Source organism: Topomyia yanbarensis, chromosome 2 (assembly GCF_030247195.1).
Source record: "Topomyia yanbarensis strain Yona2022 chromosome 2, ASM3024719v1, whole genome shotgun sequence".
Classification (NCBI taxonomy): Eukaryota; Metazoa; Arthropoda; class Insecta; order Diptera; family Culicidae; genus Topomyia; species Topomyia yanbarensis.
In genome coordinates, this window is record NC_080671.1 from 133,317,382 (window position 1) to 133,389,470 (window position 72,089).

The 72,089-nt window shown below is 40.4% G+C and overlaps 4 protein-coding genes across 4 annotated transcripts; all 4 read left to right on the forward strand.

Moving 5' to 3' along the window:
• The first annotated feature begins 6,058 nt into the window (after nucleotides 1-6,058).
• LOC131679767 (uncharacterized) lies at nucleotides 6,059-11,565 on the forward strand. Its single transcript, XM_058960507.1, has one exon. It carries the CDS (start codon nucleotides 6,059-6,061, stop codon nucleotides 11,315-11,317), a length of 5,259 nt encoding a protein of 1,752 aa, XP_058816490.1. The 3' UTR covers nucleotides 11,318-11,565.
• Nucleotides 11,566-24,451: 12,886 nt separating this feature from the next.
• LOC131679768 (uncharacterized) lies at nucleotides 24,452-24,793 on the forward strand. The gene has a single exon (XM_058960508.1). The coding sequence runs from the start codon at nucleotides 24,452-24,454 to the stop codon at nucleotides 24,791-24,793; it is 342 nt and encodes a 113-aa protein (XP_058816491.1).
• Nucleotides 24,794-26,950: 2,157 nt separating this feature from the next.
• LOC131679769 (uncharacterized) lies at nucleotides 26,951-29,291 on the forward strand. Its single transcript, XM_058960509.1, has 3 exons — nucleotides 26,951-27,096; nucleotides 27,227-28,494; nucleotides 28,720-29,291. Exons 1-3 carry the CDS (start codon nucleotides 26,951-26,953, stop codon nucleotides 29,289-29,291), a joined length of 1,986 nt encoding a protein of 661 aa, XP_058816492.1.
• Nucleotides 29,292-29,350: 59 nt separating this feature from the next.
• Nucleotides 29,351-33,610, forward strand: LOC131679770 (uncharacterized). Its single transcript, XM_058960510.1, has 3 exons — nucleotides 29,351-29,986; nucleotides 30,339-32,162; nucleotides 33,437-33,610. Exons 1-3 carry the CDS (start codon nucleotides 29,351-29,353, stop codon nucleotides 33,608-33,610), a joined length of 2,634 nt encoding a protein of 877 aa, XP_058816493.1.
• The last annotated feature ends 38,479 nt before the right edge of the window (nucleotides 33,611-72,089 follow it).

The window sequence follows — 72,089 nt, forward strand, 5'->3', positions numbered from 1 at the left end:
GAAGTTCGGATAATACTTAGAAAGCACACTTTAAAGTTCACATAAAGTTCTTAGCGAACTTTCAAGCTGCTTAAGCTTTAATGGAACTTGAAAGTTGCTTAAGCCGCTATTAGAACATAAAACGTACTGAAAAATTACTTAAAACGAGAAGCTTATGCAGCTTGCTTGGGATGAAAGTCATAATCATCTCAGGATCCATTTTCCCAGTTGCTAGTTGCCTGATACATGCAAAAAGTATCAGTAACGAATTTGGTATATATTCATAACAAACTTTAATGAAGACTGGAAGACTTGAAGACTGCAGTTCATTTGTACCTCTGAAAACTGATAAATTTTATGAAACAATTGATAAACTTTTCTAAAATTTATTTTATGTCTGATGCAGCAGCAGCACAATACAAAAATAACCAAAACTTCGCAAGCTTGTATAGATTCCAGTCAAAGTATGAGTTAAGCGCAGGATGGCATTTTGTTGCAGCATCCCATGGAAAAGGATTCTGTGATGCTATTAGTGGCACTCTCAAGCGAATGGCAAAAACAGCCAGTCCTGCTCGCGACTATAGAAATACCATAACAACTCCCCGAGAGTTATATAACTGGGCGTTGAACGAACTGATTAAAATATCACAACATTAATTTTCTGCTACATATTCACTGAACAGTACAGCATACTGTCAGAAGAACTCGAAGAGCTGTATAATAACGCCAAATCAATACCTGGAACTCAAAAGTCCACAGTTTTGTGCCTATTCCTTGTGGCAAATTAGAGACGGAAGGGTATTCTAATTCAGAAGATGAACCAAAAATATTTTCCTTGTATAGAATAATACAAAATAGCATGCATGAAGATAGTTTTAAGACAAATGTTACGTATAAAAATAAATAAATTATTATGTAAAATTCAATTGAAAGAAATGTCAAGAAAGTTTGAATTTAAGTAAAGGAATAAAGCAATGATTTCATTACATCAAACTTATAATATTTTGGTAATACATTTTTCAGTGAAATAAACAAGCATAAGTTTATAAAAATAAATTGATAATTGGCGGAGTTATGGATTTTTCCCCGAAACCCTTTTTTATTTAAGAGGTTTGCGGTGATCACGATTGAAGACCAATAGATCATCTAAAATCCCAAAATTCAAAAAATATCCTTTGGTATATGAAAATTCATCGTACCTTAACGATTAGTTGAAAAAATAATAATTTTTTCCTGCATTCGAGAACGTTTTTAGAAAAAAATCTCTGTTTTAACCTCTAAAAATTGTATTAAAAAATTCTTATCCCTGAAGCAAAAATTTTTTAATAAAAAAGGAATCGTTAAAGTACGAGAAAAAATCATTACGATCAATTGAAAAAAAAAAATTAAGAAAATTGATTGAGTAGTTTTTCGGCAATCGTGATCACAGAAAAACCATTTTTAGTAAGACGACATTTCGAGATAATCGAGTTTAAAATTTCAAATTACTACTGCTCCTGGTAGACGAAGCGCGCTTGGAAGCGCTGTAACTTTCGATCTATTTCTCGGCTTTCTATAAAAAAAATTGGGAAAACATTCTCAAAGAGTTGTACTTTCAGATAAAGTAATAAAAAAAATCGATCTCATAAAAAATAAAAAAGTAGTTAACCCCTTAATAAAAATATGCATAGTTGCTAAATTAGACAATATCTTCTCACAAACTGAGTTTTATTGCATTCTGAGATGATTATAATCATAATCATATAAATGACTTTCATTGGTTTAGTTTTCGATGCAGAAAAAATCAGTTTGGACAAGGAAAAGTTTTTTTCAAATAACTTTTTTCCCTTAAAAGTGCCCAACTTGAATTTTTGACGGTAGGTTGAGAAAATAAGTATCTACCTTGGAACAAAATTTCATCCAAATCAAAAATGGTTTTTTTTGTAAATCGACTTTAAATTTTTAAAAATTTTATTTTCAATGTAGGAGTCAATGCAGAATTTTTTCAATATTTTTATTCGAAAATTTGACTAATTTTGTGAAAATCACTCTTACAACATTTTTTGTAGGATTTGTCATTTTTAGACTATAGCCATTTGAAAATAATTGGTAAAAAAAGTTTAGCCTTTTTCAAAAGACAGTCTAGATCATTTTTGGAAAAACAAAATATGCAAAGTGGCTTTTTGTGACAAAGTCTTCATGTAGAGAAAGTTTCATTAAAATCTGAGAGGGTGCTGCCAACATTTGTTGGAGTTGGTGCGAAATTCGTCAAAAGACTCTTCAAATTTCCTTTCGATCATGTAAATATGAGCTTAGTTTCCATTCTAAGTTTATAACTGATTCGCTCTAGAATACCTATCCGTCTTACAATTTTATTGCTTTCTTTTAGTCTCAAATTTGCCGAAAATTGCCAACAAAATCGATACAGCAATCAGGAGCTTTGTTGACCAACGCTCACTGGTACCGCCTAATGACATGATCCAAAACTTTTTGACACACCACCTTGCACCTTTTGATCTCATGAGCTGCATTGTTGAAGGCGAAAATATCCATTCCATGAAATTATCCTATAGACACATTCTTTCATGACGTTTACAGCGATGTGACGAATTTTCATTCGACAAATATGTTATAAACTTTATCGAATGAACGCCTACATCAAAACTTATTACAGATTCAGAAAGTAGACGAAATTGCACGAATGATGCGATCAACATAAACAGCTTATAGTAGAATTTAATGATTTGACTTTTATTGAAATACGTTGAAAGCTCTAATTTGTCACGGGTTGTAACGTCACGTTACATTATCGGTCATATCCAGTTAATGTTGATTGAATCTTTCGTGAAATATTGTTTACTTTTTGAATCTGTAATAAGTTTTGATGTAGGCGTTCATTTGATAAAGTTATAACATATTTGTCGAATGAAGATTCGTCAAATCGTTGTAACGTCACTAAAGAATGTGTATAAAATACTCCTTCTTATATACTTTCGACGTTACTAGGCGATGAAGTTACAAAAACGCGTATTTGCATTACAGATACTCATATTCACATATTTCGTTTTATCACATACGCACATATCATATTTTTAAGAAGAAGGTTAATGGGGAAAGTCGATCTTACCCCTACGGGGTGTCGATTTTACCCAAAATGACAGGAAGAGGTCATTTTTCTTAATATTTTCCAACCAATAATGTTAAATGAAATTAATTTTTTTAGGCGCTGACAAAATTGAGCCTTGTTAAACTTTCTAAACAATAATTGTACACAGAAAATATAATTTTATTGATTTTGTCGTAATTCAGAACAAAGGTTAAGCTTAAGGTGTTGGTTCGATCTGTAATTCTCCTACGGATATTTTCAACTAAACTTCTCACTTTGGTCTACATCTTTCTAATGAAGAAATTGGCTGAAGCCTTTTTGTGCATAGACACATTGCTATTACTTTTTAGTGTGTAAACATTTGGTGACATGTTTCAGCACCATTCATTTTCTTTCAGTGAAGGTGTAAATTTCCAAATGCTGCAATTCGATTAAGGTTTCATGATCAGTCTTGATTCTCCATTAAAAGGTTATAAAATCCTGAAACCTCCCAAAAGTAAAACCGTATGATAGAGCAATTTGGCATATTAACAGGAATGAAATTACGCTATTTCTTACCAACTTTACGACTGTTCAGTGTATCGCCCCCCTTTTAAATTCAATAGCACCTTTTTTAAAGTACACTAAGTAGAAACTCGTTGTTTTCTATATGTATTTATCGCACAACCACACTCTTTCAAGAGTTTTTATCCGCTCGAATGTGCCCGTAAACAGTCAACAGCTAGGGTGAAAACAAACGAGGAAAATGTTCATATGGTCGCCGATGGAGGTTAGGTTGTAAACAACATCAACTTTATTTTCCACTCCACACCACCCACCGGGACACTGAAGGAGAATTTTCCCCATAAACTAAATCTTGCTCGTTATAGCACATTATATAAGCAAAGCTCGTGTGCTGGTGATAAAAGTTGTTGGTCCAACTAGGCAGGTCCTAATCGAAAAGGATTGTGCATATGAAATATATGCAATCGTTGCACCCGCCGTCGTCAACATCATATTTGTACTCAAGTGTGCATTAAATTGCATCATTATAAACTCCGACAGAACACCTCTGATGTGTCAATGAAAAGAAATAAAAGTGCCCAAGTTAATGGTATTCAAGATTGTTTGCTGGAAGGTAGAAAGATAGTCTAGTTACCATTACATCAAAATCCTAAGAATTGAATCTAATCAATTAGCTCACATCAGTAAGCTTCTTTGCGTAGAAGCTTATGTTTGCTTGCGGACACTAGTTATGTTAAGGTTCATTAGTCCCTTCTCAAGCATTTCACGAACCGACATCTTCTGTGTGTAATCCACCCGTATTCTATCCACAATAAGACATCTGCCTCTGCCCGTGAGACTTCCTTTGACGAAGGTTAAACACCTTTTGCCGCCTGTCGGTTAGTGCGTTTGTATGTTTTGCTAAGCTTCTCCTGTGTAATACGCCCCCGCATGTCAAAAGCCTATTTAGTGCAAATTTGCGATCGATCCCTGGTTGAACATGTCAGATTCCTAAAACCTTTATCCTGCAAGGAACCTTCCCCCCCCCCCGTACGACCACCAACCCAGCCCGTGCTTGACACGTCCGGATTCCGGCTGTTTTGTGTCGGAAACGTGGATATTGATTTGTGTCAAATATTGACATTGTTATACGGGATCCAGCCGCGAACTTTCGGGCTCAGAAAAGAGCCATTAATTTATTTGTTTAGGCGAATACGGAGCGGTCGAATTAAAGGGCCCCTGCCTAGCTTTTCTTCACTTGCACGCAGCGGATTAGAACAGAGTGGAAACAAACGAGAGGTTTGTTGGTATTATTCGCACGTCCGTCGTTAAGAGCCAGAAGCTTAGTGCCACTTTACTGTCAATTTTTTTTTGGCGCTGGAGTAGTCAATTATTTCTGCAGAGTAGACATGAGCTCCACGTGTGTGTAAGTGATGGAAATATGTAATCTGCTTTGTTCCACCCAAATGGTGTACGTTATTGTATTTGGTTCGAAATAAGCAGATTACAAATAAGCTATTCATTGAACAGCTTGTTAAGAAAAAAAACGATAACGAAGACTGCAATTAGCTTGTTCACGATTCTCCAATTACAATTACTATAAAAAGTACAAAGAAAAAGGCGAGGTATTTTACCACCTACGGAAATATTTGAAAATATAATTGTGGAACAAGTTATGTCATAATTACTGTTGGGAATTGATACATCCTAATATAAACCTAGGCTTAGACTTTCTGTTCATCGTGTGTAGAGTTCAATTAAAATTTATCGATGTATATCTGTGCTTATCATTGTGTCGATCAAGAGAGAAATATGATTTATCTCAACTCTCATAGGCTTAGCTAGAAAGAAGATTAAAATAAACGGTCTCTTGGCTCCAGACCACCGCACGATCAGGTCGTATATTTTTCTGCCGTATAGCACCGCGTGTTTTACATTTTTTGTCACATTCCGAAATCCGACTACGTTTCCCGTGGCCACTGATGGTCCGTACTCGCGCGTGCAGCTATCGAAGAGTTTGAACATGAAAGTGGTCCTTCGAACCGGATCGCGCCGGTGAAGAAAGGTAGAACATTTTTGTGAAGTGACCACGAGGAACGTGGATTTCGGAGAACGGAATCAGTGCATGAACGTTGGACAAATTTGTGTGATGCGTGCTACGAACAATGCACGTCTATAAATGTGCTGGATGGACAATGAGTGCTAAAAAATAAGAAGAGACGCTGATCTATGAAACACATGAAAAATAGTACAGTGATGACCCAACTAAGGTTGGCGAAGAAAAGTTATTGTGCTGTTGAGATTTGAGCGGTGTGCTGTGCAAAAATTACTCGATGCCAGTTGGATCGCCACGTTGCTAGGCTTGATCACTGATGTATGCCTTTCATGCTTTCAGATTGGTATAGGTGGAATCGGTACGGTTTAGAAATCAGGTAAAATCGTGCAAGTGGTGAATTATTTCTGGGAGTTTTAAAAAATATTGATCAGATTTAATTTTGCGCGTCTTCTAAGATGGCGGCCGAGAAGAAGCTTTTGGTGACGTCATATAGCCGTATGATTGACTCTATTGAGTCACGTTCGGAAAAAATGCTGATCTTTGTGCGTTCTTTTGATCCCGAGAAGCAAGACAAGTCGATTCTCGAAGACAAGCTAGAGTCGGTTGAAGCCATGCGTTCTTTGTTTCATGAGACTGAGGTTAAGTTGTATGGCGTTATCAAGGAAGATGAGGTTCAGTCGTGTCAAATGACCAGTGAGAAGTTAGAAGACCTGTTCGATGAGATACGTCACATTATTCGAACCAAACTTCGTGCGATTGATCCTCCCAAGCCAACGAGTGCACAGGTTGTAGTTGCGACTGCCCAACAAACCCAAGCAAAGTTACCAGACATCCCTCTTCCTCGTTTCAACGGACAGTTGGAGGATTGGATTTCCTTCAAAGGTCAGTTCAATGCTCTGATAAAGCGTCGGGAAGGTCTTTCAGAAAGTGAGAAATTGTTTTATTTGAAGGCAGCCATTCAAGATGGTGCCGCCCGCCATATTCAATCGTCCGAAGACACTTTCGCGTCCCTTTGGAAAGCCCTTAGCAGTGAATTTGAGAATAAAAAACTGCTGGTCGACAAGCACATTGCTCAGTTGTTCCACTTAAAACCAATAATTCGTGAGTCAGGGTCTGCGCTACGATGTTTGATAAACGATGTTACTCGCAACATTCGTGCCTTATCCAATCTTGAGTTAAAACTTGAACCTTTGTCGGAACAATTTCTTATTCACCTTATCTGTACGCGTTTGGATTCCCGTACCAGAAAGGACTTCGAACTACAGTTAATTGATAATTCGCTACCGTCTTGGGATAAACTGCTCGATTTCCTCCAGTCGCGCTGTAGGTGTTTGGAGAATATTGAACAAGACGGCAAGGACTCCTCTGTACATGGTTTAGGTTCTCGTACCAAGCCTAACTTTAGCGATCGCTCGTCGAATGTCTCCAAATCGTTCCCAGTCAGCACAGCTCCAACCAAGTCCAGTCCAACATGTTTCCTTTGTAAAGGGACTCACTACCTGAGTCGATGCGAGCAATTTCTTCGACTACCGCAATCAGAACGTTTTTCGAAAGTTAAAGGTTTGGGTCTCTGTTTGAACTGCTTCAGTAATAAGCACCATGTACCGGAGTGTAAGTCCAGTTCCTGTCGAAAATGTGCCCGTCGTCACCACACTACACTGCATGAATTGGACCCAGTACCGTCAACCTCATCGAACATATCCAATCGATCGAACCCTGCACCTTCCACTTCATCGACAAATTCGATCGTTGCTACTGTATCATCAACGACCAATCGAAAAGGTCAATATGTTCTTTACACAGCAGTGGGTTTAGTCGAAGACGAAAATGGAAATTCGATTAATTGTAGAATTCTTCTCGACTGTGGGTCTATGCACAATTTGATCACTACGCACTTAGTCAACGCGTTGCGTTTGCGCATGATGAAAGTTAATTTTGCCATAGAAGGCGTTTCTGGAGCACCGCATTTAATCAAGAGCAAAGTAGGAGCAACGATCCGCTCTAATGTGAACGCTGACGTTTCAATGAAGCTTGAGTTCCTGGTAATAAAGAAGGTTACTACTGACTTACCCCTAAGATCATTTCCGATAGACTCCGAGCGAATCCCAGCGGATGTAGTACTGGCAGATCCTATGTTCAATCGATCGCGACGAATCGATATGCTGTTGGGAATCCAAGTGTTCAACGAATTATTTACTGGCCAATCTTTTTCGTTGACGAATTATCGTACGTTCTGGTGCAAAGAAACGATTTTTGGATGGGTTGTTGGCAGAGTAGTGAACGAGCAAGAAGAAAGGTCAACTTCTACGAATTTTTGTGCAGTCATGACGAACGAGGCATTAAGTGAACAGATTAATCGATTTTGGGAGATGGAAGCGCTTCCCGAAGCACGTAAACTGACTCAAGAAGAAAGAGCAGCAGAGCGAAGTTTTTCGGATACATGCCGGAGACTTCCAGATGGACGATATGAAGTAGGTCTCCCAATAAAAGAAGCTATTCAAAAGCTCGGAGATAGCCAGACTATGGCGTTGCGAAGATTTGTGCAGATGGAGAAGCGATTGTTGCATGATTCCAACCTACGAGATCAGTATCGAACATTCATGAACGATTATCAAGAGCAGAGTCATATGATCAAACCGAAACAGCATTGTCCTACAGGATATTTCATGCCCCATCACGCGGTGTTCAACCCCGCGAGCACCACCACGAAGACGCGAGTCGTATTCGACGCATCCGCTGCTACTACAAGCGGATCCTCCCTAAATGATCACTTATTTGTTGGTCCTGTTCTACAGCGAAAACTGACTGATACCGTGCTAAGATTTCGTGTCCCAAAGGTAGTGTTTACAGCAGACATAACTCAGATGTTCCGACAGATCCAAATTAGACCCGAAGATTGGAAGTATCAGCAAATTTTCTGGCGGATAGAGCGAGGACACCCATTGGAGATCTTTCAGTTGACCACGGTTACGTACGGAACGGCTTGTGCACCGTTTTTGGCCACGAGGACGCTGGAGCAATTGTGCAAGGATGAGAGCAAACGGTTTCCTTTGGCATCGAAGGCAGGGACTGAAGATTTTTATGTGGACGACCTGTTGAGTGGAGCTGATACTGTTGACGAGCACGAGGCTTTAGCATTGCAAAACGAATTCATTCAGATGATGGCTTCTGGAGGGTTCAAGTTGCATAAATGGGCTTCTAACCATCCCGAATTATTACAGTCGGTACCGAACGCCGATTCAGAGCAGATTGCATTTTTTGAGGACGAGAAAACTACACGCACGTTGGGGTTAACTTGGCAACCCCGTAGGGATGTGTTCCTGACCAAATTGCACGAGATCAGTTTCCACTCAGGACCTATAACAAAGCGATCTGTGTATTCGGATATAGCAAAGTTGTATGACCCGTTGGGCCTCCTTGGTCCAGTAATTTTTGCGGCGAAGGTGCGACTACAGAAATTGTGGAAACTGGAAGTTGACTGGGATGAAGTTTTAGCCGAAACTTATGCTGAATCGTGGGTAACTTTCCGAAATCAACTTGTTCAGATGGGAGAAATAGCGATACAACGCGGCGTATTGCCATCTCAGCCACCACGTCAGGTGGAACTACATGGCTTCTGCGATGCCTCCGATTTGGGCTACGGTGCATGTGCCTACATCCGCTCTATCGACGACAACGGTCACTACAAAGTTGCCTTACTCACCTCAAAGTCTCGAATCGCACCCTTCAAGAACGCTAAACTGACTATTCCGCGCCTTGAACTTTGCGGAGCGCTTGTACTTGCACGATTGATTTCTAACATAACGCACAATTTAAATATTACCTTTTCCAGAATCATTCTCTGGTCAGATTCCACCACAGTACTAGCCTGGATAAGAACTGATCCCACCAAACTGATGACGTTCGTAAGCAACCGAGTTATTGAAATCCAGGAACTAACGAAGAACATAGAATGGAGACATATTGGGACTCATGATAATCCCGCTGACGTAATATCGCGAGGGCTTATGCCTTGCGAAATCCGAGCATGCACACTCTGGTGGATGGGAGCAAGTTTACTGTCCCAAAACGATAATACTTGGCCAACGAGCATCCAACACATACCGCCAGAGCAACTCCCGGAAACGAAAAACCCCTCGATCAGTCTCACAGTTACAGAACCAACGACGTTCGCCCTGTTCACCATCGAAAGTAACTATCGCCGAATGCAACGAGTTATGGCGCTAATGTTACGGTTTATTGATCATCTTCGTCAAGACGACCGCAAAGAACATCGCTACGGACATCTGAATATACGAGAACTTGATTATGCAACAATGGCGCTGACGAGAATCGTCCAGAAGGAAGCATTCCCGCAGGATTTCGATTGCCTGGAAGCTGGAAAGGTAATCCATAAAAATAGTCAACTTATCACATATTCTGTGTTCCCAGACAAATCACGGTTCAAGGTGCTACGAGTTGGCGGTCGGAGCCGTCATGCGACGTGGATGCCATTGAGTCAACGACATCCCATGGTGCTACCATCTCGACATCCGTTCACACATGCTGTTGTTCGAGCTTACCACAGTGAATCCCTTCACGCTCCTCAACAGTTGCTGCTTAGCATACTGCAACGTCGGTTTTGGTTGGTACACGGCCGCAGCACAGTACGATGGGTACTCAGACGGTGTGTTACTTGCTTCAAGGCGAAGCCGGTAATAATGCAGCAAATGATGGGTGATTTGCCAAAGTCCCGTTTGGAAGGCGGCTTTGCATTCCTGAATGCTGGGGTAGACTTCTGCGGGCCGATCTACATTCGTCAGCATAATAAGCGATCAACGATCACGTACAAGGTGTATGTGGCGGTGTTTCTATGTTTCGCAACCAGAGCAATCCACCTGGAGCTGGTTGGGGATATGACGGCAGATGCCTTCATCGCGGCCTTGCAACGATTCATCTCACGCAGAGGTAAATGTGCGAAATTATTTTCCGATAATGGCCTTAATTTTGTTGGTAGCAAAAACAAGTTGAGGGAGATGTACGACATGTTCCAGTCCCAGCTCTTTAAGCACAAGTTGGACGATTTCTGTTCAAAAACGGCCATCGAATGGCATCTGATCCCGCCCAGTGCTCCACATTTTGGCGGCCTTTGGGAGGCCGGGGTTCGATCCGCCAAATATCACCTCAAGCGAATTACTGGCACTGCCAACATGAACTTCGAGGAATATAGTACAGTACTTACTCGAATTGAAGCTGTGCTCAACTCGAGGCCAATCACGCCGATGTCAGTGGATCCAACCGACATACAACCTCTTACTCCAGGACATTTCTTGGTCGGTCGCCCGTTGACCGATATCGCCGAACCTGACGTCACCGACCGCAAGGAAACGACACTTTCTCGTTGGCAGCGACAGACGCAGATGGTACAGCATTTTTGGGCTCGCTGGTCCCACGACTATATCACAACACTACAGAATCGAAATAAATGGCACAAACGTTTCGCTGTTAAACCGGGGCTTATGGTGATCGTACGCGAAGACAATCTTCCGACAATGCAGTGGAGACTAGGGAGAATCAACAACGTCATTCCGGGCCTAGACGGCTTGGTGCGAGTGGCCGATGTTCGTGTGGGTGGAAAAATGATCAGACGACCTATCGCTAAATTGTGCCTGCTCCCAATTGAGGATAACGACCTTGCTCAGGTTCCAGTAGATAACGAAGAGAGTAGCAATTGAAATCTATTGATTTCAATGGGGGCAGCATGTTGGGAATTGATACATCCTAATATAAACCTAGGCTTAGACTTTCTGTTCATCGTGTGTAGAGTTCAATTAAAATTTATCGATGTATATCTGTGCTTATCATTGTGTCGATCAAGAGAGAAATATGATTTATCTCAACTCTCATAGGCTTAGCTAGAAAGAAGATTAAAATAAACGGTCTCTTGGCTCCAGACCACCGCACGATCAGGTCGTATATTTTTCTGCCGTATAGCACCGCGTGTTTTACATTTTTTGTCACATTCCGAAATCCGACTACGTTTCCCGTGGCCACTGATGATCCGTACTCGCGCGTGCAGCTATCGAAGAGTTTGAACAATTACAAAACAATCGGATCAAATAAAAATCACGCTAAATTACATTAAACATATGACAACAAAACGATCATTTTTTCAACATCATCATTCAGTTACATCGACAGTATTTTCAGAAACTTTTTTGCTTAATTTTGAATAATGATCATCAAATTAATCGCGAGATTTTCTTTTTCTTTTACGGTTTATTAGAGTTTTTATATAAATTATACAGTAGTAGATTTGACCATATCGTTTTATTCTTACACACGCTCATACTAAATTTCTTGAGCTGATCAACCCTGTTCCACATATAGAATATTCAATTCAAGCAAATAAATATTTGGTTGTTTGTTCTGTCATTTTACACCTCCTAATAGCTTGTGCTAAATATCACTCGTTTCAAAGAGCGAGTGCAAATAGAAATTCAAGGGTTTTTTTTATTTCGATTATAGAGGTTTTAACATCAAGGTCATTCGCCTCTTCGGGTTAGACAAATCTCTTATGAAATTTGTTTAACCCTATGTGCGGGGTCGGGACTCGAACCCAGGTGTGCTGCGTACAAGGCAATCGATTTACTAACTACGCTACGCCTACCCCTCAAATTCAAAGTTAAATCGTTCGAATATCGTAGAATTGAAATCATGCTACTTATGCATTCATTAAACAACGAAAAAGGCCCTGTCGGTGTAATCTGTTTCATTTATCACTCACAACCGGGGTGTTTCGCGTCCTCTGGAAGTTCTCCTTTGTGGATACAGGTCACAAAAAGGAAATAAAATTAAAATTTGCGACTACCGTGGAACCACCGCACTTAGCGCGGTCGCTAAATTGTTTGAAACGGTTATGTTGGAATCCATTTTCAATTCAGCACCGAGACTGTACGTAAATTTATGCCGATGCATCGCGATGTCCACTAATCTTCTGTCGTTCAATACCGATATGACAGATACCATGTCTGACGCCCTTTAAACTGACGTTATCTATGCGGACCTTTCAGTTGCTTCTGACGAGATTAATGTTTAGCTTTGTTACTAATGTTCTCCATTCGATGCAATCATATCTCGTCTAGCCATCAACAAGTTATTGTGTATCCTCAGAATTTTTCGCCTTATCTGATATTCCACAAGGCAGCTATTTCGATCCTTTATTTTTTATCCTGTATTTCAACGACTAATTCAAATAAATCACCTCAATATTTACCGAGCATCACAGGCACACATGTATTCAATATACGAATAAAAATTGGCTCGCTCACTTAAAATTGAAAAAGCTGATTTTCCAGAAGTTTCCGGTTGAATGAAATATATCATATTAAAGACCAGCTCTTCATTGTTTTAACAGTTCAATAAAACCTGCCGAATGTTGCCGATTTTTATTTTATTTTTATCAAATTATATATTTTTCAGAACACTGTTGCCATAGTTACGAGAAAGCTTCAATGGAGGAATGTTTAGAAAGATGTGAAATATTGAAGGCCATTAATCCTTTCTGGCCTACAGTACGAAAGTTCATAGACATTGGCAAATGATTTCAAGTTGGGATGGGAGGCAACCAGTTATAAGAAGGAATATTTTCTTACCACGCAAAAACGTTTTCAAAGCATTTAAATTCGTTACCCTCCTTGGACTAAATCCGCATTCTAGACAATTGGCCGAAATAATCAAATTTTTCAAAAATTTTGGGTAAATACAGTAAGTGTCGCCAAACCTTGCTTTTTGTAGCAGCTACTCTGATGTGACGAGACGTCTCGTATTGGGAGGGACAGTCCCGGATGTCAAGGTCTTGTACCGTAGTTTATTCGGATAGTCGCGGTGCTCTTTTAGACTTCTAATATGAGCTAGGTCATGAATCATTACGAAAAGTTTCGTACAGATTTAATTTCAGAACCATCCATATAATTTTAATTATTCATATATTTATCTAAAAAGATGAATTCAACAACGAGAAAAGTAAAGTATCACTTCAAGGTGAATAGATTCGAACAATTTTTCTTCCAGAACCATCCAGTCCACTTTTTATTAGGTTATAAGTGTTTAGTTAAACAAAAAACCTTAAAAGTAATTTTGATCAGGTTTGGTGCATTGGAGGCCCCAAATGACCCCTACACTAAATTAAATCTCTAAATGAAATCTCACACAAAATTTTGGTGTTCCTGGAAGCGTTGGAAATTCCTTATTTCATCTCAAATTTTTAAGTCCAAGAGCTGTTTGTTTCGGGTTTGCTTCAGAGCTTCCTCGAATTGATATATTTGGTGAACTCCCAGCGAAAAATTTAGCTTTTCACATGGAATCTTCCCACATGAATATCATCAGAGTAACATCCCTAAGTCAAAAGAGTGTTATCATTTGTCGTGGTGACTGACGTAGTACTTTTTAGTATTTCTGCAAAAGAATACTAAAAGTATTTTTAAAGGAACGTTGTCGATTCCTCGAACGCTATTTGTACGCGAGTACCAATGGTTACTCGACATGAGTTTGAAAGGATACACTTTTTTGTTGCGCCCAGTGCGATTGCCATTCAAAATCCATCTCACTAGAGTCCTCGAAACAACCAACACCGTACCTAAATAGATCCACGTATGACAAACTCGAATCGGTGACTATACCGTCGATCTCAACTTTGTGAGCGGGCACGTAGACGCGATAGTCATTCACAGAGTATTATAAAAAAGACGGTAACTGGGAGAATTCACGAGATATCTGTCACGGCTTAATATTTCTGCGTCAGTTCTAACGAAATGTTTAGAATATTTATCGGATTACGTTTGATTCGAAACCAGTGAACTGCAGGACACATGAACATCGACAAGTTGAACGCATATTGCACATCGTACAACAGTATGATGTACACATTTTTGAGTGCCTATATTTGAAAGCAGAGCAGATATGGTCCAACCGAGTTAGGATGTCGCAGTTTTGCATGACGAATCTTGTTTGAGATCTGCAGTAAGTAATTTTGGAGCCTGAAAATGCAACTTTTAATTTTAGTATATATTATAGAAATTAAATTAAATGTCGAGAGCTTCTAAAAAGATTTATTTTTTTTAAATTTTGTTTAAAAATTAAAAGGTCGCGAATAGCTAGTTTCCCAAAAAAAAATGCGATGGATGATACATGATCCGATGTTTCATACATTTCTAAGACAGGTTGCAACAAAATGAAATTAAAAACTTCCTTTCAAAACCGAAACCTCAACAAGGTCCCATAAAGGCTAATCTTCCATATCGCACTAGTTCTTGACGTTTCATGACATTCTAAGCCATTTAGTATCAAAATGTTTCGAATTCGTATTCGAATTTTGAATATTCAAAGGATGTTTTTTACTTTGGTTTTTTTCACTTTGACCATTTTGAGAGCTCCCTTAATTATCTCCAATTCAGCTGAAAGTTTACACACAGGTTTTTTTCTTCGAAATTCTAATACTTTTGAGGTGTGCCTGCTTAAAAAATTCGATAGCTACTTTTTCCCACACATGCCATGGGCGCCCCTGAATGGCTGATGGCGCCGGTGGTTGAGTGGTAAGCGCGATCGCCACTCATTCCAGTTGGCCTGGGTTCAATTCCAGCCGAGGTTGTTGAGATTTTTCTGATCTGTGATGACGTTTTCCTTCGGAAGGGAAGTCAAGCCGTTGGCCCCCGGTCCATGAGTTGATGGATCTATATTCTAGTCTAGATAGTAATCACTTCTCTGGCGTCGGTAAAGAAGAAGTAGAATCCAACTTTTATACTTACTAACACATTTCTCCTTCCGTGATACTTGTGGAGTTCGCAGTAGTATATACGCAAGTATCGGACTAACAACTCTTCCCTTTCCTTCCGCGATCTACGTTCGGGCCAGGCCGGCACCGGTATTGATCAATAAACACTTTAGGATTACCAGGAGTTGCACATTTAAAGATGTTTCGCTACTCCCAGGCATAATTATCTACTGATTCCCTGTGCAACTTCAGCTAGTCCAGATCGATAACGGGATAGCAGCCAGGAGTGGTCGCACAAGCTCAAGCTCACATGCCATGGGCGCCCCTGAATGGCGGTGATCAACTATCATTGAAAATGAACCACCTTAGTTATGCAACTATTTTTTTTCGATCTTGTTTTAATACAAATAATTAAGCAGTCTTTATTTCGTTATATTATGAATTGCACATCTTTTGTCGTATGTAATTTTAAATGTTTTTGATTTGATGGCATTGTAAGAAAACACGTATCCGCCGGTTGATACCAATCGAGCTGACATGTCTTTAGACTGAGCTAACTAATTTATTTATTTGTTTAGTGTTTATTTGACCTACTAGGAAACGAATTCACTGGGTCTTTGATGCGCGTGGGGAATACGCATGGTCTTGTTTGAGTGAATTATGTATGAGGGTTCAGAATTGAAATTTCACAAGAACAATTCAAAACCAATTAGCAATTTACGGTAATCATTTCAGCACGAGAAACAAATGTTTTATTGTCATATTGAATGGTTTACTTTTAGTCCATTAAATGGTCAGTCAATACTGAGCTAAGAATAAGTACGTACTATTTAGGGACGGGATGTGTTTGATCCGTGCATGATATTAATATCGTTTAGCAGCGCAGCATCGATATTCTTTCTGTTTCGCGTCTTCATTGTAATATCGCAACCTTTACTCGAACGAGGTGGAAAATTTCAAGTACGGGATCTCAATATGCTTGTGATAGTACCTATAAAGGACCATTCATAAATTCTGCACTCTATTAGGGGAAAAGCTATGACAAATAGCGACATGGGATGGGGAGCACCTCATGTGCTTTGACGCAATCGGATGTTTTACGCACGATTGTAAGATGTATATAGGAAATTCTATAGAACATGGACAGATTTGCTTGCAGCGGCAGTATTGAGCTCCTACAAAAAAGGAAAAACCGAAATCGTTTAATTCATATTAGACCAAGGGGATAAAGAGCGTGGTAATATAAGGAAAAGTTAGTTAGTGTTGGGCAATGTTTGCGTGACATAATTTGTGAGTTCAAGTTTTCGATGAAACTCTCGATAAACGATTTAAACACATTCACATCTAGAACATTTATCCTACAGTCAATAAACTATTCAATGTTTTTATGCACGAACATATATTCTCAGTCGCATCGCTTGCTTGAGGCGAATCCTGACTAACAACCCACCCACTACCAAATCCGTGGTACCTATGGGAGTGTCACTGAGTCGGAGCCTTCCGTTAAGTAAGTACCACACCAACACTTCCTTTCTCGTATCTGACAAGTTACGGTAAAGATGGTCGTGACCCGCAATGGTGGTTCTCAGGCCAAATTCTCGCTAGGATTGCATCAATTTTTATTCCCAAACAATGCTCCTCAAGTAGTCTGGGTGGAAATGAGAGTCATCAGTCTGCAATCTATGAAGTATACCGTACTTAAGCAAGGCAACATGCCATGGGCGCCCCTGAATGAATGCTGACTCATCTGGCGCCAACTTATTTCATGGATGTACAGTTCGAGATTAGCGGCTGGAATGCATATGAAACCAGCGTTAATCAAACAGGAACGAATTTCGGTAGAATCTTTTGGAAAAAGAGTTTTTCGGTATTTTTTCCAACCTTCGGGTATAAATGTAACGGTTAGTGAAGGATCAAATAGCGGGCTCAATTCCTTAATGAATCGTAGGCTCGGTAAACCGATCAACACATACAGTCTTCCAGTACAATCGTCCGTCCGTCGTAGAGCTTCCATTTCCTGACTTTTTTCAGCTTCCCAGGATTCGGGAAATACATGTCTTTTCCCGGGAAATCCAGGGATCCCAAGAATACAGAAGATAAATAAAAAATGAATCCTATTTTGGAAAACAAACATAATTGATTGAAAAGTTATCAAAACCGATGGATCTATTCTTTACTAAAAAGAGTTGTCGGAAGATGTCCTTTTGGTTGACTACAGATCATTGAAATTTTTCTATTCATTAAGACAATATAAGTGGTATTAGGACCATGAATTGATCAACTTAAACTTATCGTTTTTTTATCGTGCATTAAGGGGATCCTCTCATATAATTGTGGCAAAAAGTATCTAATGCTTAATAATTTTTTTTGAAGCAGTAAAATGACTTAGATATGTGCGTTATTCTGCAAAATGTTTATTAAGGTTTCATCTATAAAACAAGAATTTTCGAGTGTAAAGTGTCAAAAATTGCGTCCAAAATGGTGGCTTTCTCGGAACAAGTTTTTCGAACCTGCGGGCATTCTCGTTTTTGAACCATTCAACCAATCAACTTCGGGTTTTGCCCGCTAAAGGAATACAACATTCTCGGGCGCTTTAACCTACAAAATCGCAATATTTTGATCATTAACGATTTTTTACAGCCGGCCAAAATGGAAAAATCATGCGAAAAAACGATACTTTATTTTCAAGTGACCGCCATTTTGCTTCTATATCGAATCTTTTCAAGTTTTTAAGATTTTAAGCAAACCAAAACGATCTTCAAGAGCGTTTTGGTTTGCTGCTTGCGACCTGTATCGCAGATGAGCTCGGTTTTCAAAACACCTTTTGCTGGAGCTACCATTTTGGACGCCATTTTTGACACCTTACACTCGAAAATTTTTATTTTATAGATGAAACCTTAATAAACATTTTGCAGAATTGCGCACATGTTTAAGTTATTTTACTTCTTCAAAAAAAAATATCAAGCTTACTTTTTGCACAATTATATAAGAGGACACCCTTAACAAACCTGCGCATCCTTCATTTTAAATATGTATGTGTGTAGTAGCATGCCTATCGCTTGATTTAGACCTATGCTCTTCAGTTGTGAAAATGGCATCGGAGCAAGCGGATTAACGGAGCTAAATTTTGCTCATGCATCGCGAAAATTCGAACTACTTTGACATTGTTGAATGTGACCAAATCAACTGTCACCAATGTAATGAAAGTGTTCGGAAAGCATTTGTCGACAGCCAGGAAGACTGGATCGGGGAGAAATTAAAAGTCGGGGGGCGCAAAAACGATGAAAAGAGTTGCCGCCTTTTTCAAGCGGAACCACAACCTTTTCGTTCAATATGTCGCAAGTGATCTGGGAGTGTCGTCTATAACCGTGGATCGAGCTAAAAAAATGAACCGGACTGTCGACTGGCAAATAACATGGTGACTCCAAATTCGTAGTCGGATTGCGTGATACAGAATGACAAAACCTACGACAATACAAAATTTAAACAGTTTCCTGGACAGAAATCTCATAACGTCGACTGGAAGATGAAGGGTGGCAATGATTTTCAAACACATTAAACCGTCTAAGTTTTCATGGAAATCATCGATTTCTATATTTCTATATTTAGTAGTGAACTTTCGTTCATGGATTATGTTCTCAATTAACCCTCAGGAAGTCGCGCTATTGCACACTGAACGAGCAGCCGCTGGTGTCCTAAGACGATTTCGCTAAATTTTCAGAGCGACGTGCACTCAGTGCACTAGCGCGAGTAATGGAAGGTTTTTTTTTCATTCATAAAACTTTTATAGCTAACAAAAGCAAGTTATAACCATAGGAGGGCTCACATTCAACCACATCGAATCACAAACTTCAGGTTGCCGAATTCTGAAAAACTTCCAAGTACATAAAAGGTACTCACTGATTCAAATGGGCATGTCTTTTCAATCAATTTACGGCGAAAAGATTACGATTTGCCTTCACCCCTACCGGAACGGAGGCTGAGCCAAGCGATGGCAAGCATCAAATGAGATGTTAACTGGTGAAATTTCCGGGTGCGGGAAATGGATTTCTTATGTTGGTTTTCAGCGCGTTGAAGAGTTTTATTTATTTATTTATTTATACTGTTCTTCGAAGTATTCGTAAAGACAGTTTTGTGTGCACATCCTTAGGATATTTTGCCATTTGCGTGCAAAAGCAAGGTATTGTTAATTCTATTGGTTTTTTAAGTGAACAGTAATGGTGTTTTATTATTTTTGATTTATTGGCCTAGCATTTGGAGCGCTCGGCGATTGACTCGGACAGAATGGCTTCTATTCGGCGATACGTCTAGACAAAAAGTCATGTTTTTTTCGGAGATACAAAACGCTGATAGTTGAAAAGCTAATAAAAACTTGCAAATGCTCGTTTTTTTTTGGTATACCTGCAGGAATTTAAAAAAACACGAAGATCGAAATATTGTTATGTTATATTTCTTATATTTCTCCTTGGTGGAGAACAACTTAGGTAAAAACTATTTTTTCTCCATTAAAGAGAAAATTGTTTAAAATCGTCTTTGCGATTGAAGAGTACAAAACCTATAACTAAATTAGTTACAGAAATAGCATTTCAACATCGTTTCATCAAAATCAACACTAACGAAGTAATAGAACTAAGCTAGCACCGGATTGACCCTGGCTCCAAAAAACCGGGAACACAATTTGTGTTCCTGAGATTTCATCAGTTCTCATCAGCATAAAATGAGCTCCTTTTCTTGCGGGATAGCCCGCTTGACAAGGGATTTGCTTAGGAACACTGATTGTGTCCCTGTTTTTTTTTGGTGCTAGCGTCAATCTGGCGCTAGCTTAGTCCTGTCATTAAGTTAGTGCCGGATTCTGATGAGACGAATCGAATATTTTAAAGGACATGTCGCTAATTTTGAGGAGTTTGGGAGGTGTCCTTTATTTTACCTCAAACTTAGACATATTTAAAAAGATTTCAGATGGCTTGCTTCACTTAAAATTGGGACACATTATTTATTCTGTAGCAGCGCATCTATTGGTTAGATTAAGAACGTTGTGGCAGCGATTTATTTCAAAACTACTCTACTAGGTTCAGTGGTGAAAGTTTTGCCTCGATACGTGCAGTCTTTCAACAGGTGTACAGGATGGAAGACGAGATAATAAAATAATTCCTAAACACTCACTCCGAAAATTGCTTGCTAGATAATTTAAAATCACTCCCTCATAAACCAAATAGTCAGCCAAACAATATTGTTAAATGGCCAGTTTCTGCAAATTTATCGCCCAAAGCAATCTTGAGTTTGCTAGGAGCCTTGTACTGTAGCCAGATAAAACATTTGTCCGGGATCATGCCGACACCGGGTGTGTGCAGGATCAATTTTTGAAAAAGAATACTTTTAATGTTTCAATTCAGGTTTCTGGTTCCAAACCTTCAAACTTATTTCGTAGAATCAACTATTAGTGCAAATAACGGAATCAATGAATTTTGTGAAAGCAGTACGATTGGAACGTACTAATCGACCGTGCGAGCTTGCGTTGTTAGCACGGCCCCTTTGTCGTCAAATGAACTGCGATACACGTTTAAAGCATGGTCCAGAAGAAAAACTCATCAGTTTGCTTTTTGACGCCGTAGAAGCTGCAGCATGATTGCAGCTGCCCGTCAAACGCAGATCCTTTGTTGGTTAGCCAGAGCCATCAATACGAAGGATGTGGCACTCGAGAAACTCAATCAAATACGTGAAGTTATAAATGGATTTTATGGAAGTGCCGCGTGTCCGTCTGAACAATTCACCGCTCGCCTGCCAAACGTGCAACATCATGACTACAATTCCCCCACGGTGCAATAAGCGGTTAAACACCGTTAACCGTGATCGAATTCGTACTTGTTTCTTTGCTGTGGGCAAAGCTCATCGTGCGCGCGATTTGAAACGAACGAGTAAAGAAATACTATGGTATGGTTCGAGTCGTGTACACTCTATGATTTGCAAAATTGATTGGTAGGGTGGATTTGAATTTCAGTACACTGAAGGGTGCGACGTGTGTGCTGCTGATTAGTTTGCGTTGGGAAAAATATTTTTTCTATGTTTGTGTGTGCGTTGGGTTCGTAATTCTCATGTCAAAATGCTTTTAGTGGTTTGTAGGTACCTAGGGCAATGAACCTATTGGCACATACGTTTCATTTTTCTTATATACGTGATGCGTGTCTATCATCGTTTTTGGTACTCTAATAACATGCTTTTGTTTGTTTATTTACTAAGGTTTTACCCCAAGGTTCAATTGACTTTTTGTATTTAATGTTCAGTTCAGAAAATAATAAATTCCAATTCATAAAAAATAGATAAAAAATATATATTATTGTTGCTTTTCTGGACGCACTGCTTTCCGCTTCTCATATTGATTTTCTTTCTTGTTGGTGAGCGATGGTCAGGTTTACCTTCTTTCACTTGCGGATCATTCCGTCTCTCCTCTCTCTCGCTCGTGTTTGCGTCCATGTCTTCGTCGCTAGAGCTTTGGTTGTCGCTGTTAGATACTTGGTGTTTTTTGTATCTTCGAGTGACTTTGGTGTAGCCGTCTTCGTTTTTGTTTATTTCTTTCCTATGTATGTTAACTATTGGCTTAGGGATACCGTGAAGTATTGTTTGTCCGTTATTCATAATTTGGTCGGCTGTTTGTGTTGTGTCAGCAGATGTTGAAGGCTTTTTGGCAGTGTTGGTTGTAGATGAGTTTTCTTTAGGGTATGTGTATAGGGTACTTTGTAAGTAGTTAACACCTGGGGATGATCTGCCCTCGAAAGTCAAGTAAGACGGTGTAGGTTGGTTCAGCCGCATTCGCACAACCCGAACACCTTTGAAAATGCCAGGGAAAAAGTTTCTTCAACTATCGTTAGAGACGGATTGCACTTCTCCAAACTTCGACAGGAATATTTTAATATAAGCCGTGCTAGAACGAGGTACCAAATCGTGTGGGCGTATTTCCGTTAGATCAAAATTTTTATTCACTGGGATCTTGGTTTGACGTGTTCATATTCGACATATAGCATGTTGTTCTTTGCTACGAAGCTTTATGCCTTGGCTAAGGAGTTAAATGTTATACATTCCTTGTTTCGACGTGAGACTTTGTTTTTTTTTTCCTTTCTTAAGGATTTTTATGAACGTGTCCACGGGAAAACAGACAGAGAAAGAATGACCGGAACGGTGAGAATGAAGAAACGTTGAAAATTCACCTTTTTATTGGAAATTCCGAAAAAGGATATGTCCTCAAGCAGGAATCGAACCTGCGATCTCCCAGTATCTAGTTGGGTGCGTTAACCACTCCGCCATCGAGGAACTGTGAGGATGTCAACACATATTCCCAATAGTATCGTGATGACCGCTGCAGCCTCCAATTTCTCCCAATTGATCTATCGAACCCCAATGTCTCCTGTAAGCAGATCCTCACCTCTCCCTCTCATCGATTGGGCCAAATCTCTCTTTCAGTGATAATAAATATCTCAAGCCTTGGAATGGACCTAAAAATAGTTAACGGTGTGCTTTTTGGCTTCTGTTCTGAACGAGATGAGGAAGCAGACTGGTTTTGTAGGTGTTTCTAAAGCACGGGCGGACTCATTTGGGTTTGTGCTTACTTAAAGGCGTGGGTTTGTTGGAGATTTTGGTGGGTGAGGAGACTGAGATATATTAGAGCAGTGAGCAATAATGGGTTTTATTTTTATTACAGATTTGCATGCATTAGTTTCTTATACCGAATTTGATCAGGGCATTATCAGTAGCGAGGGTTTTTATATAGGAGTTCCAAAGTGGTATTAGAACGGAAACAATCACATTCCCAGCAGTGCGTTTTGATTTATTATTTAAAATAGGTTTGTTTCGAACTTTGAAACTGGTATATGCTGCCGTTCTGTTTGTTGCTTCATTTGAAACATATTTGGAACTGTGTTTGAATAAAGAAATTAAAGGAGGAAAATAATTTCGAGTAAAGTGATGACGGAAGGACACGGTCAGGAGTGGCTCAGTTCCAGATTTTTTGTAATAAATAATATTACTATTAAAGTAGGTCCTTCCGAATATCGTCCTGGATAAAATGTCCATTGTTTTAAAGGGCTTGCATATTCCAGAACACTGAATGCGATGGTATTTTTTTCGAATTTGATAAATGACAATTGAGATTGTCATTTATCAAATTTGAAAAAAAAAACCAACCCAAACGACGTACTTGGGGTTTCCGATGACAATTCACCGCTTAAGTTCGAAGGGAAAAACTTAAGTGTATTCTACTTCATTGCGGTCTCTGACATTACCCACCCATCTTTTTGTTCTCGTCTTCTCACGAGCACAACATTTTATTGATCATATCAAGTCGAAACTTTTCCCAATGAAACACGTGTATTTTCCAAACAAATCGTTGTTAGAACTTTCTAAATCCGACCACTAGCATAGACCACTGCTTCAGAATTAGTAGCGTCCTAATAGTAAGTGCTACATGCTTTAACAACTCGGGAAACACTTGGGGAGGATTGTTCTTAACAGACTGACAATGTTTACGGAAAGCGATAACGGGCTGTCGAAAAACCAGTTCGGATTTCGGAAGGGCAAGTCTACGGTGGACGTCATTCGAACAGTGATCGAGAAAGCCGATATGGCGCGAAAACAGAAAAGAATAGGAAATCGATACTGTGCCGTGATAACGATAGACGTAAAAAATGCGTTCAATAGCGCAAGCTGGGAAGCCATTGCGGAATCACTGCGCAAAATCAGGGTCCCTAGCTACCGGGTCATGATCTATGAGACTAATAGGGGACCAAAAACGATTAGAATTACGGCGGGAGTCCCGCTCTATCCTGGGTCCAACGCTCTGGAACGGGATGTATAACGGCGTGCTGACACTTACGCTGCCTAAGGGCGTAGAGATCGTCGGGTTCGCGGACGACATTGTCATAACGGTGTTGGGAGAGACGCCGGAAGAGGTGGAAATGTTGGCGACGGAGGCGGAGTGAAGTTGCAGATAGCCCATCATAAAACGGAGGTGCTATTGGTCAGCAACTGCAAAGTACTGCAGCGAGCAGAAATCACTGTCGGGGAGCATGTCATAGTCTTGAAGCGGGCGTTGAAACAGCTGGGCGTAATGATAGATGACCGACTGAACTTCAACAACCACGTTGACTATGCTTGCGAGAAGGCGACCAAAGCTATTAACGCTTTATCCAGAATCATGCCGAACAACGCCGGGCCATGCAGCAGCAAGAGGCGTCTTCTAGCCAGCGTATTATCGTCGATACTGAGGTACGGAAGCCCGGTCTGGGCTACTGCGCTGGAAACACAGCGGAATCGAGCAAAGCTGAGTAGTACGTTCAGGCTCATGGCCATGCGGGTCGCGAGTGCGTACATGACTATCTCTTTAGAGGCAGTCTGCGTTATCGCTGGAATGATCCCTATCGGCATCATCCTAGTGGAAGATAACGAATGATATAAGCGGAAAGGGACGAGGGGAATACGGAAAACAATGAGAGCTGACTCGATGGCCAAATGGCAGCATGGTTGGGACTCGTCGGAAAAAGGAAGGTGGACTCACAGACTCATACCGGTTCTCTCGACCTGGGTAAATAGGAGGCATGGCGAAGTGACCTTCTATCTGACGCAGTTCCTGTCTGGTCATGGTTGTTTTAAACAGTACCTACATCGGTTCGGACGCGCTGTGTCACCCTTTTGTCCGGAGTGCATAAACGTCGAGGAAACACCGGAGCATGTGATCCTCGTTTGTCCTAGATTTGAAGCAGCGCGAAGGGAGATACCTTCGCTTAATGTAGAGAATATTGTAGCAGAGATGTGTCGAGATGAGGGCACATGGAATGCCGTCAGTAGCGTAGTGACACTAATACTGTCGGAACTTCAGAGAAAGTGGCGAATAGAACAGCAAGCTGGCAACGCCAACTAGTAAGATATGGGCGAGTTGTACAAGTCTGTTACAAACTCTATGATCGTAGTCGTAAAGGGACGCGAGCAAGGTCTTATGGTTCCTCCAGATCAGTTTACGCCCCGATGGGTTCCAGTACGGTGACGTTCGTATGCGAGGAATGAGCACTAAGTTAGCAACACCAACAAGAAGTTTCACGTCGGTTAAAAATCCTGCAAGGGTGGCTGTGAAGGGATGTGAGTCAATTTTCGGCATCTCCGGATCGGTTCACGTCTCGACGGATTCAGACGGTGGCGACAATCCTGGGGTCGACCGGTTACGCATCGATGGTTGAATAATGTGCTGACTCAACGTACATATGGGAGCCAAAGGGCCCAACGTACGTAGAGGGGCCAACGGGTCAAAGGACAGCTAGGAGCAAAAGTCTGCAACACTAATTCTGCAGGAGCTCAAGCGCAGCGGAGAAACGAGCACTAAATTAACGACACCAACAAGCAGCTTCACGTTGGTTAAAAATCCTGCGAGGGTGGCTGAGAAGAGAGGCGAGTCCCGTTTCGGCATCTCCGGATCGGTTCACGTCTCGACGGGTTCCAACGTTGGTGATCGGTTACGCGGCGAGGATTGGATAGCATGCTGACTCAACGTACGCAGGGGAGCCAACGGGCTCAAGGACAGCTGAGAGCTAATGACAGTAACATTAATTCTGTCGGAGCTCTAGCGCAGCGGAGATACGAGCTTTAAGTTGGCAACACCAACAAGCAGTTTAACGTCGGTTAGAAAAGGAAAAAAAAATCCTCCAAGGGTGGGGGTGAAGGGATGCGAGTTACGTTTTCGGTATCCCTAGATCGGTTCACGTCTCGACGGGTTCCGATCTCGGCGACGACAATCGCCGGTGGACCGGTAACGTTACAAGCTGTAAGCGGGTGAAAAAAAAATTAAAAAAAGAAATAAAAAAATAAAAAATATATAAAAAAATTAAAATTAAAAAAATAAAGAAAAAAAAACAAAATAAAAAAAATGTAAAATAAAAAAACACCCACACAGCGAACAGGCGCTGTCGAGGAGCCAAGGGGCTCTAAGAAAAAAGAGATGCAAGAGCACAATCCCCTCCCGAAGTAATACTCAACGGTGGTCCCGGGAGGAAAAGGATACGGAGATACAGGAGGTTAAGGTTTAGTCGGTAGGCTTGCTAGAGAAAGAGTTGTAGCAAGAATCCGACAGTACCACGGTCAAGTCGGTAGTGGTCTCTTTTGAAGATTCCCCCTCGATAAAAAAACATGCTTTAACATTAGTGTTGGCGCGAAATCTCTGGATGGGCCCCTACGAGAGACTAGGTCAACTACCACTACTAATCTACCCGTTTATCAGGTACAGACACAGGAAATCACAACATTATACAAATTTGCTTTTTACCTACTAATTTGTTACCACTACCCTCGCATCTTGTGAATAAAATATTACAGTGAATTATACCATCGAGTCGTCAACACGCGTTTTTTTTAATCCGTTCGACGAACTTGTTTCTTTCCCTTTCGCGGTTTTTTCGGACTTTGGCCGCAACAAATTGGTCCTTCAAACCGGATCTCGGGACCGTCGGTGCCAATTAAAGCGCGTTTTATCCGTTTTCGCCGTCGTACCGCGATTCGCAAAAGTGCGTAAGTTTTGAGACAAACCCTCAAGAGGAAGAAACATTGTGCGTGATTATCCACAATGGACTCACTCGTTCGTGGGAGAAAATCGCAAGAATCACGATGGGATCGTATAAAAAAGGATTTAGCTCGGTTTCGAACAAGTGAGGAGCTGGACGATATAGACATCCAGACTGAGCTGGATAACCTCCAAGAAGTTTGGAGCGGGTACCTGTCGATCCACGGACGGATGTCTGAGGTGCAAAGACACCGAAATTGATGACCTTCTCGATCAATTGGCCAATTTCGAGGAAGACGTCGTTTTATTGAAAAATGGATTCAACAAATTGCTAAAAAGGACGGATTTCTCGTCCACTCAACACGAGGTCCCGCTAATGCAAAATGGCTCCGACGCCATTCGGCAACTCGCAGAACAGCAAGCAGAATTTTTCCGCCATTTGTCATCCAGTTTTTCCTTTGTGCATCAAGCTGCCAACTCGAGCACCGCTGCAGCAAGTGTTGATCAGAACGCACAGATTTTTTCTGATATTAAGCTACCGCGCATGAATCTTCCAATATTTAGCGGTAACATTCTCGAGTGGCCATCGTTCTACGATTTGTTCGACAGTGCTGTTCACAAAAATCCGAACCTACAGGACAGTCAGAAGCTTTATTTCTTGAAGGCCAACCTCGCTGGTGAAGCTGGGTCTTTGATTTCTCACCTTAGGATCGAGGACGCCAATTACGCACCCGCGCTTGCCAAACTAAGGGACAGATACGATAAGCCATTCGAAATAGCTGCACAGCATATACAGCGCTTTCTGGGCCAACCATCAGTGACGTCTCCATCCGCCATTGGATTGCGCTCTCTACACGATGTGTCTGACGAAGTTGTTCGAGCGCTCAAGGCCATGTGGTTCCAGAAGAAGGCTGACCTAACGGATGAAGAAATTACGCTGGACAGATTTTTGAAATTCGTCGATTCACATAGTTGCGCTTTAAAATCTATGCAACCAAGTCGTTCGAGAACATCAACAACATTATTCAAGCTCCCCGCCAAGGTTCAACCTAGAACACCTACACTCGTATCCACCAACCATGTTTCACATACAGTCTGCGGTTACTGCGCCAAATCACCGCATCAGTTATATCAGTGCGGTAAGTTTTTCAACTCGAAGGCTAATGAACGCTTTGCCTATATTTCCGGACAGAAGCTCTGTCAAAACTGCCTGAAGCTACATGCCGGCGAAGCCTGCAAATCTGGTAGCTGTAGAAAGTGTAACCAATTCCATCATACTCGTTTGCACGAAGCCTTCCACCCACCAGCCGCTCAAACTGCAACTAGCACGTCATCCGCTATGGAGCTTTCCGGTCCCCATTCAGTGGCTCAATCACTGGTTTCCCACCTCAACCTGAAAAATGACCTTGTCGATACTAACGTCCTCCTGCTGACAGTTACAATCAACGTCCAGGACAAACATGGGAGGCCCCTCGCTTACAGAGCAATTCTTGACTGCGCCTCTCACACCAGTTACATAACCACAGATTTGTGCGATAAGTTAGGTCTATCAACCGCTGACGTCGACTTTGAATTTGGTGGAATTTCTGGAACCTTTGGCCATGCCGGTAAGGGTGCATTAATGACGTTTAGCTCACGCTGATCGGAGTACCAAAACGTCATTCCGTGCGTAGTTTTGGATCGTATCACGTCCGAGCTACCAATAAAACCGGTGGACATCAGCAATTGGCCTATTCCCAGTTCCATTCATCTAGCCGATCCCCAATTCCACCGTCCTGGCAAAATCAGCATGCTGCTCGGGAACAAGCTTTTTTTCAACTTGCTCGAACTAGGAACCATCAAGCTCTGCCTAGAGAACCGGTTGCCTGTCCTTCAAAATACCAAATTAGGATGGGTGGTTTCAGGTGGATACGAATATCCCAAACAATCGGCAGAATCGAGCCTACCATTATGCTTATTGGTTTCTACTGATGATCTTCTATCGAAACAGTTAAAACAATTCTGGGAGCTCGAAGAGTATGCTAACACTAAACCGTACTTCAGTAACCAAGAAACACAGTGTGAGGATCACTTTCTGAAGCACACTACCCGCAACGAGTTTGGACATTTCGTAGTGCGTCTTCCATTCCTGGAAAATCCCAACACCTTGGGCGACTCTAGGGAAATGGCAACCAGAGGACTGATCCATCTTGAGCGGAAATTGAACAAAAATCCGCAACTTCTGGAGCGTTGGCTGCACCATCGACCACAAGGCGTCCTATCTTTCTTCCTCACCACTGCGTCGTCAAGGAAGCTAGCACAACCACGAAATGCCGTGTGGTCTTTGACGCTTCCGCTAAAACCACCAGCGGGAAGTCCCTCAATGATATTCTTATGGCGGGACCAGTTCTGTAAGATTCATTGATCGCCATACTTCTTAGATTTCGCTTTCCTACTATCGTTTTGACCGGAGACATCCAAAAAATGTATCGCATGGTGCTGCTACATGAAGCCGATCGCGACTACCAAAGGATTCTCTGGCGATGGTCGAATGATGAACCCATGAACGAGTATCGACTACACACCGTGACATACGGCACTAAAAGTGCATCATATCTGGCTACCAAATGTGTGCAACAGCTGTTACTGTCCTTCCGCGAACAATACCCTCAAGCGGTGGAGAAGGCGTCCAAGGGAACATACGTTGACGATCTTCTCGTCGGTGCAGACAACATTGATGAAGCCAAGCGCATACGTAGTCAACTGTCGGATATTTTCGATTCTGGCGGTTTTCACCTACGAAAATGGGCGTCTAACGATGCCGCTGCGCTAGAAGGTCTTCCAGAAACAGATCGTGAACTGAAGATGCCCATCGAAATCGACGACTCCAATACCATCAAAGCCCTCGGCATTCACTGGCAGCCGTGCAGTGACGAGCTTCATTTCAGCTATCAGCCATCACAGATCCTTCAGCCCACAAAACGAACCATACTGTCGCAAATTGCCAGCCTATTCGACCGTCTAGGACTACTCGCACCAATCATCGTCAAGGCAAAGCTGGTAATGCAGCGACTATGGGAGCTGAAGGTGGCCTGGGATGCTACTCCCCCCGGTGAATTGGTACAAGATTGGTTTGTTTTTGTGCAAAATCTTTCGTATCTCAACTCGTTTCAGATTCCTCGAAGACTGATTGGAGCTTAGAGGACAACGCATTTGCTCCTGCACGGCTACAGTGATGCTTCCGAGCGGGCTATGGGTGCGTGTGTATACATTCGCTCCATCGACGACGACGGCACCATCGCATCGCGCTTGCTGAACGCTAAATCAAAACTTGCTCCAATTGGAAACGGTAGGACGACATTACCACGACTGGAATTGTACGCTACGGTCATTCTCGCACGACTTAAAAAAGAATGTGACAAGCGCCATCGATCAACCCTTGTTCGAAATACGAGCCTGGACCAATTCCCAGGTTGCACTGGCCTGGATCAATGGAGGTGCATCCCGATGGAAGACCTTTGTTGCCAACCGAGTGGCAGAGGCCGTAACATATTTACCAGCAATCAACTGGGGTCATGTCGACACGCATCTCTACCCTGCAGACTTGATCTCACGTGGGATGATACCGGAACAGCTGAAGGACAATAAGCTCTGGTGGGACGGACCGCCTTGGAATCCTAAATCAGGACATGATACGGTAAACAAACAACTGAACACAAATCAACAGCAACAAATCAATAGAGAGCAGAAGGCAACCGTAGTGTCACTCGTCCTCGTCTACAAGAATACCTTCCTGGACGATATGAGGTCCAGATACTATCCAAACCTTCAGAAATTGCTTCGAGTCACTGCCCGCATGCTGCGTTTCCATTGTCGGGAGTCAAGGCAAACCACAACATTAACTCCCAAGGAGTTAAATCGTGCCCTGGAAGTCTACCTAAAGCACGTCCAACAGCAACACTATTATGATGAACTTCAACGTTTGCATCAACACAAAGACGTAAAACGTCAAAGTACACTGTTTCAACTTAAGCCGTTCCTGGACGAAAGGGGACTTCTCAGGGTGGGCGGTAGAATTGAGCAATCAAATCTACAATATGACACTAAGCATCCACTGTTACTACCACGTAACTCCATCCTAACTTTTCTCGTGCTGCATCGTGATCACATCATGCACCATCATTGCGGACCGCAAACACTGCTAGCAGCATCTCGAAGCCGGTTCTGGATTATACGTGGTCCCAGCGTCGCTCGCAAGGTCTATCGTCAGTGCATTGTCTGCGCACGGGCTAAGCCGGCCCCGATCGACCAGCAAATGGGGCAGCTGCCTGCAGATCGCGTTCAGCCACATCCACCGTTTCTGATTACTGGCGTTGATTATGCGGGTCCAGTGAGCATCGTTGGGCGCAGAGCACGTGGTGCGGTGGCGAGCAAGGGATACATTGCACTGTTCGTGTGCTTCTCAACAAAGGCGGTTCATCTGGAAGCAGTATCGGATCTCAGCACTTCCGCATTCTTGGCAGCTTTCACTCGGTTCTCCAGTCGTTACGGACTTCCAGCCAAAATGTTTTCAGACAACGCAACAAATTTCAGAGCTGCCTCCAAGCAACTCCAAGAGCTTTACCGCCTCATAAATTCCGCAAACCACAACCAACAGGTCGCCAACTTCTTGGCGGATAAGGGTGTAGTCTGGAACTTCATACCCGCTCGGTCACCACACCACGGTGGACTTTGGGAGTCTGCGATCAAAGGCGCAAAACACCTTCTAGGGAAAATTGCGGGCAATCAACACTTCACCTTCGAAGAATTGTCCACTTTTCTCGCCCAGGTTTCAGAAACAATGAACTCCAGGCAAATTACACCGATCTCCAATGACGCTCACTTCCTAATCGGAAGAGCTCTCACAACAGTTCCGGAAATTAACATGCTGGAGCATCAAATTAGCTCATTGTCTCGATGGAGTTATATCCAACGTCTGTCGCAAGAGTTTCGATCCCGTTGGCAGCTCGAATACGTTCGCTCGCTGCAACGTTTCACAAAGTGGCAGCAATCATCGCCTAATATCGCAGTAGGTGATTTTGTAATTTTGGTAAAGGACGACGAAAAACCGAGGCAGTGGCCGCTAGGGAGAATTTTGGAAACCTTCCCCGGACCTGATGGATTAGTTCGTGTAGTGTCGGTCAGAACCGCTACGGGAATCACCAGACGAGACGTAAGACGGTTGCGAGTCGTGCCATTAGACAAGGACGAGTATGTTCCGGGAAGACTTGGAACGGAAATTCCTAATCGTAATTTGGTGGGCGGTTAATGTTGGCGCGAAATCTCTGGATGGGCCCCTACGAGCGACTAGGTCAACTACCATTACTAATCTACCCGTTTATCAGGTACAGACACAGGAAATCACAACATTATACAAATTTGCTTTTTACCCACTAATTAGTTACCACTACCCTCGCATCTTGTGAATAAAATATTACAGTGAATTATACCATCGAGTCGTCAACACGCGTTTTTTTAATCCGTTCGACGAACTTATTTCTTTCCCTTTCGCGGTTTTTTCGGACTTTGGCCGCAACAATTTGATTTAATGTGTTCTTAATTTGCTTTAAGCCAATTTGGTAACCCTACGAAACACTCATTCCATAACTAATTTAATTGTTGTTTAGTTTAGTTCCAAAAGCAATGAATATAACGGAAAACCGAACTGTCGACATCTCCGCAAAGAAGGAATACTTGAAACAAAACAAATCTCGCGTTTGGAAGTTTTTCACGTTTCCAAAACCAAGACGCCGTTTTGTTTTACACATTTTAAATTTGATATCTGTTAGACTACACACTCTTAACATGATTCCTTCGATTTCTTAGAAAACTTCTAAAGCCGTTAGTACAGAAAACATTAACACAACATGCCGCTGGAGAATTTGTCTTTCGGTTTCTGCTTTGCGGCTGATCCTTAGTGTACAAGACGATGTAAGGGCTAGTGCTACTATATTGCTGACCCCTAAAGGAGCTCCTGGCTAGTGCTTGAATATCCAACTACTGTCTTATGAGACCAAAACCGTACCCTCTGAACTGACACACCAGAGTAAACACAAATTGTAAACATCTTGTGGTAAATTCTCATGCCAGGATTTGCTGTTGATCAACCATTAAATGAATACCACTAGTCTATGTCCAGTGGTCAAATTTGTACTTGCTCAATAAACTTATAAATGGATAGCTTCAATCGATTTCCTCGATGGAAGGGATTTCCCAATAAATCACCCTAAATTGATATTTGATTAAGACCGTTATTATCTCGAACCTAGGCCAACATCCTTCCACTCACATCATCCACTCCATTGATTACAAATCGCCCTGGAAATATAATAATTCTGCCATGAAAATAAACTTGTTTATCTGAAGGCTACCAGCGAGCAGCGCAGATCTTCACTTGCCATCGCCGGAAAAGCTCATATAACAAATGACCCAACTTTCCGCTTGACAAAACCGTATATCTTGGAACTGGAGCTCGCTCTCGCTATCATTCCCACAGCCGATTACACAACAAAATCTTCCATTACCGAGCAGACCGCAGAGATCGGATGTACGGCAATCAGAGATAGTAGCACATACCACGCCGTGCCCCCCGGTGTCGGAGCCGGTGCCGGTCGTCTTTCGAGCAAGAAACAGATTACCCGCCCATTCATCGCAGGACAATTTAATCCAGCGGGATTAAAGTACACCACATCCGCCAAGCACTAATCCTCGGCGCCTGGAAGCATTCGTTGGCAAGAGGCGGCGGCATTGACTACACAGTTGCTGTATGGTTAGGAAGACTACCCCGACCGTCGCGTCGTCAGCGTGTCAATTCCTAGAGCGGATAAGAAAGTCACAACGCCCTTCACAACTTCTTATCTATTTGCTGTAGAGCTACGACAGAGCGTTCAAGAAGCTCTGCCCTGTAGTCAGACGGGAGCAAACAAATCAAGTTCTTGTCGGTCGGTTGCTGCACAGCCAATCTTCGCTCTTCTCGTGGCAGAATGAGGAACCAAATCGCTTTGAACGGGGAAAAGCTCAATTCTGCAGAGAAAATTCATCACACACAAACACACACTCTCAGGGATGCTGATTGCTAGGGTTTTGTCAATCGTAGAAGCGTTGGTTTATATTGTGTAACTCTTTACGTAGGTTAGAATTGACTGTAACAAAGTAATAGAATTTCTTGTGCAAAATATCTTTAAATGGCTACTGTTCTCTCATTACCATTACTCGTGTTAAACGCCCCGTTTTTCCTAGTAGGCACTTTCCAAAGTTGCATGTAATTTATGTCCAACTCTAAACAACCCAACTGCTGTCAGGAAGAATCCAGGAAGCGGAAAGAGTAGCCCGGCACGCAAAATTGCACATAAAATCCGTCCCATGTTCTGGTTGGCCCTTTTCTCCTTCAGTGCACGGTAAGTTGACACACAGCCAATCGTTGTTGGGTGACAGATAGAGCGAAATGACCGAGCGCGTCAGCTTTTCCGCTTCTCTTTTTCCAGGAGCAAACGGCAGCCATGGAGATGAACGGGAGCCACAAAAGCGGAACAACCGCCAAAGGTGGGAGGGCGGGGTTCGCGGTATTGGTTCGTTCGTCGGGCTTGAGTTGGGTCGTGACTCCGGCTTGTAACGAAAATGTATGGATATAGTAAAATGCAGCGGATTCATAAATCATGAAAAATTGCGAACGAAAACGAGGAGAAAAATTATGACCCGGGAAATAAAAATGAAGGCGGAAGAAACCGTTTCCGACAGGAATTGGGCCGCCATGGTTTTGATTGGACCGGAACGGTGGGGGAAAGGAAACAGCAACTAGGGAGAGTTAAGTGATGGGGTGTCATCGAGAATGAAGGGATGGAGTTCGCATTGTGGCAATATGTTGAAGTGTAGCCGTTGGGCGGAGAAAACTCTGAACTCGGTGGCACTTTAATAAATGAACAAATCCACTCAATTTTGCTTCACGTTTTTATATAGTTTATTAATTTTTTAATCGTTGTGCCATTTTGAAAACCATTTATGCTAACGAAATGGCAACAAAGAAAGGATGGTAAACGATTTGTTTCATGAAACGATTTGTGCTTCTAAAATCATAGTTCGCGTCGATTACACTAGTTTACAAGAAAAATAAAGCTTCAAGAAAAAATATTTTTCAGACTAATTTTGGGTCGCTGAGCACGAAAATAATATTCATTTTTTTGTTCAAAGAAGCGATTTTGCGATTTTCTCAAAAAACTCGTTTTTGAGCACTTTTTGTAGTTTTTAGTCAATATTTCGTGTCAAACTAATTCAATTAATTTAGTCAATATGCAGATTGAAAGGTGCCGAGATGCCCTTTCCAAAAACATATAATATGTGTCGATTATACGTAAAATTTATAGTGCAGCAAGCGACCAAAGTTTAAAAAAAAGTGCATTTTTGACCATTTTTAAAAGTTACTCATTTTTAAATGATTTTTTACCGAAAAACAAATTTTTCTTTCGAACCTTTTAGAATCTAAGATGACAGATAATATGTTTACGTTAATTTTAAGCCTAATATAACTAACATCGGATGGCAAATGTTGATGCTATGGCACATTGAGCGAAATGGAAATTTTATCGGACCCTGCCATGGTGCGGCGGTTTAGAGGGTGTTGCACTGGTCTCATAAGCCAGTCGTTAAATATTCGAGCCCCTATCGGGAAGGAGTCTCAGCGGGATCGTAGCACTAGCCACGTAATATTCTGTGAACTGAGAACCTGTTGTGAAGCCACAGACAAAACAAAACTTTTCCAACGATATTTTCACATTTTAACCGTTGTGTGTCCGACGCGGTACCCGGGTACCTTTTTAAGTTTCAATTAATTAAATTTTTATGTTTTATCCATACCTGGAATTTTTTTACTACGTAACAGGCCGACGTGGGTACCCGGGTACCCACAAAACTAAAATGCTCATAACTAAGGTAATATCCTACCGATTTCGATATTTTTGGCTGTTTTCGATTCAGGAACTCATCTACATTTTTACTTGGTAAAAATGAATCGGGTTACTTCATTCGGTTCCCGGGAATCCGGGTTTCCGGAAGCAGGTTCCAGTGCTGGGGTACAATTTGCGAACTTCAATGGAATACTAGCAATATGGGTATCAAAATTCTTGGAATTGCATCAGTAGGCTGTATCTCGTGATTTTGGAACCATCTGGTGATTTGACCCCGGAACGGACATTCCGGAGCAGGTTCCCGTGGGTAGGGTTCGTCGCGGTGCGGATGTGGGCGGTAAATGGATAGTCCGCACCGCTACCGCAGAAAAATAATAAAACCGCACCGCTTACCGCAACCGCACCGCATTTACCGCACCGCACCGCGCGGTTATGCGGTAAATGCGGTAAAATTCTGTATTTTTGAAAAGTGTGTTAAAAATTATTCATTTTTTTTGTACAACCATATCTAATAAAATATTATTTTTATTTACACGAACATTAACTTTGACGGACTCCTCAGAATGTAACATTTATTTTAAAAAAAATGTCATCTTTGCAAGTTTTATTAATAAAATGTCGTACATTTTGAGATAAATACTTTCGAAGCAAGGTAAATATTGGCATAGCACTGAAGTCCTATGAAATGTAGCTGTATTTCATCATTGTACATTCAAAAACGTTCTTCCGCAGCAATTAATAGGAAAACTTTTAATCTAATTATCAGAAATCGTTCTACACATAACATAACAGGAATGCATCCCATCTCAACCGGTACAGAGTTGTTGAATGACATTCGAAAAACTGCAAAAGATGTATGATTTACTGCATACAGCAGAAATGTTACTACAAATAGGGGATTTAGGGAACGAAATACCTCAGAACACTTACTTCGTATTTTTCAAGAAATGGATGTATTCTTATTCAAATACTAAGATTGCTCCCTTAAAATTGCATGAGTTGTAATTTTCTAATAGCTAGTTGGAAAGTTCTACCTTTTTATGTATTTTTTCTAATATTTTTCTATAATTCCAATTACAAAAACTGCAATTCAAGTTGGTAGGTGTCAAAAATTGGCCAAACTGTGCAAAACTTCATCTGAACTAACTTTGACACTTGTCACGATATGAAGAGAGGCTTTGAGAAACACAAAAAAATCGAAATACCTTACACTAACTTCGAAATCTTTAATTTCGAAAAGTTACAAAATACTCCTAACTGAAAAATATTAATTGTTAATTTGGTAGAAGATATTCCCAGTTGGACGAACAATGGACGTATACGAAAAAAAAGTTATGTAGAAGGAGTCTTAAAAACGGACTGCAGAAAAATTCATTGCGAATTTACACAGAAACCGAAAGAGATAGAAATACGATGTTGAAGAACGAATGATAAGGTCATCAGTCTAATTTGGACCCCTCCTTATTTTGGACGCTTTTCAAACATTTGTCTCCCTTACTGCTGATTCCTCCAAATTCGTTTGGTTTGATGATAATAATTACATTCTTTGGATTGTTAAGTCTTAAGACTTTATTAAGTTCATCTTTAAAATCTCCAAATTAATCAAAATTCACAGTTGAGAAAATGTCATCGTAAACGATTCATAATTCCACGATTGCCAAGAGGGAGAAATGATGCATTTTTAAATTGGATTTGACAGTACAATTCAATTGTTTTTCAATGATTGGATTGTGCATTTTATATATTTGAAAAGGTTCGCTTATAAATTTTTCAAAGTGTTCAAAATATGTCGTAAAAATAATGATGCCAAATTATGTTGGACACAGCTTATAGATTTTATTTATTAGAAACCAATTGTTTTATCATATTAGAATAAAAAATTTATAAAAGGAAATAGCGATAGGTCGAATCCAGGTTATATTCGGATTTCTTTTCAAATCATTATCAAGTCCATGGAAATTAGCAGTTAAATGTTTCTATGTTTCCCTATTGTAAAGTAATAAGTTACGTCGTTCTTCAATGGTAAAATTCAAAGTTTTAATTCACTTTTTAAGGCAGACTGCAGACTTTATCAATTATTTTTTAAGTGCGGTTGCGGTATTACCGCGCGGTAAAAGCTCATTTCCCGCACCGCATCCGCGAGCAAAAGTGTCTCACCGCACCGCAGTTTTTGCGGTGCGGGTGCGGTAAATACCGCGCGGTTGCGGTAATTACCGCAACCGCGACGAACCCTACCCGTGGGGCCGTGAGTGGCCATTGCATTCCAATTCCATTTTTCAAATTGCCATAGGGTCCCGTAACAATAAAAATAAGACTTCCGAGACAATTTGAAGAGTTTTGATACTCATATTGCTAGCACATTATTAAAATTTACAAATCATATCCTAGTACTGGAACATTACTCCGGAAAATCCGGATTACCAAAAACCAGATCCATTATTCTGGTTCTATTGTACAGAATCAAAAAGTAGACGAGTTCCTGAATCCAAAACATCTGAAAGTGTTCAAATCGGTTAAAGGAAGCCATAGTTATGAGCATTTCAATTTGTGGGTACCCGGGTACCCTCGTTGGCCTGTTAAAGGTGTTTTTTTGTTGGACACATAACTGTTAAAAAGAGCACTTAGTTGTACAATGGAAAATCCAAAACCATTCAAATGCCGCAGGATGGATGGATGCAAGCTCGAGAAGACAGTACACAACACAATCAATAACTATCAAGCATAGAAGATTATTTCAGCCGAAAGTATGATTGTGCGAAAAATAAAAAGTTACAATTTTCACTCAGTGCTTCATACCATCTACATTTTCATCCGATTTTTGTGACCATTGGCTTAAAATTTATGCAAAAAGAACATTTATTTCAAAGATTCTAAAAGAATTGAATGAAGGACATTCATTATAAAAAAAATATACTAGAAATATGCATTTTTTAAAAAAGGTCGAACATTAGACTTTTTTTACTTTGGTCGATTGTAATCATAAGAAATGTACATTTCTCGACAAACATACGATTACGGCTTAAAAGCCAACTGTCATAATTCTCTTTGAAAGGAAATTCCGGACAAACCGTTACTGGCTAAACGCAGTTCATAGCAGTTAATGCAAGAGAAAACTTTTTTCTTTTGTTTACTATAAACATCTGTGATTGGTTAACAGTTTGTCTGAAATTTCATTTCAAAGAGAATTTTGACAGTTGGCTTTTATGCCGTAATCATATGTTTGTCGAGATTTGATCTACGCATATTATATATTTTCGAAAAGGGAACATCAATACCTTTCGAACTGTTTTGATCGGATCCTATTTGAACAAGATAATTGACAAATAACTAAAATAGTGCCCAAAACACCTTTTTCAAAGAAATCTTGAAAATGCTTCTTTGAAAAAAAAATTTACTTGGTCTTCGTATTCTGCGATCCAAAATTAACTGAGGAAACACCTTTCTTCTTACCTTATCGCGATTTCCTTAAAATTGTTAAAATCTGTCACATTAGATTCTAAAAATAAGAAAAATTATTTTTCTGTAATAAAAAAGAGAGCAAAAACAAAAAAAGCGGAAGCAAAAGAAAAACGTTTTTTTAACTCGAACTTCTTTGAAAGAGAAATAGAGTATTAGTTTCGTATTCAGCGACCCAAAATTAATCTAGATTTCTCGTAACTTCATTTTTCTTGTAAACTAGTGTAATCTTATTTAAGACCAAAAGAGATATGTGAAAAGCAGAGCAATTTTCACTCGGTGCTTAATAACGTCACCTATTTTTGTCGGATTTTCGTGATCTTAGGCTTAAAATTCACGTATCATATAAGACTTATAAAGATTTTTTTTGCCTATTTATTTTTTTTATGAAAAATCTGGTGAGTCGTTTGTGTTAATCGGAAGATTTGTTGCTGAGATATGGACCAAAAACTGCAAAAAGTGCCCAAAAACACCTTTTTCAAAAAATCACAAAAACGGTTCTTTGAAAAAGAAAATGCATATGATTTTCGTGCTAAGCGACCCAAAATTGACTTAGAAAACACCTTTTTTCTAAACTGTTTATACATGGCGTTACATTCGAATGTTTGGTAGTGTTACTGTGGTTGTTCCCTGGACTTGTTTAGTTTTTGTTGTGATCCTTGTTCACAATTTGGGAATACACAGACGACATTTAAACGAAGTTCATGATTGCAGGAGTTTATTCGCGATTTTTGTGATTTATCGTCAAGTTACCGTGATATTTTATTCATGAGTTTGCTATCGGATTTGCAGGATCTTAGTCACGATTTTCATAATTCCTATTTCGTGGTATTTTAGTCATGATTTCAGGATACTAGTCACGATTTTTGTGTGAGTGATGTGATTTATATTCATGATTTCAGGATCTTTGTCTCGACTTTCATAATTTCTATTCACGTTAATGTGATACTTTAGTCACGAGTTGAGTCATTTATGTTCATGAATTCAGGATCTTAGTCACGATTTTCGATATTTTTATCACGAGTAATGGGGTTATATTCATAATTTCAGGATCTTAGTCGTAATTTTTATTCACGTTATCTTGATATTTTAGTCACGAGTAGAGTGATTTATGTTCTTGATTTGAGGATCTTATTCACAGCTTTCGTAATTTATTTATTACGTGCCAAAAGAAAGTAACCCGACCAACTTGCCCCAGTGCCGTCCCATTGAGGATTTTTTCGGCACCCTCAATGCCCTAGTGTACAAATATAATTGGCGGGCCAAGAATACGAAGCAGTTGACCAGCAGGATCCGGAATTGTATCCGGAAGATGGACGTCAGTGCCGTCCAGGGCTCTTGTGAGAGCATCACGACTAAGTTGCGTCGTACGGCTCACCAGGGCCCCTTCTCCAATATTCATTGACGTTTTTTTGAAGAATAAACATTATGTTTTTAATAAAAAAATATTGAATTTTGTTTTGTTTTTTAACTACATGACTACACTACTAGAAAACCCAGTTATTAAAATTACTGTGACTGATATATTACTTAGAAAAGACAACAAAGTCGAAACGATTTTCAAACTAGAAACATATTGAAAATTTGATGTAATATCCATCTAATGAGGGTTTTTTATTTCCAGATAAACAACCTTCCCTCGACGAATACCAGGTAGGTTCCCCAGCACTGTATTTTAGCGTTGTGCATTCAAAAATTCAATCTACCTTGCAAGAAACTTTACACTACCTTTACATTGTTGGAAAAACTTCCTAATTGAATTTCTCTCAGACACATAAATATTGCTGAATATGGCTAAACGCGCAAACCTCCAAAAAACGTGTAACGCCAGCTGTCGCCTGCCGAGAATCAAACGCTGCAGCGAAATGCCCGAATAACAACTTGTTTCGTTCCCTCATGTTAACCCGTTGCAATGTGCTATAGTCAACAGGGTGATTGTTGGGTCCAACAACCCATCTGCCACGTAAGACTAAACATTTTTTCCCTGTCGGTCGCATTGAAACGAGCAATGAAACGAAAGGTCATAGCAGTAACTGAGCAGCTGTACCAGCGCGTTCAAGGATCCACACACACGCACAGTCACATTTCGTTAGAAGTATGTCGGGCCGTAAGGGTTAAATAGAATGTTCCATCACTGACGCAGTGTCAGACCCAATGGTAAAATGTTCGAGCTGTCGTGGCAGCAACGTCGCAACAGACAGCAATCCATGGTTGAACAGAACCGGTTTTCATGCTCCATCAGTGACGGGTGGAGCGTTCTGTTTGACCCTTTACGTTAGAGCCAATTTGAATTTCGGACAAGACGACCTCGGGGGGAAATGCGATACGTTTCGCTATACGGTTGATTTGCAGAAGCGTTGGCCCTGAAAAGGCGGTGTGATTTGTTTGCATTGATTTTCGTAACCTATACTTCCTGACCGTTGAGTAGGGATGAAAATCTGGTTCGGTGAAAGAGAAGTTCCATTGAACTCTAGTTCAATTTTATTTTCCATTCTAACGTGCTTCAGAGATGTGCATAGCGGCAGCGCATCTGCCCGGAGCGAATTGAATTTCGGCCCATCGAATAAAGTTTTTCCCAACAGCAATTTGGACTATCCTTCAAGGGGGGAATTAAAAAGTCGATTAATTCATGCCGAAAATTTTTAAATCCTCTGAACAGTCTGATAAATTATTCAAACCGGATGCTTAGGAAATATTTATTTCAGAGCCATTAATTCGAGTTAGCCTGGTCGGATTTGGGTTCCGTAAACCCTCGAACAAAGGATAAATCCCAGCACACAAATCTAATTTCATCCCCACGACCGACCGTTAGCTATTCAACCAACCAATAATGGGCGCCCTGCCGGTCGCAAAGGGGATCAACCAAGCAGGCAAAAGGGATTTCGGCTGCTGTTTTAGGATATGTACACTCTGCCCGGCAGTAGCCAGAAGCCAGATCCAAAAATATGGAAATTATCATAATCTAGATAAGCTCTCGTGATCGAATAAGGTTTCCATTGCTCCTCGCTCGTTCCAGTTAGCGGCTGTCTGCTGAAACTTATTCTGTAGGTACTACTCTTTCCTTGTGCTTCTCGGGGAGTTGAAGCAGCTGGGGAATTGTAGCCGCTTTGATAGTACATTCTAAGTGTTTAAACTTGTTTGAAATTCATTAAAGACTGCTCAGTAGGGTGACAATAACTTGTACAGAAAAAAAAATAGTTTACTGGATTTCCATCCATTTCCATTCCACTATACATGTAGTCTTCGCAAAAACCTCCAACTCATGTTTGATGTCAGCGACGAAACGTTGAAACGATACGATGATGGATTCAGTGAAATGAGACATTTCGTAAAAATGGCACTCTTTGCTGATTGACTAGGTATGGAGTGAACATAGTCCTGCACGAATAGAACCTTAAAAATATTAATATATCATACAAAATCAAAAAAAATGAAAGAAATTAATAACGAACGAATAAAATAACGAATAAATGAAATGAAATTGTATAATTGATATATTAAGAAAATTAACAGAATAAATATAATGAATAATGAAGAGAATCACTATGTGTAACACAAAAAATAAAAAATTCTTAAAATAAGAAGAATAAATAATTTAAATAAACTATTAAAATAAATAGAATAAATAAAATAAATGAAACAAATAAAATAAATTGAATTAAACGAGTGAAATGAGTGAAAAGAACAAAATGGATAAAATAAATTAAGTAAACACAATGAAAGAAAGAAATCGAAAAATAAATAAATGAAATAAACTGAATAAATCCAATAAAATGAGACAAATGAACTACTATGAGTACAATTAACAAAATTAATTAATTAATAAAATGGGTTACAAAAATGAAACAAAAATGTGATATAAGAACAGAAACATCTAAAACGCGAAAACATTTTAAATGCATGAATTGCACAAAATGTACATTATTAATGAAAAGCATGAATGAATTAATCTTTTAAATGAACAAATAAAATGAATAAAATAATTGAAATGAATAATATAAATAAACATTAAAGAATAAATTTTAAGCCACATAACATGAATAAAATTGATAAACTGATTGAATTTAATAATACAGTTAATAAATTGAGTGAAGTTAATAACATGATTAAAATATGGAAATAAATACAATTAATAACATTACAAAATGCGTAAATAAGACAACAACAGTCTATGAGCTAAATTAAATGAATTAAATTAAGAAAATTTGTAAAATACTTAATATGAATACCAATATTAATAATAAAATGAACAAAATGAATGAATAAAAGCAATAAAATAAAATAAATCAAATATACCTATTGATTAAAATCGATAATAATAATTGGAAGAAAACCATTTTAAAAATATATAATATAAAGTATTGTTAGTAGAATTTGTTTGCTCAAATTCACACGAGGCCGTAACAACAAAATCAGCATATCGTTCATCATAAAAGCCCTCCCCGTCGTGTAGCCTCCAACTCGGGTAGTGCAGGAAACATCCGATGAGTTCCCGACGATTGCCGGCGCGGAAACCAATCAACGTTTCCGGGTAAGCTCCATAAATCCCGTTACCCCTTCGGACCCATCTGTCGCATTCTATCTTCCTACAAGGTGGTATGGCATACAACCGGTAGAATCAACACCAAATATCAAAGTCACCGAAGAACACATCAAACCCGAAACAGCCTCTAACCTAGCGGACATACCGTCCACGGAAAAAAGCGCCCTGCCCCGTGTCGCATACGATTCGTAGAATGCCGGAATCAACCGATGAGCCCTGGACGGTTCGGCTCGGGAAACCCGAGGTCTCCTGGGGTAAGCTCTACTAACACTGTAGCCTGACCGAACTCATCTGTTGCACTCTTCCTCACATCATCAAAGAAAACAGCAGACCGTGCAAAAACAACCAACTTCCTCACATCGCCCCGACTGCCGGAGATATCCAATGAGTCCCTGACGGATACCGGCGCAGGCAACCCGTCTCCCTCCTGGGTGAGTTCCATCATCTCAGAACGCATCAGATTCTAATTGCTGTCGCCTCTACCCTTTCTATAAAAACACAAACAGGTCAAAGGAAGGTATCCCGAAGGGAAAACCGCGGCGGTCACGTCGCCACCCGTCCTACCGATACCGACAAGGTCTAAACGATTGGGACCCAGCAGTAGACTGGCAAGGAATAGTAGTTCCAGACGTGGAGACCTACCACCTGACGGAATAAACCACACACAGGCCATCCAGTTGAACAGAGAGCATACCTAGGTGGCCTCCAACGTGTAATTGCACGCTCAGCGCACGCTAACCATAAGACAAAAATAGAAGTCTATACGGATCCATCAGAGTGACTCGGGCACCGTAGGACTTATGATTCAGCTAAAGGGTCAAAAATCTACCAGACGGTCGGCTTTGGAATAAGAGCAGACCTGTCGTCCGAGTTGCCAAAACTGGACACCGATCTGATCGTGGTCGCCAGAATGATTAACTTTCCTGTTAGATGCACGGTGGCATCTGTATACATTTCTCAGGAAGTAAACGACGTCGGGAAAAATGGCTGATTCTCTTCTAGCAACTACAGACTCCCCTCCTACTAATGGGTGATTTCAACGCCCATCACATAGCGTGGGGTTCAAAAAGGTATTGCCATCGCGGTAATGTGATCATCGAGAGAGTTGAAGACAGCGACGTGGTGACCTTAAATAACGGCAGTATAACCTTTATTCGGGCCGATCCAAGTTGGGAACTTTCAAGGAAAAAAAGGTATTTGAAAAAAACTTTTCCTTGTCCACACTGAACTGACTTTTTTCAGTGTATTTTTATCGAAAGCTAAACCAATGAAAGTCATAATCATCTCAGAATCCATTTTCCCAGCTGCTAGTTGCCTGATACATGCAAAAAGTATCAGTAACGAATTTGGTATATATTCATAATAAACTTGAATGAAGACTGGAAGACTGGAAGACTGGAAGACTGGAAGACTGGAAGATTGGAAGATTGGAAGACTGGAAGACTGGAAGACTGGAAGACTGGAAGACTGGAAGACTGGAAGACTGGAAGACTGGAAGACTGGAAGACTGGAAGACTGGAAGACTGGAAGACTGGAAGACTGGAAGACTGGAAGACTGGAAGACTGGAAGACTGGAAGACTGGAAGACTGGAAGACTGGAAGACTGGAAGACTGGAAGACTGGAAGACTGGAAGACTGGAAGACTGGAAGACTGGAAGACTGGAAGACTGGAAGACTGGAAGACTGGAAGACTGGAAGACTGGAAGACTGGAAGAGTGGAAGAGTGGAAGACTGGAAGACTGGAAGACTGGAAGACTGGAAGACTGGAAGACTGGAAGACTGGAAGACTGGAAGACTGGAAGACTGGAAGACTGGAAGACTGGAAGGCTGGAAGACTGGAAGACTGGAAGACTGGAAGACTGGAAGACTGGAAGACTGGAAGACTGGAAGACTGGAAGACTGGAAGACTGGAAGACTGGAAGACTGGAAGACTGGAAGACTGGAAGACTGGAAGACTGGAAGACTGGAAGACTGGAAGACTGGAAGACTGGAAGACTGGAAGACTGGAAGACTGGAAGACTGGAAGACTGGAAGACTGGAAGACTGGAAGACTGGAAGACTGGAAGACTGGAAGACTGGAAGACTGGAAGACTGGAAGACTGGAAGACTGGAAGACTGGAAGACTGGAAGACTGGAAGACTGGAAGACTGGAAGACTGGAAGACTGGAAGACTGGAAGACTGGAAGACTGGAAGACTGGAAGACTGGAAGACTGGAAGACTGGAAGACTGGAAGACTGGAAGACTGGAAGACTGGAAGACTGGAAGACTGGAAGACTGGAAGACTGGAAGACTGGAAGACTGGAAGACTGGAAGACTGGAAGACTGGAAGACTGGAAGACTGGAAGACTGGAAGACTGGAAGACTGGAAGACTGGAAGACTGGAAGACTGGAAGACTGGAAGACTGGAAGACTGGAAGACTGGAAGACTGGAAGACTGGAAGACTGGAAGACTGGAAGACTGGAAGACTGGAAGACTGGAAGACTGGAAGACTGGAAGACTGGAAGACTGGAAGACTGGAAAGACTGGAAGACTGGAAGACTGGAAGACTGGAAGACTGGAAGACTGGAAGACTGGAAGACTGGAAGACTGGAAGACTGGAAGACTGGAAGACTGGAAGACTGGAAGACTGGAAGACTGGAAGACTGGAAGACTGGAAGACTGGAAGACTGGAAGACTGGAAGACTGGAAGACTGGAAGACTGGAAGACTGGAAGACTGGAAGACTGGAAGACTGGAAGACTGGAAGACTGGAAGACTGGAAGACTGGAAGACTGGAAGACTGGAAGACTGGAAGACTGAAAGACTGAAAGACTGAAAGACTGGAAGACTGGAAGACTGGAAGACTGAAAGACTGGAAGATTGGAAGACTGGAAGACTGGAAGACTGGAAGACTGGAAGACTGGAAGACTGGAAGACTGGAAGACTGGAAGACTGGAAGACTGGAAGACTGGAAGACTGGAAGACTGGAAGACTGGAAGACTGGAAGACTGGAAGACTGGAAGACTGGAAGACTGGAAGACTGGAAGACTGGAAGACTGGAAGACTGGAAGACTGGAAGACTGGAAGACTGGAAGACTGGAAGACTGGAAGACTGGAAGACTGGAAGACTGGAAGACTGGAAGACTGGAAGACTGGAAGACTGGAAGACTGGAAGACTGGAAGACTGGAAGACTGGAAGACTGGAAGACTGGAAGACTGGAAGACTGGAAGACTGGAAGACTGGAAGACTGGAAGACTGGAAGACTGGAAGACTGGAAGACTGGAAGACTGAAAGACTGGAAGACTGGAAGACTGGAAGACTGGAAGACTGGAAGACTGGAAGACTGGAAGACTGGAAGACTGGAAGACTGGAAGACTGGAAGACTGGAAGACTGGAAGACTGGAAGACTGGAAGACTGGAAGACTGGAAGACTGGAAGACTGGATGACTGGAAGACTGGATGACTGGAAGACTGGATGACTGGATGACTGGAAGACTGGATGACTGGAAGACTGGAAGACTGGAAGACTGGAAGACTGGAAGACTGGAAGACTGGAAGACTGGAAGACTGGAAGACTGGAAGACTGGAAGACTGGAAGACTGGAAGACTGGAAGACTGGAAGACTGGAAGACTGGAAGACTGGAAGACTGGAAGACTGGAAGACTGGAAGACTGGAAGACTGGAAGACTGGAAGACTGGAAGACTGGAAGACTGGAAGACTGGAAGACTGGAAGACTGGAAGACTGGAAGACTGGAAGACTGGAAGACTGGAAGACTGGAAGACTGGAAGACTGGAAGACTGGAAGACTGGAAGACTGGAAGACTGGAAGACTGGAAGACTGGAAGACTGGAAGACTGGAAGACTGGAAGACTGGAAGACTGGAAGACTGGAAGACTGGAAGACTGGAAGACTGGAAGACTGGAAGACTGGAAGACTGGAAGACTGGAAGACTGGAAGACTGGAAGACTGGAAGACTGGAAGACTGGAAGACTGGAAGACTGGAAGACTGGAAGACTGGAAGACTGGAAGACTGGAAGACTGGAAGACTGGAAGACTGGAAGACTGGAAGACTGGAAGACTGGAAGACTGGAAGACTGGAAGACTGGAAGACTGGAAGACTGGAAGACTGGAAGACTGGAAGACTGGAAGACTGGAAGACTGGAAGACTGGAAGACTGGAAGACTGGAAGACTGGAAGACTGGAAGACTGGAAGACTGAAAGACTGGAAGACTGAAAGACTGGAAGACTGGAAGACTGGAAGACTGGAAGACTGGAAGACTGGAAGACTGGAAGACTGGAAGACTGGAAGACTGGAAGACTGGAAGACTGGAAGACTGGAAGACTGGAAGACTGGAAGACTGGAAGACTGGAAGACTGGAAGACTGGAAGACTGGAAGACTGGAAGACTGGAAGACTGGAAGACTGGAAGACTGGAAGACTGGAAGACTGGAAGACTGGAAGACTGGAAGACTGGAAGGCTGGAAGACTGGAAGACTGGAAGACTGGAAGACTGGAAGACTGGAAGACTGGAAGACTGGAAGACTGGAAGACTGGAAGACTGGAAAACTGGAAAACTGGAAAACTGGAAAACTGGAAGACTGGAAGACTGGAAGACTGGAAGACTGGAAGACTGGAAGACTGGAAAACTGGAAGACTGGAAGACTGGAAGACTGAAAGACTGGAAGACTGGAAGACTGGAAGACTGGAAGACTGGAAGACTGAAAGACTGAAAGACTGGAAGACTGGAAGACTGGAAGACTGAAAGACTGGAAGATTGGAAGACTGAAAGACTGGAAGACTGGAAGTCTGGAAGACTGGAAGACTGGAAGACTGGAAGACTGGAAGACTGGAAGACTGGAAGACTGGAAGACTGGAAGACTGGAAGACTGGAAGACTGGAAGACTGGAAGACTGGAAGACTGGAAGACTGGAAGACTGGAAGACTGGAAGACTGGAAGACTGGAAGACTGGAAGACTGGAAGACTGGAAGACTGGAAGACTGGAAGACTGGAAGACTGGAAGACTGGAAGACTGGAAGACTGGAAGACTGGAAGACTGGAAGACTGGAAGACTGGAAGACTGGAAGACTGGAAGACTGGAAGACTGGAAGACTGGAAGACTGGAAGACTGGAAGACTGGAAGACTGGAAGACTGGAAGACTGGAAGACTGGAAGACTGGAAGACTGGAAGACTGGAAGACTGGAAGACTGGAAGACTGGAAGACTGGAAGACTGGAAGACTGGAAGACTGGAAGACTGAAAGACTGGAAGACTGAAAGACTGGAAGACTGGAAGACTGGAAGACTGGAAGACTGGAAGACTGGAAGACTGGAAGACTGGAAGACTGGAAGACTGGAAGACTGGAAGACTGGAAGACTGGAAGACTGGAAGACTGGAAGACTGGAAGACTGGAAGACTGGAAGACTGGAAGACTGGAAGACTGGAAGACTGGAAGACTGGAAGACTGGAAGACTGGAAGACTGGAAGACTGGAAGACTGGAAGACTGGAAGACTGGAAGACTGGAAGACTGGAAGACTGGAAGACTGGAAGACTGGAAGACTGGAAGACTGGAAGACTGGAAGACTGGAAGACTGGAAGACTGGAAGACTGGAAGACTGGAAGACTGGAAGACTGGAAGACTGGAAGACTGGAAGACTGGAAGACTGGAAGACTGGAAGACTGGAAGACTGGAAGACTGGAAGACTGGAAGACTGGAAGACTGGAAGACTGGAAGACTGGAAGACTGGAAGACTGGAAGACTGGAAGACTGGAAGACTGGAAGACTGGAAGACTGGAAGACTGGAAGACTGGAAGACTGGAAGACTGGAAGACTGGAAGACTGGAAGACTGGAAGACTGGAAGACTGGAAGACTGGAAGACTGGAAGACTGGAAGACTGGAAGACTGGAAGACTGGAAGACTGGAAGACTGGAAGACTGGAAGACTGGAAGACTGGAAGACTGGAAGACTGGAAGACTGGAAGACTGGAAAACTGGAAGACTGGAAGACTGGAAGACTGAAAGACTGGAAGACTGGAAGACTGCAAGACTGAAAGACTGAAAGACTGAAAGACTGAAAGACTGAAAGACTGGAAGACTGGAAGACTGAAAGACTGGAAGACTGGAAGACTGGAAGACTGGAAGACTGGAAGACTGGAAGTCTGGAAGACTGGAAGACTGGAAGACTGGAAGACTGGAAGACTGGAAGACTGGAAGACTGGAAGACTGGAAGACTGGAAGACTGGAAGACTGGAAGACTGGAAGACTGGAAGACTGGAAGACTGGAAGACTGGAAGACTGGAAGACTGGAAGACTGGAAGACTGGAAGACTGGAAGACTGGAAGACTGGAAGACTGGAAGACTGGAAGACTGGAAGACTGGAAGACTGGAAGACTGGAAGACTGGAAGACTGGAAGACTGGAAGACTGGAAGACTGGAAGACTGGAAGACTGGAAGACTGGAAGACTGGAAGACTGGAAGACTGGAAGACTGGAAGACTGGAAGACTGGAAGACTGGAAGACTGGAAGACTGGAAGACTGGAAGACTGGAAGACTGGAAGACTGGAAGACTGGAAGACTGGAAGACTGGAAGACTGGAAGACTGGAAGACTGGAAGACTGGAAGACTGGAAGACTGGAAGACTGGAAGACTGGAAGACTGGAAGACTGGAAGACTGGAAGACTGGAAGACTGGAAGACTGGAAGACTGGAAGACTGGAAGACTGGAAGACTGGAAGACTGGAAGACTGGAAGACTGGAAGACTGGAAGACTGGAAGACTGGAAGACTGGAAGACTGGAAGACTGGAAGACTGGAAGACTGGAAGACTGGAAGACTGGAAGACTGGAAGACTGGAAGACTGGAAGACTGGAAGACTGGAAGACTGGAAGACTGGAAGACTGGAAGACTGGAAGACTGGAAGACTGGAAGACTGGAAGACTGGAAGACTGGAAGACTGTAAAACTGGAAGACTGGAAGACTGGAAGACTGAAAGACTGGAAGACTGGAAGACTGGAAGACTGGAAGACTGGAAGACTGGAAGACTGGAAGACTGAAAGACTGGAAGACTGGAAGTCTGGAAGACTGGAAGACTGGAAGACTGGAAGACTGGAAGACTGGAAGACTGGAAGACTGGAAGACTGGAAGACTGGAAGACTGGAAGACTGGAAGACTGGAAGACTGGAAGACTGGAAGACTGGAAGACTGGAAGACTGGAAGACTGGAAGACTGGAAGACTGGAAGACTGGAAGACTGGAAGACTGGAAGACTGAAAGACTGGAAGACTGGAAGACTGGAAGACTGGAAGACTGGAAGACTGGAAGACTGGAAGACTGGAAGACTGAAAGACTGGAAGACTGGAAGACTGGAAGACTGAAAGACTGGAAGACTGGAAGACTGATGCTAGCAGAAAGGGAGAAGAATGATCGCATGGTCATTCTAGGCGAGGATTTGTGAAGAATTTTTTGCCGGCGTCGGCGGTAAAACATGATGTTGAGTTATGTTCTACCATAGACCATGCGGTAGACTTGGGTGAAACGCCCAACTCCTACTCTGCAGAAGGCAAAAAAATCTTCACATTTCCTTTCGATCATGCCCATATGAGCCTGCCTAGTTCTAATTTTCCGTTCTAAGTTTATTACTGATTCGCTCTAGAATACCTATCCGTCTTTCAATTTCATTGCTTTCGTTTCTCTTAGTCTCAAATTTGCCGAAAATAGCCAACAAAATCGATACAGTAGAACCTTGCGGCAATTAAAACATAGTAACAGACTGGAAGACTGGAAGACTGAAAGACTGGAAGACTGGAAGATTGGAAGACTGGAAGATTGGAAGACATGAAGACTGGAAGACTAGAAGACAAGAGGACTTGAAGACTGCAGTTCATTTGTTCCTCTTAAAACTGATAAATTTCCAAAAATTATTTTATGTCTGATGGAGCAGCTGCACAATACAAAAATAAGAAAAACCTCGCAAGCTTGTGTAGATTCCAGTCAAAGCATGAGTGAAGCGAAGAATGGCATTTTGTTACAGCATCCCATGGAAAAGGACCCTGTGATGCTATTGGTGGCACTCTCAAGCGAATGACAAAAAGAGGCAGTCTCGCTCGCGACTATGGAAATAGCATAACAACTCTCCGAGAGTTATATAACTGGGCAGTTGAACAAACTGATAAAAATATCACAAAATTAATAATCTGCTACATATTCACTGAACAGTACAACAAAATGTTAGAAGAACTTGAAGAGCTGTATAATAACAGCAGCAATCATCATTAAGATTGATGCTAATCGTCGACAGGTTTTCAGTGGTGATCTTGCGTGGCTTAATTTTTGTCGGTTGTCACGGTAAAGATAGATACGTCTACCTTTATCAGGACACATGTTAGTGAACTCGGGTGATTCGTAGTTATTCTGCCTAAGCTCGACCCTCATTAACAGAAGACAAAGATTAAGCCCGTACGATATTAAGCCTGTTCTAATGACCCTGCCACTTCTAGTTTTCCGATCTGTTTACTTCACATCCTTGCTCTCACTTGAGTACTATGGCTCTAAGTTTCATAACTTTCCCTACGCAGTAATCTCTAGCTAATTGAATGTCGTTAAAAAAAGTAAATTTTTCAGTAAAATAAACAAGCATAAGTTTATAAAAATAATTGATATTTGGCGGAGTTATGACTTTTTCCCCGAAACCCGTTTTTATTGAAGAGGTTTGCGGTGATTACTATTGAAGACCAATAGATCATCTAAAATCCCAAAACTCAAAAAATTCGATTAGTATATGAGTATTTCTCGTAACTGAACGATGAGTTGAATAAAAAATAGTTTTTTCCTGCATTCGAGGACGTTCTCAGTAAAAAAAACGCGCTTGGAAGCGCTGTAACTTTCGATCTATTTCTCGGATCATTATAAAAATTTGGGAAAACATTCTTAAGGAGTTGTACTTTCAGATAAAGTAAGAAATAAAATTTCGATTTCATGAAAAATGAAAAATATGCTTAGTTGCTAAATTAGACAATATCTTCTCACAAACTGAGCTTTATTGGATTCTGAGATGATTATGACTTTCATTGGTTTAGTTTTCTATAAAAATACACTGAAGAAAAAAATCAGTTTGGACAAGGAAAAGTTTTTTTTTCAAATAACTTTTTTTCCTTAAAAGTGTCCAACTTCAATTTTTGACGGTAGGTAGGCAATTACCTATCTTGGAACAAAATTTCATCCAAATCAAAAACGGTTTTTTTTGTAAATCGACTTTAAATTTTTTAAATCGATTTTTTCAGTGTACTAGTCAATTTAAAAAAAAAAGATTTAAAGATTTTTTTTCGATATTTTTATTAAAAAATTTGACTAATTTTGTGAAAGTCACTCCTACAACATATTTATAGGATTTGTCATTTGTAGACTAAAGCCATTTGAAAAAAATTGGCAAAAAAGCTTGGCCCTTTTAAAAAGACACACACCCCAAGTAACAATTGAAGTTTTATAGCATGCTACAAGTGCAATCTAAGTTTTATGAGTGGCTATAAAACTACCATAAAACCTCAATTGTTACTAGGGACCAAAAAATAATGATATTTAAACGACATGTAAATCAATACGAATGTAAACATACAACGATTGAATAAAAAATTTGACTGAAAAGTACGCTAAAATCAATTGGAGCATCAAACAGCATATTAATTTTACACTTTCATTCGTGTAATATTACATGTCATTCATTTTACAGCAGTATTCGAGTAAAAATACATTGAAGTACATTAATTTTCCGTTTAAAGAAACTGTAATTTTCAATCCACGTGTAAAATTATAATAAAATTTGTTGAAGAAAGCACGACAAGTCGTGTGTATTTGTAGTGGAACTTAGTTTTACATTTATATTCATGCTCCAAATACGTGTGTGAAAAAAAACTTAAAATTACAAAGTAGTTTTTTCTGTGCAGTCTAGATCATTTTTGGAAAAACAAAGTATGCAAAGTGGCTTTTTGTGACAAAGTTTTTTATGTACAGAAAGTTTCATTAAAATCTGAGAGGGTGCGGCCAACTGTGAATACGATTTGTCGCGAAATTCGTCATATGGGAGAAGCTAGCAAAATTCGTTTGGCAGGCCATATGCACTTGTGGCAATCGAAGAGAACCGTTCGTGACCAAAGCCGCCACAGACGTTGTGATTTGTAAAACTGAGTTCTTGAAAAAACTAAAATGAATAGATAGCGACAAAACTAAGAAAACGTACTGGAATCGACAGTACAAGCTCTGACGGAGGGCGTCAATCGCAAATGACAAGCATTTTACTCAAACTCATCCTAAACTTTCTCCGACGTTTGTAAGCTTAATTAAACAAATATACTGAAATACTGTAACTTACCAGTGCACAGTGGTCCGAATCCAGAATTTAGGATGACAAAAACATTTGTGACTAAACTACTGGTTCTAGAGATTTCATGTCTTCAGAACAAATAATCTGTGTCAATTGAGGCATCTTTAAAGATGGGTGACATTAGGGTGATCCTTATTGTTTGTGCGATCTGAAAATTATCTTCAAAATAAGAAGAGATAGAACAATAAAGTGTTCCGCAAAATTGTAGTACAACCTTTTTCAAGCAACTTTGCTGAGAGCGTCATATTTGTAAATTTATTGGTATTAATTTTACAGCTATTAGAATAATATGTGATAGGGTAACCCTAAAAAATCAGTTTTTTTATTATAACTTTTTATATAATTTTTTTCCGTCAATGGCGTCTTCACAAAACTTTTAGAGCTTATTGAGACGAATATTATTTATATAGACATATTTGAGATAGCCCATTTAATTTAAAAATTATGAGCAATTTTAGCAAAAAAACACAACCTTTTCAAATGTTGATATCTCAAAATAGAGCAAGTGAAATTTATTTCTTCTTTTTGCATTCGAAACACCACAATTGATAGTATGTTTTATGAAAAAATCTCAGAGGTCATTTTTGTTTATCTCATTTTAATTTAGTTTGCAGCTTTAAAAGTAAAACGGTCATTGTAACCTAGCAACTATTTTTAAAATAAGATCAGATAGATAAACAAAATCTCAAATTAAACTGCCCGAGGGTGTCAAAGGGCCCGGTGAGTTGTTGTTTCCAATGTATTTCTTTCCGCCTGACCGCGGAAAACCTTCCCAGCACTCCGCCATACTGTGGCGACGGGTCCGCCGACTAATTATTTTAGTCACAGCCGTGCTAGAATCCATCTAGGAAGCGGAAAACCTTCCCGGCACCCTGCTCAAGTGTGATGAAGAGCCCATGCATGCTGTAAATTGCCACGAGTAATCAAGATGTGTGCACCATCTGGAAGATCATAGAAATCAGGAACATTATTTTTCAACGAGACCATAGGGTCCGAAGTAAGAAGCAATCTTTTTAATATATCTTCAATATTGGTAACGTTATTGAATTTTCTTGAATGGTTTTCTCAAAACTTGCCGATTGACTTATTCCTCGTTTCAAATGCCTCAGTGAAGAGGCATTTGAAACGAGGAATAAGTCTATCCGAAAGTTTCGAGAAAACCATAGAAATACATAGAGTAGAATTGGGTTAAACAGATACGGGTGTACAATAAGTATAGGGCATTATCCTTGCAATGATATTGCAGAGGTAGCTCGTGTTGCGTGAATTAGATACACGGTAGAGAACATCGTTGACGACTATCATTTCGGCTGTTGCCGTGAAGCAGCTGTATTAGTTGCGACGTCGTTTATGTTTTCGCGTGTTATTCTGCGGAAACGAATTGTCTTTCGTCCTCAGTACAGTACATTTAATCAATGTAAAAAACGTCAAGTGAGTTGTTTCTTACGTAAAAATTAATGGTGAATATGAGTATTGTATTGGTTTTTTTGATATTTTTGTTTCTGAAAAAGATTCGGACATCAACATGGAACATACGCTACCAACAGGAAGAAAAGTATGCTTGATGGTAGACGAAACATGTACCAAAAGTTTATGATGAGTTGGAGATAGAAGAACCAACCATACTCGTGAACGTAAATCATTCTCATTGCTTTGAAATAGCCTGCAAAAACTTGGGTGTTTATTTTTGCTTTGCTATTGATAACGGCGAGAATGATACGCAATCGTGCCAATAAATCTGCATTCAAACCCGTGATCTCGCAAACTGCATTCAGCCAAAACTTTTCTTGCCGTGTTGCTATCATTGGAATTGCCTCCACTGGGATATGGCTCATTAATTGGAAGGCCCAATCTTTCCTTCAACCATTTGTCGTCTTTCCAGCACGCCACTTTGGTGTTTCCTTCTCAAAACGTCGTCATCGACCACCGATTCTTAACATTTCCTTTCGATCATGATCATATGCTCCTGCCTAGCTCTAGTTGTCCGTTCTAAGTTTACGGATGATTAACTCTAGAATACCTATCTGTTCTTCAATTTTCACATTTTTCGTTTCTCTTGTTCATAAATTTTCCGAAAATAGCTAACAAAGTTGATACTGTAAATTAAAATATGTGTGACTAGGATGGCTAGCCAATCATCACACTACGTTTTTTGCTGTTCAGATGGATTGAAACACGACTACATTGGAAACAACAACTCAGTGAGCCCTTTTCCATACTCGGGCAGCTTTATGTGAGATTTTATTTATCTATCTGATTTTATTTTAAAAATAGTTGCTAGGTTACAGTGACCGTTTTACTTTTAATGCTGCAAATAGTAATAATATACTCAATATTCAAACTAAAATAAAATGAGTTAAACAAAAATGACCTCTGAGATTTTTTCATAATACATACTATTAATTGTGGTGTTTCGAATGCAAAAAGAAGAAATCAATTTCACTTGCTCCATTTTGAGATATCAACATTTGAAAAGGTTATATTTTTTTTTGCTAAAATTGCTCGTAATTTTTAAAATAAATGAGCTATCTCAAATCTGTCTATATAAATAATATTCGCCTTAATAAGCTCTAAAAGTTTTGTGAAGACGCCATTGACGGAAAAAAATTATTTAAAAAGTTATAACGAAAAAACTGATTTTGTTAGGGTTACCCTATTACATTACATTTTAATAGCTGTAAAATTAAAACCATTAAAGTTACAAATATGACGTCCTCAGCAAAGTTGCTTGAAAAAGGTTGTACTACAATTTTGCGGAACACTTTATTGTTCTATCTCTTCTTATTTTGAAAATAATTTTCAGATCGTACAAACAGTAATGACCACCCTAATGTCACCCATCTCAAAAGATGCCTCAATTGACACAGATTATTTGTTACGAAGACACGAAATCTCTAGAACCAATAGTTTAGTCACAAATGTTTTTGTCATCCTAAATTCTGGATTCGGACCACTGTGCAGTGAATCTAAAGTATCGCAATTACTATCGACTCGCACTTTTAAGTTAGGGTGATCAAAAAGTTTGTTTCGAAGATTATTCTGGCGTTTTTTGCATACGAGCGTGACAGTTTGTTTCGAAACGATGTAAACCTAACCTAAACATAATGTATGCTCATGTTCATTGGGAGAAAAATACCTTACAAACTAAAAACTCTTAGGGAGAAAGACTAGAGTTAACCGAGTCTGCTTAAATTTAAACATCGTCGTTTGTTCATAGTTTGCAATGGCACTGCTGGGGTGTGTGTTTTGTGTGCTTTTGATTCTTACAAATTATTATTATAGTTACTTCAACCACGCCATAGGCATAGTATTTGCAGTAGATTGATCGACAAGCCTTTAGCTAATTTGCATAGCCACTGCAAAAGGGTGGAATCACAGTCCCTTCCTCCGTGTAGATATGGTCCAGGAAATTGAATGTGGTTTAGAATTTGTTCGCCGAATCGTGCCCATGTTGAAACGAATTCGGGTCACTGCGTGGGGCACGAAAACTGAAAAGGGTTGGGTTTATTTTTTTTTGTTATGGAAATCGAACTCGTGGTGGTCGGCTTTCCGTGTACAAAAACGCACACGAAAGCGAGATGGGATGCTGTTGATAGCGGTGTTGATTTGAATTTCCCTGTTTATGGTAATCAAATATACATGCCAAATTTAGAGTGGTAATGTAAATCCATTGTCTGTTTGAATAGATTATTCAGTGGATTCGACGGCTAATCAGTCGACGGAATAATGATGGATTGCATGCGATAAGCGTCCGAATTTGTGCCCCGATCGCTAGCTAATGTCTATATTTGGACGGACTTGTCAAAATTGTTGAATTTGATTAAATGCAGCCGTGGCTGAAAATGCGATTGTTGATAATGGAATTCAATCATTCGATGGTTTGATCCTACCTTTTTTCGCAAACCATGAACTAATTCGATCCTGAATAATAAAAGTCAAACTCTTAATCCATCATCATCTAGTAGAGGATTTGTTTGAACATCTAACCTGATAATGGAACAAAATTGGCACGGAACCGATTTGTTTGAACACATGTGAACCTTTCGGGTGGGTGGGCGGTGCAATCTTTCCTCGACGGTGACACCTTGCAACGGCACTCGATAGATAGCGCTGGCATCGCCAGACTCCATGCTAATAAAGCAAATTTAATTTGAACTGCTCCAAGTGTTCCGCATTGTGCAAACAGAGTGGGATGTCTAAGAGGCGGTGGAGAGGCTTCCTCCCCCTCGAGGGCACATTTTCCCGTGCCAAGAGATCATAGGGACATACAAGATGTTCTCGCTCGAGGAGAATAATGAGCCAAAATCGTCAGCTTCGACGCCGATGACGACGAGGAATGTTCCCAGCAACGAAGAAGGCTTGTTTGCACCCGGTTCGGTTGGTTAGACTCGAAATTGCTTTTCTTCGTTTCGGTGCTTTGTCTTACCTGCTGGCGGGTCACATTTCGCCGGATGGTTGGGTGGATGGATGCATGAATGAGTAGTCTTGTAGCCGGAAGGGACCTGGAGATGGATAACGGAAGCTCGTGCACCCGAAAAATATAGCAGGTGTGGTAAGCGTCGGCACGTTTTGGTTAGGTGCATCACGCTTGTGAAACGTTATTCGTCCGGTTTCCGGGTCGTTGTGTGCGCTTTTACACAATGACGCAGCAACGCTATTCAACGCCCTTCAGCACTTGGTGCTTCGAGTTACTTTGTCGGGTTACAAGGGTGCTTCTTAGGCGGCTCAGTTTACAAAACAGTTTTCGCTGCGCAAGGTAGAAATTGAAGTGTCTTGAAGTAAACGACGGTAGATCTATACTAGATGTTTAAAATAAAGAAATAAATAAGGTGAAAAGCTTTCAATTGGCTTCTAGATTAATCCGGGTGATTGAGTCTCACTAAAAAACAAAAAACTTCGCCTACCTTTCTGTACCTAAAAATCTTTTGGATATTGATGGGAAATATACCGCCTGATTTACAACCCTGTTGAAAAGTGTTGAATGTTTGCAACTACAAATGTTGTAGGGGAGAGCGTGTAACAGGGAAACATATTTTTAGACCGATTTAATTTTAATGATAATACATGTTATTTGTGTAACGAAAAGTAGTACATACTTCCACTCTGTTGTTAACTAATGCATGTATTTTTCCAGCTGGTGAAATTGACGGGAAATAACTTTTTTTTTATAATAAATAGATGGTGCTGAAATTTGCCAATGGGTTCCACTATTGACCTCGTGTATAGTGAAATATTCTACTTGTAAATTGTATTCTTTAAACATTACGAACAAAGATCCTAATGATTCTAATTTTAGTTATATTGAGGACGAAAATCGTTTGTTCGTGAAAGAAATTACTATATCATCGTGTAACATCGGACCACCATACATTAGAGTGGCTCGCGGTTGTATGGAAAAACTTCAAAATGATTTAAACTAGTTGGAACAGCACTTTTTGAGTTCCTGTTTGTGGTCCCAAATGCCTGTGCAAAATTTGGTAGCGGTTGGTTGCTTCCCGGATTTGCGCATTGCGTTCAAAGTTTGCATGGGATTTTATATGACGAAATCAATTATTTTGCATTTACGTTAATAAAGATCCCTATTTCACTGAATATAAAAAACCAGCTTTATAAAACTATAGTTCAAACCTTGGTTAACAACTTTGTCGAAGACGGTAACTAGCTACGAATTTTCAACAAATAGTTATAACGATTTTAAAACTTATGGTAAAATCTAAATGCAGAAATTGATTACTTTTTCCAACACTGCCGGTGAACCACTGGCATCGACATTAAAAACTTAGATAATGAGAAAATATGCATCGCAGAGACTTGGTACCTTTGAATGAAATGTTCAGAATGAATTGCTGAATAACATGAACGTAGTCAGAAAATGAAAAGAAGAGGGGGGGGCTTGTGTACTCCCCAGTCCCTTTTTAGATTGCTTTGTATAAGACAAAGAATCACTACGTCCTTGTAAATGTCAACGACTGAACTTTCTTAATATTTTGATAGACCCAAATATGAATCATACTACAATCTTTGTTGTGGGACATAACATTTACAATATTTAGGATTTACACCTACAAATTTATGTGTTGTTTTTGCTTGAGGCAAAAACTAACTCAGGACTGGAAATCGCATTGGGTTCCAACCTGAGTACACAAGCCACACCCCCTCTTCTTTTCATTTTCTGACTACATCTATGTTATTCAGCAATTCATTCTGAACATTTCATTCAAAGGTATCAAGTCTCTGCGATGATTATATTTTTATTTATTTAAGTTTAAAGTATCGGTGTCATGGTGTACTGACAGTGTTGGAAGAAATAATGAATTTCTGCATTTGGATTGAACCATAAGTTTTAAAATCGTTATAACTATTTTTTGAAAACTATTAAGTGAAATAGCGATCTTTATTAACGTAAATGCAAAATAATTGACTTCCCCATATAAAATCCAATACAAACTTTGAACGCAATGCGCAAACCCGGGAAGGAACCGACCGTTCCCAAACTTTGCACAGGCATTTGGGACCACAAAAGAAACTCAAAAAGTGCTGTGCTGAAAAATGTCATATTCGAGCCACTCTACCATACATACATATAAGCTTCAATCGTGTGAGAAGCATGGCCGGCGGAATGCTTGGGTAGTATGGGTAGTACTACCCACTCGAAAATTACCAAGGGGAGAATTACCCACTCGAAAGTTTAGAAACAACCAAAACCTGAGGTTAACCACGTATGTATCTTGCGCACAAAATTCTTGAAATCCTCGATGTAAAACAATATCATATTTGTATTCATATACAAATTTATTTGCTTTACAATGTAAATTTCTTGAGAATCTGGGAAAATAATAAGGATTTGTTTGAAATTTGGAATTAGTTTATATATTTATACTCATGGGAATACATTTTGACACATCTACATCTTAAAACAAGGAGTTGAGATCGACAAACAAAACATTTTATTTTTGATTTTCAACATGAGCAATCATTTGATTAAAAATTTAAACAAGGAGAAACAATCACTAGATAACCAATAGACTTTCTACATAGAAAGCAAAAAATTGTTGATACCAACATCATTGTCAGGGACCGTATCAGTGAAAGCGAGGAGAGGGCGAAAAAAATAACAGGGAAAAAAAATTGTAGATTTGTGCCAAACGAAAGATCACTATCAGGACATCATGAACCGGATCGCCGACTGACTTCCTTGGATCCGCTGGGAACTCTTGGGATCACATTTGTGACCAGGTATCTGTTAGAAAGCCAACTAAAAGAGAAGATATAAACAAATTTGGAGGATAACCAGCACATCTCGGACTAGAACCAGACCGAAGGGATTCGGAGATTTGGCGCTAGAACAATAAGCATACGCCCAGACAATATGCTTAATGTTGCGATAGCCGCCACCCCAAGCACAGAGAACGCTCTCGACGATCCCAATACGCTGGAGATGCGCATTCAACGTATAATGATTAGACATGACCCAAGATACCACCCGGTATTCCAAATGCCTTTGGTATTCCAAAACTTCCTTTATCCCATTGCCAATTTTCGAGCGTCCTCTGACAAGAAATACTGAAAAATTCGTTAAAGCTGCCCGATCTTTAACAAATATTACCTTCTAATGCCTAAGAGTCCGCCTTCTCATTACCATTCTAATCTAAGTGCCACTTTTCTCATTACCCGGAATAGAACAATGTGAAAGAACTTAAACTAATATTTGTATCAGGTAATCGGGAACGATTTTAACATAAAGAATCTAGGAACATCCATATTTTCTCCAGGAAAAACAAAGAGTGCTTTCCATGCTCCATCAATCGAAGCGCTTATTTGGAACGATAAGTTTTGTGGGGAGAATGCTTAGTGCGAGTATCTTTCCTGTCAGATAAATGTGTGTTTGATGAACAATTATTACGTTTATATACATTATTATAATTTCATCGCGAATCGTCTATCATGTTGTCGCCGATAAAGGATTCTTAGTTCCGTGTATTCCAATCAAAGGTCGAATCGAGTACACAACGTAGGGCCCAGCTATCAAACGAAATATTGTTTCTCTCGTTAATCCGTTGACGAACCGGTACCAATAACCGTGTTTTTCAGTTTTCATCAAGTTTTTTATTTGCGTTTCTAACGTCGCGTATATTCGGAAAAAATTGGGCGATTTGACGTTCAAGAAGTCCTCTTGACCTTTTCGCATACAATTCTGAGCACTCTCTGCCCACAACGGAGTGGGAAACCGTCCATGATTGTTCGCGCCGGGTATTCGTTTCGTCTGACCTTTAATCTCAGTGTAGAGAAACAAGGCAGTCAAAACGTTGTACACTGCCACCGGAGTAATTTTTTATTTTGATTCGATTGTTTCGGATAGAGTAGCTCTTTCAATCAATGGGCACACTAATGAGGTAGAGTACAACGATAAATCTAACGCGCTGGTAGGCATTCGTGTCATTCCCACTTTATTCAAGATGATCATATTGAAATTGTCCCGACTATCATGCAGTAAGATAGATCGGTTATCAGAATGAAGACAAACTCATGGAAAACCGTGGGCGTGGAAGTCTTCTAGAATTAGCTGAGATGCGATGTATATGGAAACAATATCAATAAATCTTTGCTATGATTCGCATTTAACAAGTGACAACTTTAATACATGGTACCGAGCAAAGACTAATCTGATTGAAATAGTAGCACGCTTTGATCCACAAAACGCTCCTCAATATTGATTTCTCGGCCATGGCGAATAATGTTGAAATTGTGGAAGATGTACGTCGGAAGAAAACCAGGTTTTACACAATGCAAATGCATTGTGTAAAACCTAGGAAAATAATTGGACTGAAATATAGAGACACTTGGAGTTTTGGATGTACTATGTGGACTTTCCGAGAACAGGAGCCACTTTCTTCGGTTTTGTTCGTGGCCGGTGCTTCCTTTAATATTTCCTCCCAGCGTTTCTCAAAAGAATTCTCCAGTTTTTTTTGTATAGTTTATATGCGGGATATGTCGACAGTTCATTCGGAGTCTCTCCACAAAAGAAAAAGTTTTCTTGATCCTCTCCGCATTTTCCGCACTGTGCCTTGTTTCTACAATGGGCCTATTGTTTACAAAGACGGCAGTTCATACCCCGTGGTACAAAAGAGCGAGCAAGTAGACGAGTCCCGTTCAAAAGAACAAATTTAGTAAGAACAAATCCGGCGAAAGGCTCGAGGTGAACCTGATGGAAAATAAGTTTTCCTATACTCCTCTATTTTTTCTGAACGCATTTGCTTGCATACCAGAACTTTCACTGACTGAAGCTCAGAGATCTGGAAGGAGCCACCCCGTATTTCGCAATTAAGGCCCTTCTCGGAGACTACACCATCAACCTCTACTTCCCGGGTGGGTACGTAGACGAAATACTTTTTCGTACACGGTCGAGTGTTGTTTTGTTAAATCACGTGATATACCGATGCTGTTAAATGGCTTGTCTTTGGTGTGGAAGTAGACCATCGAAGGGCCGGTGGTAATAGATAGAATTTGTATCGGCATTATTTTTGCCATCGGGGAAATATACAAATCGACCTCTACCAAGCCTGATAGGATGTCGGTCGTCGGAGATACCCTCCCATTAGTCAACAGTACTCGCGAAAGGAAGGTTTTATAGCAGGGAACGGATATCTAATGCAACGAAATTTAAAAGAATGGAGTGATTGGTTCCTAGCTGTGGAACATTTGTAGTATCTGTATTCAACAAACACATTTTCGCTGAGTCGTTGGAAATACAGCCCTGTTAATATAGGGTGTTTCCAAATAGCCACCAGATATTATCAGGGAATTTTCATTTTCACTTACACACACCATATCAGTATTTTGGCCAGTAGGGGGAGAAATCACTCCAAATCTTACTACCCACTCGGGAAAAAGGTGTTCTGCCGGCCCTGGTGAGAAGAGATAATTTCTACAAAACTTGCCCGAATTGACAAATTTTTCACTAGATTAATAATATTTACTGTGGAAAATCATAACCCATCCACATTGTAAGGTGGATTACAAAAAAAAACTTTTCACTGTTCCCCATACGTCATCTTGAAATTACACAGAACCATGACAAATTACCAAAAAAACTTTGTTCGCAGAAAATGATGCGCATAAAATTTACTATGAATAGCAGTAGACTACATACCGGCTTGAGCCTTCGTTCGAACCATTCATAAATCTTGATAGCTCCTGCCAGGAGCCTCCTGGTTTACCAAGAGTTTTTCAACAGCAACAACCTTTCTCAAGACTACCTATATTTTTTCAACCTATTTTTTCTACTCAATCAGTTCTTTTCAAGACTAAAACATTTTCCAAGAATAATTCATCCTAAAGAAATATTTAATGCTTCCAACATGTCTGGGTCCTCCCAGAAAAGCTGAGTGCCAAATATTAAAACTAAACGGAAAAGGGTAACTTCTTCACCCGAAAATTTAATTGATTCGATGATTCGATGTTTTATCCGAATGTGAAGCTAATGAAATTTGTAAATTTCCTCGCATTGTGCATAATGCCAATGAGAAGAAAACACAATCACCTCCGCCGATAGTAGTGATAATCTCCGACTTCAAAGCCTTTCGAACTGAGCTTTCGACGTTCCTTCCGGACGTAAAAATCTCTTTTCAGATTGGCTGAAGAGGTGAATGTCGAGTTACAGTCACAAACGACTACTCCAGTATCTTACGGAGAAGTTATACAAAATTTTATTCATATGATTTCAAGGCAGCTAGACCATTCAAGGCTGTTTTGAAAGGGCTACCACAAGGTAAAAGTTTGGATGAAATATCCAACGAATTGAAAAATTTACTTGGCTTTTCTCCTTCACAAGTTATCTTTATGAAGAGAAAGGCTAACGACGACAATACACCAGTACGCTCTGGAATTATCCAGGAGCTTATTTAATTCGTTTTAATCATACTGGGGTTAATAATTTGTAAGTATTAGAAAAAGCACATTTTATGCTCCACGTGCGAGTAAAGTGGGAACATTTTAGACGATATGGGGGCAAAATTCAAAATCTGACCCGGTGTCGTATATGCCAAGTCTTTGGGAACGACACAAAAATTGTCATTTATATTCCAAATATATGATCTGGTGTGATAAACTTAATAATGTGGCATACTTGTCTGGTGCAAAAAAACAAAAAAAAAAGTTTCAAATTCGCTAATTGTAGCGAAATCCATAAACCGAATTTCTGGGCTTGTTCTGTTCAAACAAACAAATAAAAAATTACCTACTTCTTTAGGTACACGAAAAGAAGTCCAAACGTGTTAATCCGCTTCAAAATAGATTAACAACTTCTCTACCTATCTCCGTCACACCATCCTACAATGGTGTGTCATCTTATGCTCTAGTGGTAGGTAACAAGGTCAAAATAACGGCTACCCCTACCACGCCTGCAAACTTGTTTGCACCCAATGCTTCCTTAAGTCCAATTGACCTAGGTAGTGTAACGGAAGAAAAATTAAAATTCTTGCAAGAATCTATGTTACCTATGATGATTGCTATGTTAAATTCTAGCTCGAGGTTTGAATCTTTTCAAGCTGGGTGGAAATTTGCTAACAAAATTGTAATGAAATTAAAGTTTAATAATGACGTTAAATAATCATTTGGAAGTTGAGGTCTATCTCTGGAGTAAGCCACGTTTCGCATAATGCAAATGCATTACATTTCATTTACTGTAAAACAGTATTCAGATCCGTGACTTCGCTCGAAGAATTAACCATCGAAGAATACAATCGCTGAAAGGAGGAGCCATTTCGCAGTGAACTGCATAAAAATTGTTTTGCTGAGGGAAAGAAAGCTTATCAAAATGTTTTGACAACTGTAAAAATACGGTCCACAGAGTCAGTCGGTCAGAGAAATTTGTTAAGTCAGCACTGGTTTCTTCCTCTGGCTGAGATATGGGAACACTTGGGGTTTTTGATGTCCCTGGAAGTGCTGGGAACTCCTTTTCTGAGCTTAAATTTCTGAAACCGGGAGCAGCCTGCTGCCGTTTTGCACCAGTAATTTCTCGAGTAGATATTTTTGGGGGACCGTAAAGAGACACAATCTGGCCTTCACAACGAAGCTAGGGTGAAGAAATGTTTCTCCTTTTTCTATTGCTTGTAGGTACAGAAGAAGATATTCCCTCGTGGGGTTCATCACAGTTGTCTTCGTCAGTAGACAAGTTGGTAAAGATGTTCGTAGAACCCGGTGCCAACGCTATCTGTCGCATTTCTGCAAAAGATCGCTTGGTACGTCCCTGAAGGGAACGCTTAAGATTCTCCTTGCGCTGTTTGTATGCGGGAAATAACGAGAGATCATGTGGGTTTTCTACCAGCGTAGAGACACTTTTCGACATCCCTTCCACAGGAATCATCCACATCAATGGCGGATCCAGGGGGAGGATTTTGGGGGTCCAGACCCCCCCCTCCCCGAAAATTTTTAGGTTCTTGAGAAATTTTAAAATAGTTCCAAGCTCAAAATCTTTCCAAACCAGATTCGATTGCCAAAACCGATTTTAATTAAATGAGGATATTAAATTTTACGTATTGTAGAATGAACATTTCAAAGTCGAGATTTTGGACCCCTTCCGAAATTTTTTTCTAGAACCGCTCCTGATCTACATGATTCCCACCGCATTCCACACAACCAACCTCATTGCAACAATGGAAAGCTGTGTGTCCCAAATGTTTGCAATTAGTACAGTTAATGAACCGTGGAACAAAAAGGCGAGCAGGTAGATAACCGTGTTAAATAGGTGGTAGTTAGGTAAGACACACCCTTAGATGCCCTCAGCAGTGACTGATGCTTAATGCAAACTTTTGCACTCCAGTATCTTCACTGGCTGAAGCATGGGGTCTTTAAAATAGCCAACCCCATGTGTCAGCAGGTCCTCGCAATTCAGACTCGAATCGGAGACGACTCCGCCAACTTCAACCCAAATAGCTGGTATATATACTCTGTACTCCTTCGTAAAGGGCCTGTTATGAACAGCCCCACTGGGTTGTTCGCCACTACAGCCACAGAACGATGCGTCTTGCAACACGTCAGTAAAACTCAGGTCAATCTGTCATAAGTATGCTCAAGGAAAAAAGGCAACAGCAAAAAAAGAGCTTTTAGATAAGGAACGACAGCAGAAGTGGGAGCTCCAAGACCGTCTGTTAGAACAAGATCGAGAAATGCTGGGAAAGTGTTTGGCAGATGAAGTAGCTTTTCAAAAAAGACGACAGGCGTTGCGTCAACAGTTTCAGGAGCAAATGGAAACAGTTAAGGAACTGGCAGATGACGATAGAGCTGTAGGTGGTGATGATTTTGAAGAAAGATGTCAGGTGAAAGGGCTTTCGAACAAAAAGAAAGTTCAGAACTAGTAGGTTGTTCGATCAAGGCAGAACACAGGGAGAACAAGAGCATACGATGGTCGATCCACGAGGAGCATATCCCAAAGAATCAAGAAGGCAAGTCGTTGAAAGGAAGCCTGCGAGCGCTCTATCCATAGAGGGACGAGCGATGGAGGTACGAGAAGAAACTGCCAATCCAGAAACGGAGGAAGAAGATGAGAATAATTTCAGCAAAGAGGAGCTTGAACGTTTTGTGAATATAATAAAAGGTCGTAGGCGAAACGGGTCTGGACATGAATTGGTCAGGTCTACGAAGGCACCCCAGGCTGAAATCAAACATCTGCCTATATTCGAAGAAGAGGCAGGAACGAGCGAAAGAAAAATTCAGAACTGGTTATTTTAACAAGGCATATCACAGGAAAACCAACAGGATACGATGGTCTATCCCAAGAGATCCAGAATGCAAATCGTTGCGAAGAAGCCTACGAGCACTCTATCAAAAATAGGAAGAATGATGGAGGACCTGGAAGAAATCGTTAATCAAGAAATGGAAGATGAAGAAGATGATAATGATTTCAGTAGAGAGGAGCTAGAACGTGTCGCTAATCTACTAAAAAACCGTAGACGAAACGGGTCGGGGACAGGCCTACGAAGGCACAGCTGGCGGCTTGCCAGGCGGTATCCAAACATTTGACGATATTCAAAAGAGAACCAGAAGTCTGACCAATCTTCATAAGCAGTTTAGAGTACACCACAAAGGCATGCGGATTCTCTAACTTGGACAATTTGAAACGGTTGCAGGATTGTCTACAAGGAGATGCGTTGGAGGCCGTGAGAAGTCGGTTCATTCTTCCGGATTCAGTTCCGGATATCATAAAGATTTATTAAGCCGGTATTTGGTAAGCCAGAGAAGCTGTTAAAAAGTCTGCTTATGAAGGTGCGGAGAGCACAACCGCCACGAGTAGACCAGCTAAACTCGTTCATACACTTCGGTATAACGGTTAAACAACTCTGTGATCATCTAGAGGCAGCAAAGATGACTGATCACCTCAACAATCCTATGCTGGTGCAGGAGATCGTAGACAATTTAACCAGCAATATCGTTTGCCTGATTCAAACTGTTTACTACCACCCGAACCTTATCACGGCGAATTTTCAATGTTTCTTGTCACGGTCGAATATCGAAATTCAAACATTTTTTTTGTTTGGCCCAGAAGAAGATCACGTAAGGCGCGGTGGTCGAACATGGATATACTTTGTGCCGGGGAGTTCATTTTGTTTCGATTTCCATCTCTCCTTGAGCAAGGTACTGGAAGGTGTGAAGTATTTTAAATATTAAGAACCATAGTACTCAATGAAGAGCAAGGATGTGAAGGAAGAAAGTTTAGAAAAGCGTGTAATAGGGTCATATGAGGAAGCTTAGAGTTGCCCGACAACATAATTCTTTGTCACCTACCGCAGGAGTAAGGATGTTTTGGTATTTCTATCGAATGTGAATCACCTGAGTTTCGGTGTGGTGAAATGTCGTCGGGAATCTCTAAACTTCCTCATATGACCCTATTCTACGCTTTTCTAAACTTTCTTCGTTGACATCCTTGCTCTTACTTGAGTATTATGACTCTTTATATTGAAATTACTTCACACCTGCCAGTCACTTGCTAATTGAATGTCGTTACATCATAAAAGAGATATATTATTAAGGAAAGCCATGCATAGCAGCCGCTAAGAAAAAATTATCTACGGTAATCATGTAATCATCACCACATACCACAATGGCAAGTGAAAAAGCTAATACAAAAGTCGAACGATTCACATTTCTGACCCGAATATTTCAGAAATAAACAAGGGTATCTAATCTCGAACAACAAGACAGAATTAACGTCGATGACAATAGCAAACATAGCGTAGCTCACTTAAGGTTCAATGATAGCTTTCTTTATGTTCCTCCTCCGTGAAAACAATCTTAACGCGCAGTAGGAAGCTGCGTGTAAGTGATGGGTCGGATACCAGCTAACATTCCTTTTGTCAATATACGAAGACCTACGGCTCCATTGAACTAACACAATGAGCCGGGTTACATGAATTAATTATATAAAAACCATTTGATGGCATCAAATACCTACTAGTTATTTTTGGAGCAATTATTTGTGTAAAGAATTGATGTGTTGATAGAAATATGTTTTCTTGTGACCAAAGAGGTAATTGGAAATTAGAGATTTTATTTTCATTCTTCTTAATTGTCATATAACTGATTATCGAAGTTATTTAAAAATTCAACAATTATTTCAAATGAGTAAGACGGCGCCGGTGCACAGTGGGGCGAAACTGAAAAAAGACGGTTAAAAGTCTTTCCTGAGTTTCACAGATGTTTTCATGCTTTTATGTCTTCAGGAAAGTTTCCTAGGACTATATTCTACATCTTTTAGGATAAGCACCTTAATTTTTCTTAAGGTGCAAGTGTCACTTAAAAAAAATTTTTTTAGCTCGACAACCAAAAATTTTTTTTTTTGTGCGGAATCTTGTAGAGCAATTTATTTTGAACAACTTTGAAGAATATATCTGCCATCTATATATTTTTCCTTAAGTGATATGTACGTTGCACCTTAAAATCAATTTTTCAACTTTCTCTTCTACAACTTAATTTTTTCTACATTTGTATATTCTAGAAAGTTTTAGATACCGTCAAAACACACAACTTTTCTGAAGACTCCAATGATGTATAACATGTGTATCGGGATTTAAATCGATTTTTCTTTAAAAAATACTCTTTTTCATTACAAAATTTCTCAAAATTGTGAAACTTTGTGAACCAAAACTCAGCATGATTAGATTCGTCATGTTATGTAGTATTTGTAATCGAAGTATAACAATCCGGACTTTTCGGGTTTTTTAGTTTTCCTACATTTTTATACTGTATAATGCATGGATATTTCGCAGTATCTATAGAGCGGGCGTTAGTAAATCAACACGTAATAATACAGAATACTACACTCAATGCAAAATATATCTTCTATTATCAACAATCAATATGTAAAAACAATGAAAGTGTATGAAGCATTTATTATACAATAGAAGTATTTTATATTGAACTAGCCAATACCCGCCGCGTGTTGCTGCGACTTTCAACGAAATAGCATTAAACACAATTTGTTCCGAAGCGCCATGGCAGATAATCCCCAATCAATAGCACACAAACACGCTCCATGACAAATGTCTACTACGTATAAATTTTTAGGGCAATCGGCCTTTTAGGAGTCCATAAATCACATACATACAGACATTGACTTTTATATATATAGAAGAAGATGACTAAAACGATTAATCTTGGAAAGATTACATAATTTTGGTATTATCCCTCTCATTCTTCGTTCCAGTTACTCAAAAATCCACAAAACGCAAGCTCTGAGAGTGATTCAGAATGATATTTGCTTTGATGTGTGTTTTCTTTTATTTTCAATAATTCAAAGTAAAATATTACTAATGCTATAAATAATTGGATTACTGTTAAGCGTGTAATGTACCCGCGTAAAAAGCAATTTAGGCGTCCTTCTAATGTATAATTAGTGCTTCATACACTTCATTGTTTTTACATGTTGATTGTTGATAATAGAAGAAATATTTTGCATTGAGTTTAGTATTCTGTATTATGACGTGTTGATTTACTAACGCCCGCTCTATAGATACTGTGAAATATCCATGCATTATACAGTATAAAAATGTAGGAAAACTAAAAAACCCGAAATGTCCGAATTGTTATACTTCGCTTATATTTACTACATAACATGGCGAATTTAATCATGTTGAGTTTTGGTTCACAAAGTTTCACAATTTTGAGAAATTTTATAATGAAAGAGTATTTTTTAAAGAAAAATCGCTTTATATCCCGATACACATGTCATACATCATTGGAGTCTTCAGAAAAGTTGTGTGTTTCGACGGTATCTAAAACTTTCTAGAATATATGAATGTAGAAAAAATTAAGTTGTAGAAGAGAAAGTTGAAAAATTGATTTTAAGGTGCAACGTACATATCACTTAAGGAAAAATATATAGATGGCAGATATGTTCTTCAAAGTTGTTCAAAATAAATTGCTCTACAAGATTCCGCACAAAAAAATTGTTTGGTTGCCGAGCTAAAAAAAAAATTTTTTAGGTGACACTTGCACCTTAAGAAAAATTAAGGTGCTTTTCCCAAAGATGTGGGATGTAGTCCTAGGAAACTTTCCTGAAGACATCAAATCATGAAAACATCTGTGAAACTCAGGAAAGACTTTTGACCGTCTTTTTTCAGTTTCGCCCCACTGTGCGGTGGTTGAATGGTAAGCGTGACCGCCACTTATTCCAGTTGGCCTGGGTTCAATTCAGTAAAGACCTGTTTTTATCAGCCCCTTGGTGAATTTTAAGCTGATAAAATAAGGTCATTGATAAAATCGGGACATATATTTTTCTGTCTTTTTAATAAACCGAAGCTCTTAACATATTCTTCTTTGGTTCTTAGATATAGCCTCGAAACCTTTTCTGATTATTTACTTTAAGTTTCCCTTAAGGGGTCTGACAGTGCAAATTTAAAATAAAAATTGAATTTTTTTATTTTTTGCATTTTTTGG

What these genes read in the sequence shown, in the direction of transcription:
- LOC131679768 (XM_058960508.1), top strand. Translation starts at nt 24,452, where the DNA reads ATGATAGATGACCGACTGAACTTCAACAACCACGTTGACTATGCTTGC.
- LOC131679770 (XM_058960510.1), top strand. Translation starts at nt 29,351, where the DNA reads ATGTATCGCATGGTGCTGCTACATGAAGCCGATCGCGACTACCAAAGG. An exon ending in CTACTCCCCCCGGTGAATTG is followed by an intron (nt 29,987 to 30,338) that starts GTACAAGATTGG and finishes ACCAATTCCCAG; the next exon opens with GTTGCACTGGCCTGGATCAA. An exon ending in AAATTCCTAATCGTAATTTG is followed by an intron (nt 32,163 to 33,436) that starts GTGGGCGGTTAA and finishes ATTACCGAGCAG; the next exon opens with ACCGCAGAGATCGGATGTAC.
- LOC131679767 (XM_058960507.1), top strand. Translation starts at nt 6,059, where the DNA reads ATGGCGGCCGAGAAGAAGCTTTTGGTGACGTCATATAGCCGTATGATT.
- LOC131679769 (XM_058960509.1), top strand. Translation starts at nt 26,951, where the DNA reads ATGGACTCACTCGTTCGTGGGAGAAAATCGCAAGAATCACGATGGGAT. An exon ending in CTCCAAGAAGTTTGGAGCGG is followed by an intron (nt 27,097 to 27,226) that starts GTACCTGTCGAT and finishes ATTGCTAAAAAG; the next exon opens with GACGGATTTCTCGTCCACTC. An exon ending in TGGAACCTTTGGCCATGCCG is followed by an intron (nt 28,495 to 28,719) that starts GTAAGGGTGCAT and finishes TGCTCGAACTAG; the next exon opens with GAACCATCAAGCTCTGCCTA.